General features: G+C 38.4%; 3 protein-coding genes and 1 pseudogene across 4 annotated transcripts; 2 read left to right on the top strand and 2 right to left on the bottom strand.

The window, feature by feature from the left end:
- Positions 1-1,495: 1,495 nt before the first annotated feature.
- Positions 1,496-23,759, bottom strand: gucy1b1 (guanylate cyclase 1 soluble subunit beta 1). Of its 2 annotated transcripts, XM_030740490.1 has the most exons (13): positions 23,627-23,759; positions 23,235-23,308; positions 20,528-20,628; positions 20,313-20,431; positions 16,073-16,270; positions 14,780-15,010; positions 14,570-14,686; positions 12,294-12,427; positions 10,089-10,286; positions 8,162-8,399; positions 7,359-7,499; positions 2,508-2,662; positions 1,496-2,300 (listed from the first exon to the last, which is right to left on the bottom strand). In XM_030740490.1, exons 1-13 carry the CDS (start codon positions 23,627-23,629, stop codon positions 2,153-2,155), a joined length of 1,857 nt encoding a protein of 618 aa, XP_030596350.1. In that variant the 5' UTR covers positions 23,630-23,759; the 3' UTR covers positions 1,496-2,152. The 2 variants fall into 2 exon arrangements, with proteins under 2 accessions (XP_030596350.1, XP_030596351.1); XM_030740491.1 differs by lacking the exons at positions 20,313-20,431; positions 20,528-20,628; positions 23,235-23,308; positions 23,627-23,759 and adding an exon at positions 16,488-16,505.
- A 2,354-nt stretch (positions 23,760-26,113) lies between these two features.
- LOC115787705 (guanylate cyclase soluble subunit alpha-1-like) lies at positions 26,114-36,420 on the bottom strand. Its single transcript, XM_030740487.1, is given in 12 exon segments — positions 26,114-26,255; positions 26,963-27,047; positions 27,050-27,116; positions 28,931-29,001; positions 29,004-29,066; positions 32,404-32,893; positions 34,025-34,326; positions 34,329-34,672; positions 34,674-34,737; positions 34,833-34,921; positions 35,719-35,786; positions 36,046-36,420. Coding segments are annotated over 12 exon segments (2,022 nt in total). The 5' UTR covers positions 36,286-36,420; the 3' UTR covers positions 26,114-26,116.
- Positions 36,421-44,984: 8,564 nt separating this feature from the next.
- LOC115786349 (ufm1-specific protease 2-like) lies at positions 44,985-50,089 on the top strand. Its single transcript, XM_030738472.1, is given in 13 exon segments — positions 44,985-45,117; positions 45,310-45,391; positions 46,024-46,189; positions 46,191-46,205; positions 46,661-46,727; positions 47,612-47,766; positions 47,857-48,046; positions 48,295-48,441; positions 48,544-48,708; positions 48,824-48,948; positions 49,031-49,107; positions 49,564-49,688; positions 49,784-50,089. Coding segments are annotated over 13 exon segments (1,404 nt in total). The 5' UTR covers positions 44,985-45,114; the 3' UTR covers positions 49,871-50,089.
- A 4,198-nt stretch (positions 50,090-54,287) lies between these two features.
- LOC115794393 (cilia- and flagella-associated protein 97-like) lies at positions 54,288-60,824 on the top strand (annotated as a pseudogene).
- Positions 60,825-62,036: the final 1,212 nt, after the last annotated feature.

Genomic DNA, 62,036 nt, shown 5'->3' with positions numbered 1-62,036 from the left:
TCTGTTCCAATTTCCTAAGCTCATGACTTTCAGATACTCCTTATCTGCTGCAGATACTTTTTAGACCTTGTCCAGTTTCTTCAAACACACTACATATCATATACCAAGTTTTTGAATAAAAGCTCTTTGGGAACCTAATCGGTGAAAAAATGCACAGATTCAATGCCTGTCAAACTGTTATGTTTGGTGTTTTTCATAGATTAAAGTAAAGAAATGGGAACAAATGATGTGTTTTTCTGACAGGCTCCCAGTAACAAAGTGCCTAAAGATGCAATTTAAAATTGGTTCTTTGCTAAGTTGTCTGCTATGTATAGAAACAACGTTGGTTCATCCCTTGAAATTAGTGCCTTTTTATACTGGATTGATTCATAGGTTTAACAAACAAAAAAACATTCCTCTGAAAATGGTCGGGTACGAGGACAGGAGTGAAAGAGTACGAAAAAGCAGCCAATGTCCAAATCAGAAAGCGAAATATAAAGAAAGGAGGGGTGGCACAAGACTTTTGCACAGTACTGTATGTGTACGTGGTCAACGCTCAGACTAAAAGGAGTGCAGTTTCCTGAAACGCCACTAGAGGGAGCGCTTCTCAATAAATCTATAATGTCAGAGATCTGTTGTGTGATACAGTAAATCATTTAAACGTCTGTAAAGTTCAGTCTCAATTTCTTGACTGATTCAGTGCAAACATTATATATATCAAATAATCCACACTTCTCAATATTATTTATTAGTTACCTCCAAAATAACACCAGATAAAACAATTTGTATTACAAGCACAGAAATGCACCCTTATAATACAAGAGGCACCTGTTTGTTATTAAGCATTAAACCTGTGGAACATTATGTTTAATTCAGTAATAATGAATTTGGTAAATATCTTGAAAAACCATACAGTACATATACTCAAGTCAGATTAATCCAATATGTGATGGAGGCACAAAGAGCAGTGTCACACATAGTAAAATTTACTATTACTATTTCATTTACTGTTTTTCTTTTTTCTAAAATTAATAAGAGTTATTTTCTCAAAATAAAGGAATAAATACAAAGTAGCAAGACACAAACAATAAATATGTAGGTCTATCTCAGTAACATACAGTAGAACTGAAAATAGTAATCAATGGTAATCAATATCATTTAACAGAAGCACACATAAAGTGATTGTGCAATGTGTACAGAGGTGACATAAATATACAAAATAATGTGTAGTGCTTTTAATAAGTTCAGTAATGGATACATGATACATGAACATGATACAACGCTTTATAATATGTGGCTTTTAAAAATATAACTACTTCTGTAATACTGTAAATGAATGTAATTGGCACAGTAGTTATGACAATGATCTGACATCAGTATATATATATATATATATATATATATATATATATATATATATATATATATATATATATATATATATATATATATATATATATATATATATATATATATATATATATAAAATCTAAATTCATATTTCTTATAATGATCTTGAAACCAGTGTAATATATTCAGTGTAAACCTAAATTCTCACATTCAGTGAGCAATAATGTGGAGCACAAAAAGGGCAGTCACGCAACGGATACAAACATGATATCAATGTATACCAAGCTATATCATTTTCATTACACTAATTAGTCAAACTGGACTCTAAGTTTAAAAATTGTCATTATCACTGTTAAAAGTTAATATACTGATGATAAATTCAAGTGCATTTAAAATTTTTGAGTGAAATTATTTATTTCTGGCTAGTTAAAACTATAAATTTTCTCTTTTTTTTTGGCACGCTTCAGACTACACAAACACACCAGGCAAAAATGGCAACTAAAAGAAATTACAATAGATGTAAATTGTTTTGCTTATTAAAACCTTCAGTGTACAGTCTAACACAATACTTTGTATGTATCAAATGTATGAAACTTGACTGCACCAAATACTGTATCACTAAGCTGTTGATGAAATGCTGCACAGTTACAAAATGTAGTGAAATAATGGCAGATCATGGGCATGTAGAGAGAGCCGGGGTTCAAAAATACACAACTGTGTTTCATCATAATAAAAATATCTGCATATGTGTCACCTGATCCATCTCATCCCTGTCTCAAAATGTCACGAGACATAACCACACTAATGCCACACTGGACGATCCTTAAGCTTTAGCTGTGGTGGGCTCTGTGTCGGTGGGCTTCCTGGAAAGAAACCACACCTTCATCGGCTCCTTCTTTCCTTTCATGGTGACCGGGCCCCGATACTCCAAATGAAACTGAGGGTCGGCATTCTCAGCAGACTGCAAACACCTGCAATACAACACATGATGTACACATATTGTGCTACTTCCACTTCCACAGTATGCAGGGGTGTCTTTCCTTGTTTCCTTGTTATTTATGGGTATTTTCTTAAAAAGCTCATTCCATGTTGCTGGAAAGCTCCTAATTTCTCACTTCAAAATAATAATAACAAAAAAAAAATCTACTAATAAGAAACAGGGAAGCACTGCTGCTCACCGGTATGTATATTCAGAGACATTAATTTTTCCCTTTTCACCAGTTGTCTCTGTACGACTTGTGAGGTTGACCGTATTTCCAAAAAGGCAATATCTGGGCATCCTCTGGCCAATGACCCCAGTCACCACCTCTCCTGTGTGGATCCCAATAGTAATCTGGAGAAAAAAAGATAGAAGAAAACATGTGACTGTAGCACATGGTTATAATATAACCAAAGCAAAAATAAATGCTGTGTATACCTAAAGACATCGCTACTTCAAACTCAACCTTAATATATATTCACAGCGCTGATCATTAGTTATCTGCTGTACATTTATTTTTATAACAGCACACAACACACCTTATTTATGTAATTATTATAGCAACAAAAATTCAGACTTTCAGACCTGAGTAAATCTTAACTTTGTGACTTGAATAAAGAATTTCTGCTTTACAGAAAGAGACGTGAAAAACTGTAAGAAACTCTTCCGCCTAATGCATCTGTTAGTCTGTTGGCACAAATTCTTAAAGCCATCAACCGAAAACATTTGGTTGGTAAATATATGGTTTGACTGTGCCTGGGATCTGTCCATGCACAAAATTAGATTTTTCCTTGTAGTTTCAGATTTGCAATAAACAGTTCCAAAAGTAGTCCTTGGCAACTGAGAGACTAATATTTAAACTTAATCTTGTAGGTACTTCATTGCTTGCTGCTGTCAGAGCATGAACATGCCAGGAGTGTTTGGGACAAATGGGAATCTATTTTTAGCCACTGGATCGTGAGATGATTCGAGTCTGTTTCTGCTACTAAGCCAGACTCCTCTTTCACCATGTCTGAAAATAAACAGTCTTTTGTTAATCAGACACGATTTTCCAAAGTTAAGTCTCAACAGTCATTGATACAATAACAATTGCCAGCAGTCACTTAAACAACTTTTCATTGCTTATTACTTCAGCATGAAAATATACTCCCAGATGCGCTGATATAATTATTCTAAAATAAAAATGTGTATACGTGAAGTGTAATTGAGTAAAAGCCTGACACATTAATGTGACACTCTAATATGAGAATTTTCCAACTAATATTAGAAAGCCAACAGTGCTCCAAAAATGATCTGTGCCAAAATAACAGATGGAGCGCTGAGAAGCTGAAAAATAATTAAATGTGAAGGAAAACAGTCAGTCAGCCTGCATCACCAAAGAGAAATAATCCAATAGGAATATAAAAGATGTATTATAGAGGCAAGATGAAAACATGTAAATCTATGAAATTATTTTCTTGCTAGTCCTTGTTTTTGGTCCCATTAATTTAGTTTTTTTTTTAAGTCCCTGTGTACTAAGGTCTACACTGTTACACTCTTAACTGTACTAGCCCCTGTATGTAAGAGCACATAGGTTCAATAGTGGGCTGGTGCACAGCGAACAGTCCACAGTCACTTTGTGTGTTGATGTGCTTCATGCCCTGCCACCACAAACTACACCGTTTACTTCCTGTAGCGAGGACGTCTCACTTTGTCAGACAATCTCCTGCCGTCTACTATACACATGCGAAAGGACAAACGTGAACAACCTCTGACCCGGCTTTAGACTAGACTGCCACACTGAGCCTCAGCAGGTGGAGGCAATGTGTCTTGTAGATTCACACTGTCCATTTCTACCCAATTAAATCAGAAGAACAGATACAGCAAATATTTCATATTATGTGCAGTAAATATTTATAATACTTTGATCATAACTTCAACTACTATAACAAAAGAATTTCCCAAATTTTAGATAAAAGTTATAACAAATGTACTAAAGTCAAATCATAAACTTTCATTCACCTCTGACCCCAAAGTGTGAGGCCTAAAGATCACGCTCGCCATTATTGCCTTAAGGTATGGTGGCCCTGAGAGGTCAAATGCTTAACGGCCCGGCTTAAGAAGGCACCAACAAATACAAAGAATGCTGCAAAAGCACACAAAGCAATGGAGAGACAATAACATGACAGAACAGATGTGGAAGTCACAAACAGCTGACAGCAAACATGTATCTACAGTATTACATGAATCATACGATTAAAACACACAGTAACATGTCTTTTTCTCCCTCGCTGCTCTGTTTTTGGTTCCTGTCTCTTCTGCAGCTGTTCCGTCACATTATCGTCTCCCCAGAAACATTTCTGTTATGTTTTCTGAGATTTTCTTTTCCTGCTTCTGTTTTATTCAACTTCCATTGTTTTGTGTGCTTTGGAAGCGTTTTTCTATTTGCTGGTGTTTTTTTTTAAGTTACAGTGCATTTGACCTCTCAGGCCCACAGTATTAAGGCACACCAAAAATGATGGCTGTGCCACTGGAGGATGGTGCGCTTTGGTGTTGTTAAAGCTGGTCATAAACCTCTCAATTTTTGCAGCATGATGGGCAATGAGTATTTCAGCAAATCTCTATCAGTGTCGGAGCAGAGGGATTCTGAGGTGGCACAGAACAAAAGGAAACTGCTGAATCTATAGGGAAAAAATTACAATAAAAAAATTAAAACCGCAAGCGGTGATATCGGGCCCTCGCACTCCGCGCGCGTCGACCTGTGGCGCTCGTCGACCCGTGCCGCACTCGGAGGTTTTGTGATCGTGATGGGTCTCTAGAAAGTTGAATTCTTTTATAGGAAAAGGTATCTTTTGCTCTCGGCATAGACGCAATGGAATATTTGGGGGTGTGGTCACGGCTCCAGCATGCAAAATAGGGCATGGGTCTGATTGACTTTTTTGATGGGCTGTTTGTCTAGATGATGTGGAGCCAATTTGGTCTCACTGGGTGAAATGCCCTAGGAGGAGTTCATTCAAATAGCAGGCCTGAAAATGGCAAAAATTGACACTTTCAATTGAAGATGCTGGACTTCCTGTAGGGTTTGGAGTATGGCTCCAAGAGACTTTTTTGTATGTCTTACGATGTTACATGAGTGTGCAAAATTTCAGAGCTGTAGATAAAATGTAACTCAGGGGCTAGCTAAAAAACATGGTATATTATGATATTTAAAGCTGCCAGTAGGGGGCGCTCTAACGTTTATGGACTTTATGCATATCAATGTGTTCAGGGCAGGAGGCTTATCAAATAGATGAGGATTTTGTAAGGAATGGTGAAAGATATTTCATGTATTTCAGAGCAAAACTAATTCTGTGGACGGTCATACAAATTTTCATTTGCTTCTGTAGGGGGCGCTATTGTGCCTACAGTCTTGAATCTGTAGTTATGGATTCAGCCTGGGTGTGTACATGAGTGATTAAATTTTCAGCCTGATCAGACAAAGCATGTGCGAACAAGTGCACAAACAATTTTGGTGGTGAGGGAGAAAAACAAAGGCCAAATTTAATGGCCTGGTGTGACAAGGCCGTTTAATATTTTGTAAAGATTTCCACAATATTTGATGGGCTACTTGTGTAGATGATCTGGAGCCAATTTGGTGTCAGTGGGTGAAATGCCCTAGGACGAGTTCGTTCAAATAGCAGGCGTGGAAATGGCAAAAATTGACACCTTCAATTGAAGATGGCCGACTTCCTGTAGGGTTTGGGGTATGGGTCCAAGAGACTTTTTTGTACGTCTTAGGATGTTACATGAGCCTGTACATTTTCATACATGTAGATAAAACGTAGCTCCGGGGCTACTCCAAAAACTTGCTATTTTAAGATATTCCGAGCTGCCACTAGGCGGCGCTCTACCGTTTATGGACTTTATGCATATGAGTGTGTTCAGGGCAGCATGCTTATCACACCACTGAAGTTTGAGCCAGATTGGGCAAGTTGGCTTTGAGTTACAGCCATTTTTGTGTTCATGGCGAATCATCGAACTTTGCCGTCCCATAAGGGTCACGCCCTTTTGTCAAAAAGTCACAGTTTTGAAAACACAGTAAGTCCAACTTCTTAAGGCTTTCCAGGTGAAATTTGAGATGGTTCTGCTAAACCACTTTGGAGCTGGACCTCCAAGTGTAAAATATGACATTTCCTGTTCCCACTAGGTGGCGCTGCGACTGATATTAAATATTGTCATATGTATGTGTTCAGGGGGGCACCCTCATCCTACTGGAGAAGTTTGATGCACATTGGATCATGTAGGTATGAATGAGAGGCAATCAAAATTTCATGGCGAATGATCAAAGTTCAAAGGGGCATAAGGACCCCTCCCCCTTGGCAAAAACTCACCATTTTCGAGATTTAGATTCCCCTGGGGGTGTAGGCTAGACAAACCAAATATGAAGATGATAACGTCTAAAACCTCTGAGTTATTAGAAAAAGTGTGAGGGCTGCAAATGGCCAAATTTGCATAATTAATTCAAAATGGCGGACTTCCTGTTGGGTTTAGGGCATGGCTCCAAGAGGATTTTTTGTGCGCCTGGACATGATATACATGTGTATGAAGTTTCATTCATGTACGTGAAACACAGCGGTGGGGCTCCAGTTTAGGGGGCGCTAGCGAGCCATTTGGGCGCGCCCTTGCCCGAGCCCATTAAAATACTTAAATTTTCACCAGGTGTGACGCATGTGCAAAGTTTCATGAGTTTTTGAATATGATAAATCCCCCAAAAAGCCAATTCATTTGCCTGAATAATAATAATAAAAAAAAAAAAAAAAAAAAAAAAAAAAAAAATAATAATAAACGAAGCAATTACAATAGGGCCTTCGCACAGTTCGTGCTCGGGCCCTAAAAAAGCAATTCTGTTTAATATATTGTGCTATTTTTCTCAGCAGCAACATGTAACTTTTAGTATCCAGCAGAAGTACAGTATAAAAGGTTATGTAAGGTTATGTTTAGCGAGTACTGCTGAAATCTGAATTTCACACACAGTGAAACTTTCAGTTATATGCAGATTTGTTTATTCTGAAACCTGAAATTCATATCACACCTGCACTGGTTCATCATCCACTTTTACTTGTCCAGCAATCTCCATCATGTCAAGAGCAAGGTGGCAGATCGACTTTGCGTGGTGTGTGCACGGCTCTGGCAGGCCACTAACCGTCATGTACTTATCACCGACTGTTTCCACCTGTATTAAAAAAACAAAACAAAAACACATTTTAATTCACCACATGAGTGACATCATGACCACTTTTTATTTTTAAAACTTTGATTTACTTTTGCTTCATGCAGAATGATTTGTTCCCGCAGTGCAACGGGGATGGGGGGGCATGTGTGAATCTATTATGCAGCCAGAAATAAACTGAAACACCCTGAGATAAACACTTAAACACTTACATCAGCTGTAAGACATTCAGCGACTCTTTAAGCCCTGTTAAAACCCCTGGACCACCTAGCCATTCAGCTTGTAGAGTAAATATTACTTTTTTTGGTGACCCAGTGCCTGAAGCCAATCCCCTGGAAGAGGTCTGTTTGACTTCTTAAAGTGCATTCTTGTCTGAAAGCCTGGGGAGTAAATCTGTTGCACGAGGCCTATAAAACGGTGCAGTGCCAATGTAAAACTACACCGTGTTTAGAAGTTGGTATTACTCTGGTGAAAACCCTAAGTTAACTGATATAAATAGTCTGTAACTGAGTTGAATGTGTGTAATTGCATAACATTATTCAGCAGGCTAGTGCAGAGCCAGAACTCCAGAATAGTAGCAAAACTCCTTCCTTCCTACCCTGTTATTGACAACAAATTTACACCAATATGCGACATTATGTGATTGTAAGGTTCCTGCTTTTGACCTTGTATACATAAGGATTCTTCCGAGAGTCTGTCAAGATGTCAAAACGTGTGTAAACATCATTGAGCAGGTTGACGATCTTGATGGCCCCTTCGGCCGAGGCGTGCTTGCTGCAGAATGCATTGAAACCGACAATGCCACTGAAGAGGATGGTCACGTTGTCATAGCGCTTTGCAGGCACCGGGCGTTTGTGTCGCAGCTCGTTGGCAACAGACGGCGGCAGGACAGAATAGAGCAATCTGAGAAGGAGAAGAGAAATGATCGCTCGGCATGAGAGCAGGTTATGGTGTATTAAAGCAGTAGAGCAATGGGCTGGGGATGCCAGGCTGATGTCTGTCCTTTGGATCAGCATTTTGTTTGATCACACACCGCCTTTTGGTCATTTTGCTATCCAAGCTGCTTTCAGAAAGGAGGGTGGTGTTTCTATGGTAACTGGTTAGAGCATGGCTGCCTCTTAAAAGCAAAATACCTTCCATGATGCATCATAATCTCAGGATGAATAATGCATACAGATAACAAACATTAAAATCTGTACAGAAAAAAAAATGCCACCAGACAAAAAAACATATTCAAATCTAAAATCCACCCATCCATTTTCTTCCGCTTATCCAGGGCCAGGTCAGCAGCAGTCTAAGGAGAGAAGCCCAGGCCTTTCTCTCCCCACCACCACCACCTGACACACACTGCACCCAACCCCTACAACGCCTCTTGCGGGTGGTGGGCCTACAGGTGGGCTCATGTTTCCTCTTTGGCCTGATGGCTAAGGCCCAGCCACTAGGTGCTCCCTCGAGCTCCGTCCCCAGGCCTGACTCCAGGGTGGGGCCCCGGTAATCATATCCCAGGTAAACTGTTCCCTTGATATCTCTTCCATAAGCGTCATTAAAGTTGCTTTGTCTAGACCAGTTAACCTTAGGAGACCCTACCAAGTGGCAAAAGCCCCCCGGACAACATAGCCCCTGCGATCACTGGGACACACAAACCCCTCCACCATCAAAAAGTGGTGATTCACAGAGGAATAAATCTAAAATCTTTAATATTTTATCTTAGTTAGGTACAGGCCTAAACAGAAGCAAAAACATAGAGTGTTGCAGCATCTGAAAAGGCAACAACAGTGCAGCAGCAGTACTCTTAAATTTTAGAGGAGCCGTGAATTCAAATCAATGTTTGGAGCCCGAGGCAGTCTGAGTCCAGAGAATGGTCAGAATAATAACACGGGAATCCAGTGGGACAGTGTAAGTCTTTTCCTAAGAGAAGATAATCTGCTACAGCAGTCTTAATAAAGATCACGCTCCACCCTTGCACTTATCTCCAGCTGTCACCCACTGCTGTGACAAAATACAATGGCAGGCCTTTTTCTGACAGGAGCTGAAGCTTAGGTAAGCTTAGGTAAATATCAGCCCCTGCTTGTCCTGCTGTCATGTAGTCTTAATGCAGTTTTATGGTACTGAGACAAGTATCTTTCTGTATCTTCAGCAATTTGCCCTTAAAAGGGAATACTGGATAAGACTTCTCTTTATCTCTCTACACAAGACTGATAATAAATAATCTTTGCCGCTAATTTTTTTTCCTAGCAAATGAATCATAACAGTGCTATTACACATTTATAGTAATGAGTTTGAACATGACTCACAACCTACAGATAATGACATGATTGTGGTATGTAATTACATAATTTAATGCTTTGCTTTTTTTAATAAATATGAAAAAAAAATGAAAGCAGACAGGTAACATGGAGGAAAGATAAGAGTTCACTTGCACATACCAGCCACATTATAATGGCAAAAAGCCATTTGAAAATTAGTTAAATTTACTTTGAATGCCTGTTACAATACTTCTACTATCATTATGTAAAAGCTGGCACTACAATCTTTATTTGGTTTAGGCTAAATTCAAGACTACTTGAATAAAATCTATATAAATAGTCAAACCTGTCTGTCTTTTTTTTTTCATCCTCCAAAGCTCGGAGTGTGTGCTGGAGGCGATCTGTCAAGATTTCCAGCTCCTGGGTCAGCTTGTACTCCTCGCGAAACTGTTCGCCCAGCAGCACCAGGTCACGTGTCGCATCATGTAGTGGGATGTCACTTAGGTAGAGCCCTCTCCGTGTAAGATCGTCCAAGTTCATAACACTAACCACAAAAGCAGTACAGGTTAACAAAGAGATGACAAAAAAAAAATGTGAGAGTCATAAATTATGACAGATTTTTGCAGAGTGAAACTGCTGGAAATGTATGATTTGTGTCTGCTGAACAACTGCAGACCTGCTGTTCTTGTTCATTTCAAGAGGTGTTATAAATTATACAGGGCATAAAAAATGAACCATGAGTAGTGAAATCACCATCCTCTTGTGAGAGATGAGCCTGCTGTAATGTCTCTGTATAAATGCTGCTTTTCGTCTGGTGAGGTCAGACACTGGGCTGTGCAGATCTTCTTTGGTCAGGTTGTATCTCTTTTTCAGTCAGTAGCACTTAATGTCTTCTGAGGCAGCAACCTTTAGTGAAAACACTCATCCTACCATCTGCAAACTGCTTTCAATGTAAGGGAACAAGCTCTTTTTTAACCCTGCTATCTCCTGCATCTAATAGTTTACTGACTGGTTACATAAGAGTTACAGAGGATAATAGAGGTCAAAACAAAAGAACCAATGTAATTACCAGTTCTTTGTCTCTCGTGATCTATCTGCACATTTTCATTTCTGAAAGGCTAAGAGGAAAACACGTTTGAGTTTTCTGGGTAATTGTTTGATAGAGTGTGTAACTATATGGAAAAATGACCTCATTTTCATTAGTGAGATTATCAGATCTCTATTACAAGTAAATCAAAAAGAGATCTTCTGTTGACATCTCTTGTATGTCTCATCAATCATCTTCTTGCTCTAATTAACTGCACTTACACATTTTATGCACCTAGAATACTGTTTTTACTACAATATGTAGTACTGCGATCATCTAAACCACAAACTCAAACCTGCAGCTCCAGAGCCACATGCAGCTCTTTTGCCCATCTCCAGTGATGTCCTCTGGGAGGGACATGGCAATGAACTATTGCCTGGTGCCTTATCCTCTTCATTTTGTGGAACTCAGTAGCAGTGGCTAGCATGGATACATACACATAAAAAGCTAGTCCCAGTCTCTCTAGCTATGAATTTTAAATCTAAAACAAAGTAAATATCATGAAGGAAAATACAGAATTTAACATTCACGCTTGATTTTTTTAACCCCCCTTGTTCTCTTTTGTTAATTAAAAAAAATAGTTAAATAATTGTATTATTTATTATTATATGTTATTTTACTTTTATAATTTCATTAATACAGCAAACGCACAGTACAAAAATTACTCAACCATTGCTCTTCAGTACTTGTTAGAGAAAGTTACTATAATGACATAATCAGGGCTGTGTAGTAAATAAAGTTAACAGCAGCAGGTTTAAATTACAAACTTAGGGTGTAGAGATTCACAGATGTGAGACTTACTAAGACCAAAGGTAAAACAGAAGACATTAATTAGCTGAGTGAAAACATAATGTGGCCCATCATGCCCTTGGTCTTTTAGTAAATATAAGCACTACTTGGGTTATTCGCCAACTCCGATCCAGTTAACTTTGGCTTTTAGACACTCTGGGTGTTTGAAGAGACCTGATTTGTCTCTGTTCATCTAGCATTAGCTTAAGCATTGGCAGCTAGTAACAAGAAGTGCTAAAAACACAAAGAACAACACTAATACAGATATCACTGGAGGACTTAGAGTACCACCATTAATTCTGTAATTGACTCCTTCTGACAGCAGCTCTGATTCAAACCAATGTGAACTTTGCATCCACTTCACCTGTGTTACATTAGCAGTGTTAGATTATAGTTATATTTACTTACTGTATATTTATAGTTTTTCTCAGTCATATTCCAAGCCCAATCATGTGACTTTTTCTCATATTTTGGTCTTAGTGGGAAAAATATTTTTGCACTGATAGAAAGAAATGATACTCTGCTCTAAGCGAGCACCTTGTTATTTGGGATTTCACAATATCTTCACGTGAAATCGGTGCATTCTCATTCTGTGGGTAAAAGTAAAATCCGTGTTTTTTTGGTGTGCATATTCATTCGGGGCTCCTGCAAAGATATACCACACTATGGGCTTACCTGGGTGAGCAAAGAAAAAGGATGTTCTCAGCCTCTGGCAAATAAATCATCTGTCCTTTCAGTCTCAGACAGCTGATCTCCACCCCCGTCAGCTCGTCCTCATTCTCTACAGTCTCCACATTCAGCAGGCCCTCCTGTCAGGATTACATCCCTCTTATGAATATTTCATGATGCACTGTGTTCATCTCTAAATCTGCTTCCAAACTGGGCACCAGTTTAGCTCACTCTTTATTTTTAAATCTGGTTTTTCATTTTAAAAAATGAAAATGAATTCAAATTTCATGTGTGTAAAACAAACAAAAAAAAAATCTAAATTCTTTTTTTTATTGTCAGGTTTTACGTAGCCATGTAGCTTATGCCCCAAGAGTGGAAGTGCTTCAAGTATCAGTCTCATCACAATGAATCTAATCTATTTGAGCATAGCTGCTGAACCCTGCAGCTATCATTTTGTCACTTAAGAATTTACCATCCCATGAATTAATCAACCCATGAGAAACCAAGCTACACAAATATAAACTTTAAACCAATTTTCTGTTCTCGCTCCATCTTCACAGTGACCTCTGTGCTCATAAAATTTGTTTCATCTTTCTGCTTAGTCTTTTCTCAGTTTCTCCCACTTTTTGTCTATCATGTAAATCAACTAAAAGCCTACTTCTAACTGTGCTAAATGACCCTCTTTGCTTCATGCATAAACTGCATTATAAAACAGTTTAGTAATGATAAAAAGAAACTACACCCTCTGTAAATTCTAAGGTTTTACATATTAGCACATAATAAAAAAATTATCTAGTTGTTACAAGGTCTTAAAATTGGGTAAATGAAACCTCAGATGAACAAGACATGACCATGTCTTTATGTGTTTCACAAAAACTAAGATAAAATTCATACGCAGTGGGTAAAAAACAAGTACACCCCATGATTTAGTAGCTTGTAGAACCACCTTTAGCACTAATAGCTTGATGTAGTTTTCTATGTGGTTTTATCCATCTATCACATTGGTTTGGATGAATTTGGCCCACTCTACAGCATGGCTTCAGTTCATTGATGTTTGCAGGCATTTGTTTATGCACAGCTCAATTTAAGGTCCTGCAACAGCATTTGAATCAGGTTGAGGTCTGGACTTTGACCAGGCCATTAGAACCTCTTAATTCTTTTGCTTTTCAGCCATCCTGTTGCAGATTTGTTGCTGTGCTTTGGATCATTGTCCTGTTGCATGACCCAGTTTAGGCCAAGCTTTAGCTGTTGGACAGATGGTCTCACATCTGACTCTAGAATATTTTGGTGTTTAGTGGAATTCATGGTCAACTCAGTGGCCACAAGGTGCCCAGGTCCCGTGGCTACAAAACAAGCCCAAATCATCACCCCTCCACCACTGTGCTTGACAGTTGGTACGAGGTATTTGTGCTGATATGCTGTTGTTCAGATGTAAGTCGTACTTGTTCAGTCTTTTTCTAATTGTGCTGTCGTGAACTTTAACATTTAACATGCAAACTGAGGCCCATAGAGGCTGAGATGCAGCTCTTGGGGTTTTTTGCAGTTTCTCTGAGCACTGCATGGTCTGGCCTTAGGGTGAACTTGCTGTGCCGTCCACTCCTGGGAAGATTAGCAGCTGTCTTAAATGTTTTCCACTTGTGAATAATTTCACACTGTGGGATGATGGACTTCACATTGGTTGGAAATGGCCTAATGACCCTTCCCAGACTTATGAGCAGCAACTATTACATCTCTGAGATAATTTTGGATGTCTTTCCTCACTGGCATTATGTTAACACACACCTGAATGCTCCAGACTAGCAAGTTAATCAAGTGCATTTGATTATCAGCCCCTGGCTGATGCTTACTCACTTAATTCCTATGGATGCAACAAGAGTGTACTTAAATTTTTCACATCCTGCATCCCGCTATTTTGGCTTAATTTTTGTTAAATAAATAATGCATGTAATATGTCAGGTGATGTTGTTCCTCTGAGGTTAGATTTACCAAATTTTAAGACTTCCTAAGGACCTGATTATCTTAATTATGTTCTGATATGTAAACCCTGCATGGCAATGATTTCCTTCTCATTTATTTTTTTCAATGAGCTCCACAGAGTTGAATTTTACAGCTTCTAAAAATATCAGTGGGCTTATGAATATTAACACACCGCAAACACATTATTTCAATCCATGTTTTAATTAATTAGATCTGGTGTATTTTAGTGATTCATTCCAACTAGTACATGAAAAGTGATTAGCCAATAGCACTGTTACAAACCCAGTGTTGTGTATCATACATACCTTGCTACGCAGAACGAAGACAGTGTTGATGTGGGAAAGGATGCCATGGAAGCTGAAGTCAATGTGAGGACGTACCAAAGAAAACACAGAAGGAAGGATACAGGTGCCCGGCTGGAGCTATATGAGAAAAATATCCACGCATTTTAGTTATGTAGAGTTTATTATTTATATTAAACGATGGCATTCTTATAACTGAATGTGAATGTAGACCTGTGGCAGGACTCGGTAAATGGCATTTCCGCACTGTGTGAGCATCAGGTCCTTGTCAAACATGAGGTGGAATGGGAAGGCCTTGCAAAATGTATATGGGCTGATTCGAGTCTCCTGTGTGCCGTTCTCTTCAAAGCCATCGAGATCTTCGTAGAACGCCTCCTCCTCTGACTCCTTCTCCTCAATCAGAAATTTGATGTGGTCACACTCCTCATTTTTCGGTTGGATCATCTGCAGCACATGAAGTTAATCAACTGATGGAATATCGATGATATTGGTGCAAGACTAGGTCTGCGGCACATTATTAAAGCCTTAAGACGGCCTTAACAAAATATTTGAACCTTAACGTTGCAATTTTCATGTCATTAACATTATACCAATGATAACACTGTTAATTTCACATCTATTATATAGAATTAGAAAGGTAATAATGTCAGCGTTCTGTGGGTTTATGGGCATAAGGCATGCTGACGTCAACCTGGTGTCTCTGCACCCTGTTGCCACAGCAACACTGGCTAATATTTCCAGAAACTGTGTGTCACGTTTGGAGCGTCTGCCATTTTCTGTTCTTTCATTACAGAATTTCTGAAAGATATTTTCCTGTCTGTATGTGATTAAGTTTGGGAGAAAATGTCACCGACTGAATGAAGAGGGAAAAACTCAATCTAAAGACAGCAGATGTCTGAGGAGAATAACGTGCTGCAGGGATTGGTACAGATTAAGGCTGAAGTTTTGGGTGGCATACAATAAAGAAATACGTATAACACTTTTTTTTACCAGTTGTTATAAATTTTAATTTGACATTACTCAGATTGGCTGAGTTAAGTAAAAGTTTTAAATAATGTGACTCATTCCTCAATTGGCTGATAAAGTCCAAAGCCATTTTAGGTTCTGCCACAGTGAGAGAAAAGTTATTTAAAAAAAAAAAAAAAAGAGGAGCAAGAATAGAACTCCTTGAAAGATTCCCACCATCTCTATGCTCTATATCTTAGATCTAAAAATATCCTCTGACTCACAGACATTATCCAAAAACTCACTACTCAACTGCAGCTGTCACAGCGTTCCCATTTGGGTATTTGAGAAGTTTCTGTTGTTTAATCTTCACATTAAAACCTCTTCAGTTATATTCTGTGACACAGACTTACACATTCTGACACAAGGGCTCCTTTGACTATTGTACCATAAATTAGAGGGGAGCAAGCAGAAGCCATATCCATTCATTAGCAGTGACAGAGTGAGCCAAAGAGCTGTGGGCTTCACGGTGTACAAAAAGGTAACAAAAACAAGGCAGACCTTCATCTCTATCTCTGTTCCATGGATTTGCTGAGCAACAGTTTTAATGATGCCAATCACAATGTCTTGCAGGCCTTCTCTCTCTGAGTAATAGTGAAGAATCAGGTTGTTTCCTTTTTCTGCATCGGTGCAGCGAAATGAGGGAGCCCTCATCCCGGGATAAATGGTGCCCAGGTGATCATGGAGAGCATCCAAATTCTGAAAATTCAAATAAAAGAAGAAATATCGTACTCATCAGAACCAGTCATAGCACAACTACCAGCTGGCAATGGTGTAACACTTTTTTATTTTTCTAAGAGGTTTTATATTGTACAAATGAAAAATATACAAAATGTGAAGAAAAAAAGTGCAGTTAGGTGTTCATCATCAGACCACATGTGACAGCAGTAATGCGATCACTTCTACACATGTACACCTGCAGAAAGAAGCTTCACTCCCCTGATGACAATTTGCCTCTGCCTTTGGAAATGCTGCTCCTCCTCTACTTGTTTTTTTGGAAAATACAGACTGCGGGCCTCATGCAAGAACCAGCTGTACAAACAGATGTCCTACAAGCTATGAAGGGATAGTCTTGTTTCTTTTTAGGGTGAAAATAGGCCACTCAGATGAGTGTGACCTCATCTGAATCAACATGATTAAAAAATCCTAACAAACCCAATGCGCAATGAAGGGCAATATCATATTCATCCTAACACACCAGTTTACTGAGAAGTATTATTATCAACATATTTTGTCACAGCGGATTATATATTTTAGCAATTACTGAACACAGGATGGAAAGCTCGTGAATGATGTATCATTCTCTGTTGTGCACAGCAGTGTCACCCTTCCTACTGCGATAAACTGAAATATAATATCTCAGCATTTTTTTTGTCCTTGACCATCTTGCATATGGACTGCTTTCTGTTTAGTATCTTAACTTCATGTAACTAGTCTTTGCATTTTCTAGATTTTTTCAGGCCTTTAAAAGGAACACTAGCATTGCTGATTTCAGATAACAGAATGCAGCTGCACAGTGTGTAATTAATTTTATTACGGTACAGTACTGTGCAAAACACTTGAGCCACCCCTCTTATTTTGCTTTCAGGAAGCCAGACAATCTTGTAATTTTTTAAAGTACTCTCAAGCAATAGTTCTCATGGCTTTCTGAAGGTCTTTCAAAGTTTTTCTTTGGACATTGGCTGCTTTTTCCACACACTTTCAGTCCAGTCCTCGTACCTGACCTTTTCAGAGGAACAGTTTTTTGTTTGTTAAATCACTTAACACTGACCTATGAATCATTCAAGCATAGAAAATGCATCTAACTCAAGCAATGAACCAGTGTTGTCTACACATAACAGACAACTTAGCCAAGAACCAATTTAAAATTCTATGCTTAGCCTCTTTGTTGCTGGCCTGTCATGAAAATACATAATTTGTTCCCATTTCCTTAGTTGAATCAGCAAAAACCACCAAAGATAGCACAGTTTGACATCCATTAAATAATATTTTATACTATTACCTGAAAACTTGATATATCTAAAAAAAAAAAAAAAAAAAAATGAACAAGTGGAGGAAATAAGAAGAAATGGCAGGCCTAAAAACTATGTAGAGCAGATGAACATTATCTGAAAGTCATGTCCTTAAGAAATGGGCAAGAATCCAGAAAGACCTGTCACAGGACCTGAGAGATGCTGATCCATCTACTGTTCACTGAAGCCTCATCTCTGAAGTGTCACTGGAAGGGTGGCTGTTATGAAGCTGTTGTTAAGGAAGGGAAACAGGGAGAAAAGACTGAGGCACACCAAATTACACAAGAACTGGACTGAAATCACTGCCACGGTGACTGTCCACACCAGGGTTATTATAGTTAACGAAAACGAACGAAATAACGAAAACTGAAATTGAAAAAACATTGTCGTTAACTGAAATAAATAAAAACTATAATTAAAACTGAATTGTGAGTTTACAAAACTAACTAAAACTAACTGAAATTATCCATAAACTGACTTTCATTTACTTTTTTTTTTTTTTTTCTTTTTTAAACCTTGTGGATTGATATGAAATAATTTTTTCCGCTCTCCGAGTTTAAGCTGGGAGCGCCACAGGACAACTGTGTGAGTGCGTGCGCATGTGCGCTCGCTCACCACGCTGGTCCGCAAAGTGATGGCTGCGGTCTGCCGAGAAAGCGGCAGAGTCCCGTATGGAGGTTCTTTGAGTACAAGAGCACAGATAGAATCGAAAGTCTTGTTGTGGATGATGAAAAATGTTTGGAACACTTCTCAGTCAGGAAAAACCAGCAACATCAAAGTCCACCTGAGAAGTGCACAACGGCTACAGAAACCACTCTGATCCTACCAGGTAACCTGGCCTTCGCCTCTGGAGAAACGGGACTACTTGTCGGGTCCACGCAGCCCAGAACGTTGTGACTAAACTGTTGCGTCCTTGTGCGTTTCCGGCTACTTTATCAGTGAGAGAATAACAATCAGGAATAATAATCAAAGCATCAATATAAGGACTCACAACTGTCAGCAAATTCCTGGTAGGAGACTGCTGAAACTATCAGGATGGACGTGAAGGAATGAAGAAAGTGGAAAAAAAAACAAACAAAAAAAATAACAGGGACAAATATGTTTGCAGCCAAAAAACTGAGCACAGAGAGCGAGGACCAAAAAAGAAGTCCCAGCCTGCACCGCATATAAAACACCTGCACACGACCACAAGGTAATTAACACACACAATCCAGCTACACAAGCATAAATGTGGACACGAGGTCGGCAACTTCCGTAGGTTGTGTACAGAGGCCGCAAAGACCCTGCAAGTCTAATCAGCGAGCATCTAACCAAGCTAGCCCTAAAACAGAAGCAGCTTCAGGTGGTGAGAACATCAGGATGCAGCTGGATTTGAGCTTTGACTCCTTCAAAGAGTTTGTTTTTGTCAAACACCACATGTAGGTGTTGTTAATCTGCTGCACTGATGCTGAACTTTATTGTGGAGTTTATTGTAGAGTTTATTGAGTTTGGGAATTCATGTTTTTCTTTGTTTCTCCCTGTTGATGTTCATGTGTGTCCTTAATATTACACACATTTAGCATGTCTTGTGAACAGTTGGCTGTTGAATATATTTCTTTAAACTGTATCTTTTGTCAAGTTTTCATTACACAATAGTCACTTTTGTGTCTTGAATCTTGCACCTGATTAGGTATGAAAATACTAAAACTAATACTGAAACTAACTAAAACTAAGCATGAAACCAATAATAAAAACTAATAAAAACGAGAAAAACCACTCTGAAAACTAATTAAAACTAACTGAATTAGAGAAAAAAAAGTAAAAACTAACTAAAACTAAACTATAATGTAAAATCCAAAACTATTATAACCCTGGTCCACACCTATCTGTTGAACACGGTGGATGCTGTGACATGGAACAAAAGGCATCCAACTTTCAAAGAGTTTTGGAATGTCTTTCGGGAAGCCTGAAGAACTATTCCTAAAGACTACTTTTATAACAAAGCCTGTCTAAGAGATGAATTCATGCTGGATTCCCATTTATGTTTGCACATGTGTAAAAAAAAATGCTGCACCTATGTCCCATTTTTCTAGCAAAATATAAAGAACTGAGGGGTGGCTTAAGACTTTTGCACAGTACTGTACTACAAGTGTTTGCTAATTGTTTTAAGCCCTTTAAACTGATTCCTGGCTCTGCTTAAGTTTGCTGATTCGTGGCAGCAGAATGCAGCTGCACAGTGTGAAATTCTTCTTTTTAATTGCCGTTTAGCATTATTTCTGAAGTGTTCCAGCAAACAAAGTAGATCAGGTATATGGTAACTATAAGGATGCTGATTATAGTCATGATCAAATCTCACAAACGCACACCGCCTGGACAAGTGGTATTTACAGTATCAGCATGACATGAGCGATTTACAACAGGTCAGCGTTCTTGCATGACACCCATAGCTGATTTATGTGGTGTAACATACCCAATTTAACTCAAAAAAACAAAAAAAAACCCAAATATATCACAGCATAACAGTTTTATTGTACTCAGTAAATTCTTGTGTCTTTCACACTCTACACCCACAGCGTGTAAATCCGGCTTTCTGTTAAAAAGCCTCAAATCTCTAACCGAAGAACCCTGATGATAAAGCTCCACCCAAGTGATAGAAAATATGATAAAAATGTTTTCACAGGCTAAAAACTCAGTATGATGAATAAACCCAATTAGCATGACCTCCTAAAGGCAAAGAAGAAAGACTCTACCTGCAGGAATTCACGAACATTTGAACCCAGCACGCGCAAGATGGTGTCATATCCTGACTCCTGGCAAAATTCAAAAAACATCTTGCCAAACATCTGCAAGATCTCTCCTGCATCAACTTCTGCAATACAGAAATAAAGCTTATTAAAATTGTGTCGGTGTGTGCTAAAGCTTTCATTTGTATTCTACATCAAAGGAAATGCATACTGTCACTTACTGAGAACTTTGCTTGCAGCCGCAACAAGATCATATGTTTTGGCATCCTCATATATGATTCTAACGAGGAACTGGCCCTCAATATCAAGCTGAGCCTCCCTCCTGAAAACAAAGGGAAGCTGTTACTCACGAGCTACAGCAAATGTCACAGCAGCAGTAAACAGTCTCGTAGGCAACTTGTTCAGACAGCCAATAGCGTTGCCTTTTTGCAATTGCTTTTCTGTTTTTATGAACAAGCCAAGAGCAACGGTTGGGTCTGTTTTTCTTGATATGTACATATATATATATATATAAATATAGCTATAACACTAAAAAAAAGCTTTTGATATTGCTTTGAAATCCTTGTGTGGATTCAAAATTGCACTGCTGAACAAGTAGAGCTCGCTAATCAGGTTTAGATCTACTGCAGGTCCTACTGCAGGATACGATGCACTCCAAGCTCCATAGTGCATTTTGCTATTTATATCTTAGACAATCCAATTTTCACAAAATTGTCAGAAAAACTTAACGAGCTTCTGATTACAAATGTTTAACTGAGTAAACAGAAATGATTTACAGGCCTGACCAGCAACCACAATTTTATCATAATGTGTCACAGCTGAAAAAACATACCAAGCTTTGAAAAAGTAAGAATTCTGATAAAAATAACTCAGTTCGTGAAAACCTTAAAACAACACAAGACGGAACCTGATAAACTGAACAGTGAATAACAATGAGTTACATTTAGAGATGTAACATATAACCCTGCAGTGCAATGTGTGTGTGTTTTTTTGTGGTGGCTGGAAAATGACCACTTTGAAAACATTTACACAAGGCAGCTGCTGCTCCCAAGGTCATGCATAGGGCAGTTAAGACTACAGATGAAAAATAAACTTCACTTTAGCCAAATATTTCAACATGCTGAAAAAATGGTCATTATTCTGGTGAGAGGAATCTGTAAGACTAAACCTAATGTTTTATACAGCTCCCATTCAAGAGGGCGCTTCAAATGACTGCTGATATACTGTAAAAGACTCTAAGGCTGCATATTCAGGATTTTATTTTGTTTATGGGATTTTTGCAACTGGGGTATATTTACATTATACTTTGCTGTATATAAATAAATAAAGGATTTATTAGTTTTGCTGTTGTATTTTTGGCAATCTGTAGAGTCCAGATCCAAAAAACATGTTAAGAGGCAAAAGCCTGGAAGGCCACCTCTGTCAAAAAGTGAAAGCTCTCAGTGCACAGTATCTGATAATCAAGTACTTTTGCTTCAAACCAGCTAAATCAGTCACTGATCCTCTTACAAAACACAGTTTGTTGGCAGAAAGCTCTAAACACCACTTTCATTTGTCAGCAAAAGCCCCTGAGTTCACCAAACACCAATCAGATTGTTGTGTTCAAAGAAGTTGAGTTTCATTTACTAGTTTGTTTACACTGTTATCATAATGTAATGCTGTTTGCCAACTTCATGGACTACTTTGTATCTTCACTTCCTTGACATGACAACAGTACACTCTTTTATAGTGATTTATTTTTACATAAATTTTATATCTGTCTTTATTTATTTTGAGTGTATGGTGTTGTTATTGCAGAATGTCTGCTCTTTATTGTTTATTCTGCTACTGTTTAGGGATAAAGTTTGCTGTCAAGTCAAGCAAATTCAGTTTTCATCTTTTGTAATGTTTCCAGTTGCATCTTTAGCAATTTTGCAACTGTTTCCTATGTTTTGTCTAAAGAGGTGGACTTTAGATTTTGTTTAAAAAAAAAAACAGAAACACACACACACACATTGCAGGTTGGCTGCAAAAGACAGTCACATTTGTTAAAAATATATGAATTGATGTAAGTTACATTCTGGAAAATAAGAGATTTCATTCAGTGACTGATAACCTTTTAAGTGCAATTAAAGTGAACTTCCTAAAGCTTAATATGGGAACCTGATTTAAAAAAAATGTTTATTTAAAACAAAAAATGTCACACGGATTTAAAGTTGGTTTTTTTTTTTTTTTTTTTTTTTTTTTTTTACATCTGAACTCTTGTTACCTAATTTGGTGAAGAATTATTAAGCAATTTAAAACCCCACTAATAAAGTGGGTAATCTTAATAAAGCAGTAAATATAATAACCAGTACCAAAGGTCCAACTCAGCTAGTTACATGAAAAAAGTAACATTTAAAGATTTATTTTAGCCATTTACACATATAGGTAATAATTAGATAACATAAGCAAAAACTGATAAATAACATACTGATAAATAATTAGCACTTTAATTTAGCTGATTTTGATGATCATTTATGCATATTTTTTAAACACAAGCAAGATTTTGAACGCAGAAGTTTTTGTATTTTACGTCGTGTATTGCATCTTTTCCGTGACAAAAACATCTTGATGGGTTATTGGATCAGACAAATGTTTTCTGGCCTGTGCTGCACAATTATTGCTTATTACATTTACTTGTTACAGCTAAAACTGCAGTGGTTTATAATTTGAAATAGGTTATCACTTTACCCACTTTTGGTGTGCGTCTGCATGAACCTACAGGGGATGGAGGTTAATCACTGTAAAAGGAAAATGTCTATTCCTGCTGCTAACACTCTGACAATGTGTGCTGCTGTCTGTACAGTATACAGTAGGCCTGGCCTGTGTCCTTGGTGTGACTTGAGTTGCCACAGTGTAACCTTTGATACCAACATGGCTGAATAGTAAACACATCCTGAAACTCACTTGATGTCTTCCCACACTTCCGGACCGTAATTCCTCAAAACGAGAAGCTCCAGGGCGTGATTCACAAAACCATACTGTAAATGTACAGAAAACACGAGCAGTAACATTTAATGGAACCAAAGCAATTTTACTCAAACGTGTATATGTATAAATATAAATATGGCTGTTATGTTAAATATGCTTAAACATTTCATGAGCTTTTATGTGCAGGCGTATTCTGTCCACCTGTTAATTTGACACTTTAATAAAAGTGCTATCAGGGATATTATTGTATAACCGCTATAGCGGTATCCCAACAGGAAATGTCAACCGCAAATACACCGTGTCGAAAAGAAACAGTTTGTTTCATTAGTGTTCGAACAAAATCGGAAATATTAATGTTCAGTACTTACCATGATGGCCGCCGGTTCTCTTTTTCTTTATTTCTAAGCAAAATCAGTAGAATCCGGCAAAATCTTCATCGTTTGGTACAGATGCTGAGTGTCTGCGTCCAGCTCCCCGTTTTTCAGTCAGCGTCTTACTGACAGCCGGACTGTCCAATAGCAGATGTGAGATGGTATTACGTAAGCAAACTCTGACTAATGGCAACGAAGCTGCTGTTGCCCAAGTGATGCTGGTCAACCTGCACTCTCCGCACATATTTTCTGATAAGAGCGTCCAACCTTAATGTTCTGATAATATATTCTGCCAAATATATTAACAGTTTACCATTAAAATAGACCGAAAACTGTCAGTTTGCGCCCAGATAATGCACTTAAACTACAAAGCAAGTACCACTAATTTTTTTTTTTCAAAGTAAAGGTCATACGTTTATTTTTTTCCCTCTAAAAATATGCTGAAAGTACAGAAATGCTACTAAAGTTTTGCCTACTGCAGAACTATTTTCCAGTACCTGTGCAGTTTTTAGTCTTTTATCCTGCATGCATTGTCCGTCGGGGTTGTATTCATTCCTTCTGCAGCCATATACACATCCAGAATCATTTCATCATGTACAAAAAGGCCTTATTTTGAAAATCAACCCTACTTTACATGTGCATCTTATGTTTACATTACTCTCCATCCAGCATTCTAATACTGTAGCTGGTCACAGGGAGTTAAAAAAAAAAAAACTTTATGTGTTACTATACTGTTAAATCACTAGAAACTCATTAAAGTCATTAAGTAGTGATGTACCAATTTATGAGCTCAACACTGGAACTGGTATTGGTTGATGTTTATTTTTGTCCCATTAATGCAGCTCCTCTATCCAGTTTGATCAATAATACAACTTTTAAAGACAGTATGATAAAGGACTGAAATACTTTAATGCAGTCATTTATTATAATAATTTCTTTGCTTACACAAGAGGGATTAATGGCAACAAAAACAAGATAGACAAACAAAAAACAAAAAAAAAACACTGGTATCAACTTCTTATTTGAAACATCTGTATCAGCCAAGAAATTCACAATTCCTACGTTTAAATGAGCATGTAAGAATAAGAATAATGAGAAATAGCCATAACTAGGAAATTCATATGTTTTCAAACAATCTCTGAATTAACCAGTGGAAAGCTGTCATATAATTGTACTGGAGTAAAAAGTAAAATATTTCTTCTGAAACTGAAAACACAGTAAAATACACGTGCCTAAAATTATACCAAAAAGAAGTAGCTGAGTAAATGCCTGTAGTTACTTTTCAATGCATATACTGCATCATATATGTGTCAGTAGCTTTAATTTGACAATTATTTATATAATGCAATGTGCTACAGTCATTCACTTAAATCTGTCAAGGTCCATTTTTATTGCACTTTGATTACATTACAATAATGATTAAAGCACATCATTATGAGTGACATTCATTGTACTCTTGCTGTGTCATATTCCCTCTGTGGGAAAGCAGTCCTATGAAACACATATAAATATAATATAAATGTGTGGTGGAAAAGGTTTTTAAAAAATGCACATACATTACTTATATTAGGACATTTTATGAATGCATTATATCACACGACACACCTCAAAAACAATGCAATCTGTTTGGGTTTTTTTTTTTTTTGTCTGATACTGAAAGAAATTATTGGTCTTTTTTAATTATAATAATTTAAAAAAGATTAAAATAACTAAAACCATTTGTTGGAAACTAACATGTGATCCTGCCTCTGGAGCTTGCATAAGGCACCTGAATCTGCTCTGCATTGCTTTGTTTGTTCAGAGGTTTAATCCAAAATCTTGAAATAACAAGTTTTTCCTTTAGCATTTTCAAATTTTATGTTATGAAAAAATCTATAGTTCTTTCTGTCTTTCTTTTTTTTTATTATTTATATGTAACTCCAGGACTAGTTGCTTTAGCAGGCACCTAGTCTGGGCAGTTATGAATGCACGAGTCAGACATTTACAGATCACCATATCAGAAACCTATTTCTGTAGCACAGTCACGTTATTCAAGATTAAAAACTTAAATGACTCGTTTTCTGAATTTTGTATGCTTGTTGCTGCATTTACTGTACATTTTACACTACTTTTATCTCTTAGTGTACAGAAACAGTCTTAGAACAACAGTCTCACAGTCTTCTCTTCACAACATATCTGTATCTCTGGCAGGAGCTAGAAATGAAAGCTACTTTTATATCATATCAGTTTGCACAGATGACTCATTCTGGAAGAAAGATGAAGTGTGTTTCTACAACAACTGTACAAATGGATCATTGTACAGAGACAACACTCATGTTTGACAGTAAACTGACATCTCTGTAATTAAACAACTGCAAGAGTTGACTTGTAGACACTATCATCAATATCGACTCAACCAAAACCAAGATATACAAGGTAGTTGCACTGTGTTCACTAGATAGGTTTGTATTTCTCCATATCTAATGTTTGGGGATCTGCCGCATGACTTTATTTCATATTCAGTTTAGAGGTTTTGATGGGCGCCTCCAAAAAGTAACAAACTCCAGGGATGTCTTCTGGAAAGTTGGCCGGAAGCTCCTGTCTGCTCCTGGGAACAAAGGCAAACTCTGGACGATCCTTCAGCAATCTGGAACAAAGAGCACACAGATAAACATGAATCTCAAAACAATGTGGCAAATTATTTGACACAAGAGGAAACACAGTGCTCTTCTAAATGTTAAGTTTCCTGTCAAGAGCACTTGGGCTTTTTGTTATCTGCAACAACCACTTGTGGAAACAAATTATACTACACAGAAAGAGAGGTTTCTAATTTATTTTGGGGGTTCCACTGGAATAGGTTTACTTTTAATGTTTATTTTTGTGTTAGTGCAGATTGCTGCAGCAATTTTTCACCCACTATCTCTGCTGATTGCTCAGCATGCCTCACAAAAATGAAGCAGTGTTCACCAGTCATAATTATATAAGTAGCAGCATGGTGCTCTAAGAGCTGCCACCAGAGTGGCTGATCCTTCTTTGTTTGTGGGTCCCTCCTATAAACAATTAGTTTGTAGGAGGGAATTATCACATGTTACCTAGTAATACAGATAAGTCACAGCAGAAATGCTTATGTGACTATAAACAAGACATTACATTGTGTATAGGAGATAATGGCTCCATTTGGTGTGGACTTTGGCATTTATAACTTGCAACCCTTGACAAAAAAACACTTTAACATACATTATTCAGAGTGGCTGACAGTTGTTCTGGAGTTTTTTTGGTCAGATAATATGTTTTGAGACAGTAGCGACAAATTACTATGGGCTACATTGCTTGTTCCTTGCAGAGTTACCTCACCTGTGGGTTGTTGGGCTGATGTTGATTTTTCTAGGTTGGCTGCATGACTCAAACTTGTTGGCCAATGTGACATTGTTCCCAAAAGGCAGTAGCGTGGCATCTTAACCCCAACTACACCGGCGAGTACTGAGCCAGTGTGGAGGCCAATGCGCATCTAGAAAGAAATTTAATGTTTTACTTAGTTTCTGCTTGTGCTGTTTTGTGCATGAGGACTTACCTGATCAACACTCCTGCCTTGTTTTCATGATGCTATGCTCGTCATCATGCGAAGGTGGGGAAGTAACACGCTGAACAAATATACCAAATTGTTTTTTTTTTTTTGGTTTTTTTTGGGGGTTTTTTTTTTTTGGGAGGCGAGGGGGGGGGGGGGGGGGGGGGTGTCTCCATGCCCCTTTTTTATTTTTTTTTCCTTTTCAGAATTCTGACTTTAATATCAAATACTGATTTTAATTTCAGATTATGACCTTTGGTTCCCCAAAACTATGACAAAATTAAGAAAAAGTAAGAATTCTGAGATTAAAGTCAAGAAAAAAATCAGGGATAAATCAAATTCCTCTCTGATGGTACAACATATCTGACGAAATTTGAAGAAAAGCAAAATTTTCTTACAATTGTATGTGTTATAGTTTTCAGTTCCTAGCAAACACAGTCACCACAAAATAATGTTTTTGGTATTTTTAGAGACATGCAAAAAGTTCCCTGTAACCACTGAAGCAAAAACATCCTGCACAGCATTTCTGGCATTTGTGGAAATTAATGACATGACTTTACATGATTGGTTTGGCTGAGTCTAATACCTGTTGGGCCAAATATATTCAAATAGGATTTATTTACTTGCTGCGTAGTAAACACTGTCCTGTAATGCACAATTTGTAAAACCTTATAAAGGGTATAAATTCAGTGATGTTTAACTTATTTAAAAACACAAATTATGTCATTTGATCAAGCTACTATCTATTTAGGGTATTAGTTCAAGGCTAGTGGGCCTAATTATTAAGGATTAATAATCCACAGTACTTTTTTCCTGATTAATTTGCAAACAAATCAGCTAGATTTCATACTTTTCACAATATTTTTCAGGCACTACAATTGTTTGTAGTAGAGCAGCACCTGTTCTCAAAAAATCTAAAAATATTTCAATAATAATACATTTACACACTATTTAGAAATACATGTGAGTTACCTATTTTCTTCATGCTTTGTAGCACAGACAGGCTAAATGCATAAATACACTTTTCCATTACAGAATCAAGCTAACTTGATATATAAACTCCTTCTGTAAAGTATGTGAATGGCATTCCTTAAAAGATGATATATTTAGTGTGAATTAATATTTCCACATTGCGTTTGTTGTTTAATGGAGAGCAACAGGAAGTCAAGAGACACAGTCTTAATTGATGCATTAAATTACTGTGAGTCATGTATTAGTGAACATTATGATTTGTACTCTGTGGTTACCTGTAAATGTTTTGTTTACTTACTTTATTTGTGATGTTGCAAACAATGTAGCTCTTACTGTGGTGCAATAAAAAAAAAATCCGATTCTAAATAATTAAAGATCTGATACTTTTCGTTTGAGATTTCTGTTTCTTGATTTGACAGAAACACGCTGAAGAAAAAACAAACTTGTCTGACTCACTGATACAGTTACAGTAGTGACTGTTAATGTCATTGTTGGTTAATTATGCCAAGTTCTATGGGGATAAGGACAATAACTGGACAGTCACCAGTAAAGTGACAACAGCTTAAAATGCATGAAGCCATTAAAGCATACTTAATGAAAAAATGCTTTCAGCAAATGATCATCTGGTTTATATTCAAATTATAATCAACATCACTTTGTAACAGCAACAATGTAGTCATAGTTCACTCTTTCTTGTTCTGAAAACTCTTCAAATAAAAACACTCTGTTGGTAGTTACATAACTGATTGAATAAGAGTTGCACAGTAATTAGTGCTTCCCCTCACCTGTATTGGTTCTCCAGTTGGCGTCATAACTTCATCTGAAAGCTCCATCATCTTTAAAGCCATGAGTGCAATTGGACAGCATGAGTGTCACTCTCCCTGTGTAAGCCACCAGCTACACAGTATGCATCACCATGGTCTCCACCTGAACATGGTGGAAGATTGTCAAAATAATTTTTACAAAGACAAATAAAACAGAATACAGTGTTTCAGGAGCTTCTTGTGTCTCCCACTCAAAGTCAAGAGTTTCAATATGCATCTAAAGATGCTATCATGTTTGATCTATCAGCCACAACATCGGTGCATTATTATCGCGAATGTTGACCAGGAGTCACCTACTATGGCACGAACTACCTGCATGTGTGTGTATGTGTGTGTTTGTGTGTGTGTGTGTGTGGTGTGCGCGCGCGCGCGCGCGCGTGCGTGCGTGCGTGCGCGTGTGCATACAACTATAGTATAAACAATGAAGGTTGACTTCAAAGATGTATGTGGTCTGACTCAAGTACTGAGAAGTACTTATGCCAGAAGTACTACTATTTTACCCCCAGTCCCACCTTCTTTTTAATTTCTATTGGATTAGTAAGCCTTCCAATGTGAGATATATTTATCTGATATAAAAAAGCGATATAAGTGGTATCCTGTGGGTGGTGCTACGGGAGCCATTCAGTCCGTATACAGCTGCAGCGAGAGATTGGTCCACATTGCCAGCAATAAAATTCTGGTGTGTGGCAGACTCTGCCAGAACTGCCCTTTGTCATCGATTCTGTTCAAAACTTTTATGGAAAAAATTTCCAAGTGGTGTAAGGATTCTGCCTTGGTGGGGTCAGAATCTCATCTCTGCTTTTTGTGGATTATGTGGTCCTGTTGGCTTCATCAGTGGTGGCCTCAAGCTCGCACTGGAATGGTTCACAGCCAAATGTAAAGCAGTGAGTATGAAAATTAACACCTCCAGAAAAGGGTGGATTGCCCAGGTCAGGGACGAGTTGCTACCGCATGTGGAGAAGTTTAAGTGTTTTGGGGTGTTGTTTACGAGTGAGGGAAGAGGGTAGCGGGAGATTGACAAATGGATTGGGGCTGCAGCAGCAGTGATGCAGATGCTGCACAGGTTGCCTTGGTGAAGAGAGAGTTGAGCATAAAAGTGAACTGTCGATTAATGGTCAAATCTAAGTTCCTGCCCTAATATATGTTCACAAACTTTCAGAAGAGACGACTAAAAGAACAAGATCACAGATACAAATGAGCTTCCTCTGAAGGGTGGCTGCCTCACCCTTAGAGATAGGGTGAGAGAATGCGCCATTCAAGAGGGCTCAGAGTCAACAGGAGCCAGATGAGGTTGGTTGGGCATCTGACTAGGATGCCTCCTGCGCACCTCCTGGGGGAGAGGTGTTCTGGGAATGTCCTACCAGGATGTCCAAACCCTGGACTTTCTGGAGAGATTATATCTCTCAGCTGCCTGGGAACACCTTGGTGTTTCCCCAGATAAGCTGGAGGAGGTGGCTGGGAGAGGGAGGTCTGGATTTCTCTGTTTAGGCTGCCGCCCCCCACGATCCATATGGATGGATGGATGGGTGGATATTCTTGAAGTTTCAGTCAGTGAGTCAGTGACACTGTGGCTGGCGCGACCATATCAAAACATGGTCTGAATTTTGTAACCTGAAACTATGAAATTTAACTTGTTAAAATATATATTTTGACATTAGACACTGAACTTTAAATAGAATGATTAATGTATAAAGGGGACATTCATCAATGTGTCTGTAACAATCTGCCTTCATCAGGTAGCAGAAAATGAGGAGTAATAAAACTGTAATACTGTAGTAATTGATCATAATAAAAATTCCAGCTTTTTTCCTTCTTCTTCTTTTCTGTGTTACTCTGAACTGGAGAACACTCAGCTGCTATGTGGTTGGAACAAAGTGAAACTATTTTTAGGCTCACACATGTGGAAGTGGAAACAGGGTCCTCAAGGAACCTCTGACTTCCTAGCGTTTTACGAGATATTTGTCAAACGTGCTTCTCTCTCTGTTATGCTTCCACGACAGTTTGATTACATTATCCAGCCTCCCTGCAGATTAGCAGCCTATGTAAGACACTTGGGTAGCTGGTTGAGCTACAATCCTTGTACACAAAATGGTATTACTTTGTTCAAAAAGTTGTGAAAGCATTCTTCTTTGTGATGCCTCTTTCAGCCTCTTTCAGTTGTTGTTTGTTTGGGGGGTTGCTCCCTTCAGTCTCCTCTTTAGCAGGTAAAATGCTCTATAGCATAAATGCAGTCTGCAAAGGCAAAACCCAAATCTGAAACTGAACGTAGACATTCAGTGCTATTTATTATTTGAATAATCAGTGTAACAGGACACACTTGGGCAACAAAACACACCTGTCAGTCACATGTTCCAGTACTTTTGCTCACAAGAAAAACTTGTTGGCTTCAGACAAAAGGTGCTATCTTCTGAACTGTGTGTCAGATCCAGATGTAAATACCTGGAAATAGAAGCTGAGATGTCGATCTTTTGTGTCACATTGATTTTTTGATGTCAAACCCAAATGTTTTCAGTCTACAGCAAAAATAAAGGGACTGGCCTCACTGTTCCAATACTTTTGGAGGTGAATGTACATAAATCTTTTTTAATATTTATTTTGGTTACCTGGGACGTTGCAGTAAGAGCTTCAGCAGGCACTTATTCTACCAAATGAGCTACAAGGGCAGTTCTTTGTTTTAGAGTCTTGTGTGTATAGTATGTGTATATTAGTTCAGTGCACACTTACATCGTAATTATTCATTCAGTGGCTGATTTAGGTGCTTTTAGTAAGCTATAGGCACGGTTGTATAGTGACTGAGGTCACTGAGGTTATGTCGACAGTAATTTCACTGGGAGTTTAAAGGATGTAATGATATGAAGAGGATTTTAGATGTGTTGGTTCAGTTATACAGTACCAGTCAAAAGTTTGGACACACTCAAACCTTCGACTAGTATTGTATTTTAGGCGTCTTATAAAAGATATAAATAAGTTAAGTTGAGTTGAGTTGAGTTGAGTTCAGTGCATTTAATGGACTGATAATATTTGAAGCGGGTGGTTCAGTTCAGTTCAGTTAAGAGAGAGACTGAGTATTATCCAGTGCAAACTTACACACTTAGATTACCTAGAAATATCACCTTATATAAAATCTAATAAACTGAAAAAATTCTGAATAAAATCACAAATTTCATCATGACTGTTCATAAAAAAGAAATCCCTTTTTACATAGAAAAAAAAAATCCTAAAAATGTTGCTTAATGTTGTACCATGTCACTCACTTTTCCATAACAAATATAAATGTTTGACAATGATCCAACACTGACACCAAAATGTTTTTTTCTACAATTTAGTTACAGTGTAGCTACTTATTTGGAGTTAATTCTTAATCCGGACATAAAGACATGTTAAAATGTTCACTGCAAAATCTGCTCAGCTCGGCAGTAGACCCTTACATTAACCTACCTTATACACATCAAGCTCTCCACATTGGTGGTCAAACCTGGTGTACAGCTCATTGAGCATGGTGATCACTTGCATTGGTGTACAGAGTGAGCAAACAGCTGTGAAGCCCACAATGTCAGAGAAGAGCATTGTAACTTGGTCAAACTTCTTGGCTTGGACCGTTTCTCCCTGCCACAGCTGCTGTGCCACAGTGCCAGGGAAGATCGAAAAAAGGAGATCCACTGTCTTCTTTTTTTCCTCCTCCAGAGCTTGATGTGCATGCTCCAAGGCTGCCTTGGCCTTCCCCAACCGCTTCTTCAAACCGTCCTGAGCTTTGGTCTGTTCGCCAACCAGGACTACGTCACGGAGAGCATTGTGAATAGGGATGTCTGACAGATAGAGGCCGCGCCCTGTCAGCTCCTCCAGCTTGTCCACGCATGGTGAGCCCAAGAACAAGATGGCGTTTGACTCTGAAACGTAAATCATCTGACCTTTAAGGTCCATGTGCTGAAAGGAAGAAAAAGAAGGATGAGAATCAATTTTTTCAAGAAATTATTATTAAGGCTATGAGATCCTTTCAGCTCTTGTAGCCTCAAAAATTTTGTGCATCCATACTGCTGGATACCATTTTTTTCTTTATGTACAGATTTCCTACCGCCAAAATGAGGAAAAAGATATGTATACTTTGTTGTTTTTATCCACAGAAGCTCTGTTTTTCAAATGCATACATCCATTAATTTTCTCAAGAGCTGTAAATATTACAGTGAAATAAAATGACGGCTGCAATCAGCCACAACTTTAAAGATGAAAGGTTTTTATGTAGGGAATGCAATGGGGTCAATTTGTCAACATGCCTTACTATCAAGATTTCAAGAGTTAAAAATGTGCTATTAGTATTACTTGTGTGGGTTTTTTGTTTGTTTATCTTTAGAAAAAACAATCTAACATCATCTTTTCAACAATTTTTCCGTTCATTTCATTGTGTCTGAAAATAAAAAACTCTTTTCGTCTAAATGACAGCTTATTCTTTGTTAATCAATGGTGATTTGCGGAGCTGTACATGTAGAGGTATAGGAGGGGGCCTTTTGAAATGTGTCAGATAACTCATGTTACGTTAATGTGTCATCTCTACTGGTATTTGAGTCATGCAGTGGACAAGTAACACATCATTGACCCAAGATGGAAGAGGTTGTGACACTTGCTGGCTCACCCACTCACTGATTTCTACCTGTTTTAACTGGACTCAGCAAATCCACCACTGGAAGACAAGTGCCAAATATTAAGTAGAAGCATCTTTGAGTGAGTGTCATTATATCATGTCACACTTACTCGCCAATACCTGTCATTGCCACAAACGACTGTGCACCCTTACAAAAATAGCATGAGCATGGCGGTGCCTTTGATGGATAAAATGATTTGACATTTGCTTCTGATCTCCACTGGGGGTAAAATGTTGATATCTACCTCAGGCCAACTGTACTCAAGTACACCATTAATAAGCTGCAATGCTTATAAACAGCCCACTCTTTCCTCTCTTATCAAAGCCCCTGAAATATAGATGATGATGGGAAAAACCCTTTCAGCCTCTCTAGTCACTGATGTCATTTTTCAAGCAATCTCACAGATGTATTAACATACCTTTCCTGTGTTATCTGTGGCGGAGACTCCATGCTTAATCCGAATGATAAACTGTGCATTTAGCATGGTAAGGATACCCTGAAAGGTACATTTGATCTGGGGAGACACAATAGAGAAGTGGTCTTGGAAGGTACTAGACCGTCTCAGTCCATCCTTCCTGATCAGTCTCTTCCTGAGCCCATGTCCTACTTGCACCAGAACCAGATCCTGATCAAGTATCAGATGGAAAGGGAAGATAGTGGAGAACAGAGAGGTAGGAAGGGTCCCAGCTGAGGCAGCCCGCAGCGGACTGGGACTCAGATTTTAGTATCTTTAACAACAACCGTGTACAGGAGACTGGATTGCGGGCTAGACTGCAAGATGCTGTCTCTGCCATGTTGGGGGTCCATCAGCACATCCACAGTGGTGCTGTAGAGCAGGCGGGCTGCAGCTTTAATGACTCCAGGGAAAAAGAGCTCAGTGGTCGTGCAAGGGTTGAAGAAATAGACAGTAAGCAGACCCGGATCCTTGTCTAAGCAGAGCACTGAAGGTTCGTTTACACAATCTTCTCTATCCGGGTCGGGCAGCATGCTGCTCTGTTTCAACAAGACATTGAAGCTGTTGAGGAAGTCGTGAAGCGCTCCCCCCACCACCGTCAAAATGTGTCTCCTCCTCATAACACATATTAAAGATCTCCTCACCGAGAGCAATTTTTAAAGCTTCCATTGGGATTCCTGTCAGATATGTGAAGAGAATAGGAATTTGATTCACAACCAGTGCTTTAAAAACCATTTATATTTTGCCCAGTGAATTTCAGATTTGTCTTTACCTGTTTTGACTGAGTGAATGTTCATCATCTCTACTAAATGCTCTGGTTCATTGCTGCAACTCTGATAGTGTGTACAGGAAACTGCTAGACTGGAAAGTCAACAAATATCAAAGTCAGACACACACACACACACACATACGCAAACACACTTTCTGTGGATAGTCAATGAGCTACATCAGACTTGGGCTGGAATTATCAGATCATTTAGGATCATTTAAACTGTTGATTTACCTGCCAAATACCTCCTCGTCTGTAACATTGGAGACAAAATGGAAAATGTCTGCTATAACTTCGTAGAGCTGAAGGTGACATTACTCTACAGACCCAGAGAAATGGTTTCCATAATTATATTTCTACATATCCATTTATATCATGTGTGGCCAAAAAGGCTGCAAAATCTTACATTCAAGAGGCTGCAGCAAGGTAACAACTGGCACGCATGCTTGAAAAATGACTGAAAACATCACCAAAATTTTATTTTCAACTAATTGGTTAATGCACTAATCGTTTTTAGCTCCACAACAGACTGTGACCCTGTTGAGAAAAGTATGCATTAGTGTCACTGTGCATGTAACATTTTCTATAGCAGTCTAATGTGTCCTTCATTTGCAACTGTTTTCTCTTTTTCTCCAGGTATCCATAGCAGCCAGAGTCTCTATAACAGCTCCTTATATCTGTCTAGTAGTGAGAGTGCCAGAAGGTATTTTGTAAGGAATCACGCATCTTACCCTCATTATTTTTAATATGAGGAATACATGCTGCGGTGGAAGCCGTGGGATAGACCTATAATTTACAGTAGCAGCGGTAACTGCGGCTGAGTGTCTTGGATGAGTAGCGTTTTTATTGATGTGTTTGTTTGGCAGCTGAAATTAAAAACAGAAGTTACCTTTCAGAGTCCCTGCCGTGATCTGATAGTGTCGTCATTCGTTGGAGGGCAGCGTGCAGCCTTTGAAACTGTATCACAAAGTTAAAGGTCAGCGTCTGGCAAGGCTTAAACCTGAATTACAGAGGCTTTAATGTTGATAGAAAGCAGGTTTATCTATTTAATTGTCTGAAGTGGATACACAGGCATTGTGTCTGTGCGTTAAACCAAAAAAAAAAAAAAAAAAAAAAGATGCGACAAATCCAGTGATAGATTTTTCACAAATCTAAGTAAAACATTACACACTGCAATAGACGCATGAGATGAATAATAAATGCATTTATAACTCACCTCTGGACACGCCAATTTTCGGATGCTATCCCCAAGTGTATGCAGGTTAACTTTGGTTCTGCTTGTCTTCTTTCGAGGTAGACCCTCACCTGTTTTTCCATGCACGTCCTTAGAAATAGGCAATAAATCTGCCGTGTCAGTTGAGCGCTCCTCAAAGTCTCCGAGCTCATTATTTTTGGCGCTGGCGGAGAACGGACACTCTCCGGATATCTTCAGCTCTTTCAGCTTGGCGCAGAACATCTTCCCGGCTGTAACCTCCTGGCGCTTCTCTCTTATCTAATTTCGGAGGGAGACAGTTGTGGACGCGCAGTTGTGGTCTCTGGGAGAAATTCCATCATCTGGTGTGCTCCTCCAGGATACCTTCCTCCGCTCAGCCCGCCGATTCACATGCTCAGCACCAAAGCCAAAGACAACATACAATATTTATTGAAAACAGCATGGGCAAATGATGGCAGGGAACTATCATTACCAAAAGCCAATGAGAAACCAGAGTGGGGGGAAGAGCACTAAGCCAATCCATGCGCAAGTGGGGATGGTGTAGCCAAGCAACCTATCAGCAATGAGAAATTATTTCCAGACGACTCCTTGCATGCAAAAGATTTTTTTTTCTCCAAATTAGACCGAAGGGGCCCCAATCATATAGAACTAGTAAGCTATAAATAGGTTCACCAGACTTCTATTATATATACTGTTATATACTATACTATACTATACTACTATATATACTATTATATTTTATATATATACTATACGTTGAATGGTGCTCATTTTCTAAATGCTTTAGCTTTAATGGTAATATTTGACATTACAAATCTAGCATTGCTTACTCTAAGCAGTTCGTTTGTCTTGCATGCTATCTCTGCATCTATTTAATAAATTACAAAATCTCCAGTATTCCTGTATGAAAAAGCCTGCCTACTCATTTTACGCACAAACGCTCAAATTAGCTGTACTCTAATTACGTGAAGGATCAGGCCAGTACAGCCAAATTTACTCTTTTCCCAAACAAGACAACCTTGTAGCACATTTTGTAGAGCTGCAACTTACAACAGTTGCATGAATATTTTTTTATCCAACATAAAAAGAAAATGATAGTTCAGAATAGGATCAGGCAGCTGTTCTAAACCGAAATTAGATTTAAGCTGACTGTATATGACTAAGATGTCGGGTGATCATTTATAAAAAATTCGTGGCAAAAAATAGATTTTATTGGCTACTATGAGGCTACACTGTGTTGTTGGCCATGTTTGGTCTGAAAAGAGCAATTTCCCTACAACATCATAACAGTTTCAAGAGTTTAAAATGAATAGTATTGTCACATGGGACTTTTCTTGTTTCTCACAGGATATCTTTCTTATGTAACTCTAAGCTTCTTTAAGGTCAAGACCAAGGATGTTGCTACCATATAAAACAAAAGGTTTATAGGTTAGAGTTTTTTTTTTTTTTTGGGGGGGGGGGGGGTGTCATTAGGCTCCAGGGTGGATGCCACATCAGAGTAATTTATTTATCAGTTCTTTGCAACCTAAAACAAAAGCAAACTACCCATTTCCCATATCTGAGGTAAATCATAAATAAGTTCACAAATTTTGGTTTTTTTTGTAATTTTCTCTCTAACTTTGAGGATTTTTGCTGTGTTACTCATCTATGCAGCTACTGTCTGTCTTTGCCAGGACACGCTTGCAAAAGAGATTTTTAATCTTAAGAGTCATCGTATTGTAGGTAATAAAGTTAAAATTAAATAAATAACAAATAAAGGTCTTCATTCTGTGTGTGGATATCTAAAGTAGCTATAACTATGTCACTTTGAAATATTTATTATCAGTCAATGCAGAAAGGTGCTAATGAACATAAAAATTCACCTTATTAAAGGAAATCATTTGGCTTTAGTTATTTTACCCAAACAGTCAGTCAGAATCAGAAAAGGAAATATACAAAAATATTAACTATGTTAATATGTCAAATAAATCCTCCAGAATTGAACAGAGCTCTTCAGTATTATGTCCCACATATACAAGAAGTGAAATAATCCAGTGTCAGTCTGTAATCGTGATTAGAGTCATAGGGAGGAGCTGTAGAGTTTGAGGGCCAGAGGTAGGAATGATTTCCTGCGACGTCCTGTGGAGCAGCATGCTGAACGTGTGCTGAATCCTGAAGTCACGACAACAATACTATCACCAAATCTGCCCACGTTTTATAATTTATTGGCAACTTGATAATTCAAACAACTGAATTTTTGTATTTTAACACAAATATAACATTCACAGTTTTTTTCTTCAAAATAAAGTGCTGTAACTCATCCAACCTTAGTTCACACTATCTTTGAAATTACTGTTGGTGCTGGTGGTGCTGTAATGAACACTGCTTAAAAATAATTCCTTTCTGGACTTAAGCTGTTCGTAGGAGAACAAAAATCTTTAATTACATTCAGAGTTCATGGAGGCTTTCATAGCTTAAAGTTATTCACTTTTAACTTTAAAATGATGGGGATCCTATGGTGGGTCTCCTGAGCCACAGGACTCAGTATGTGGCTCGCATCCCGACTGCAGCTCATTTAAAAAGAAAGCAGATGGTTTGATGCCCACCTCCTTCACTGCATGATGAAAATATCTTGGGAAAGATATTTAACTGCAAATATGCCTAAGTTGCTGCGTGAATGTCAGAATAAAAAGCGTAAAAAAATGTTTTGAGAAGTCAGTCAGAGAAGCACTATGTAAAATCAGTCCATTTAAAAGCCACCTCATACAGTACAGTTAAACATTTCAAATACTTTTGTTTTTGATTGCTTATTTTTAAAAAGGGCTTCTTTCTTTTACAAGCAAAATCACTTAAAAACAGCTGTTAATGGAGTGTAAATTTATCAAATTTTTTATTAACAAAAAAAAATTAATTACAAAAAATGTATCACATTTATGATGCAGCTACTTTGTGTGTGGGTTTTGTTTTTGTTTTTTGGTTTTTTGTTTTTTGTGGGTTTTTTTCTTTTTTTGATATTTTTAGCTTGAAAGAAGATCGTGTTTTGCAACAAGTCCAAAGGTTAATGAGTAAATTAAAGAAATGACTAATTCACTTTAGGTGAATAATATTGCCTCTACCACTGCTATTCAAGAGGTAAATGAATAAAGGCCAATGAACTGCTCCTTTGCATTTGTCTCTTGGGGCATTGATATGAGGCTGGAGAGCAACATCTTGAAGCAGATCCTTATCCCCGGGTCTTAGTGACCCATCTGCTGCCACAGAGGTGACAGCTGCTGCTGGCTCTCACCAGGACCCAGTGGAGAGAGCACCAGCTGCGCTGGCATGAACAAACATCTTTGTCATCATTGCCCGAATAGTTTTGTAGTGTTGGTCTCGGCTTTGTTTTACTTTGTGTCTTATCGCTGTATTCTTTCAGAAGGGCTCAACTTGGACTGAGGGAGTTTCAGCACAGCTTTCAGATAAAATGAGAAGCGCAGGCAGAACTGTTTCTGCCTCTGTTTGTCCTCAAATAACACCTTAGCGACAGGGGGAAGTGGAACATGGTTCTTCGTCTAAGTGCAGTTGTTATGACTGAGGATCCAAATCCAGAGAAAGAAGAGGTGCTAATAAGTGATGACACAATATCTTCAACATCACATTCATCCTCTCAATGATCACAGAGCTGAGCTGAGGTTGATCTCAGTGTTGCTTCTGGTTGTCTGTCCTGGAAATTTGGGGAAGGAGGAGGGAGGAGGAGAAGGAAATCATTAGGATGTCAGTTAACAGAAAAAAATGAATGCATACAAGAGAACAAGGAAAGGGAAGGGACTCCAGCTCATCTGTTCTGTGGAATCATGCATAAAGTCTTCTGATATTTCCATCTATGGTTACACTGTTAAAGCTTGAAGTCACACAAGTAAAAATGAGACAAATTTTATCAGCAAACTAAGCCCAGGCTTCCCTCTCCCCAGCCACCTCCTCCTCCAGCTCATCCGGAGGGACCCCAAGGCATTCCCAGGCCAGCCGACAGATATAATCTCTCCAGCGTGTCCTGGGTCTACCACGGGGCCTCCTCCTGGTGGGACATGCCCGGAACACCTCATCCAAGAGGCGGCCAGGAGGCATCCTGATCAGATGCCCGAGCCACCTCAACTGGCTCCTTTCGATGTGGAGGAGCAGCGGCTCTACTCTGAGCCCCTCCCGGATGGCCGCACTCCTCACCTTATCTCTAAGGGAGAGGCCAGCCACCCTTCGAGAGAAGGGTGAGAAGTTAGATAAACAGCATAATTTCTGAGGCCACAATATAAAGTGGAAATTTTCAAATATTATATTTGTGAATTAAATATTTGCATACTTTTTTATTTTGAAAAACACAGAATAACGAACAAAAAACCCCCCAAAACTCTTTTTCTTCCCCTTCTCTGTTGCCTCCTCTGTTGTCCCTCAGATGTTGCCCTGGGGTGAACCTGTTAGTGATGAGGAATGACTGGAGACCAGCGTGCAGACCTCATGTTTCAGTACGAGACCAATGAAGTGAAGCTAAGGTCATTTGATATCCTGCAGCAAAAGGAGGTTTTCATGCAGTGTCCTCTTCCACTTTTTTACAGTTAATTAGCCTTCATGTTCCCTAACATATGTGGGAAAGACCATAAGATGTCATATTCTTTATAACTGTTTCAAGTGTGGTTGTGTTCCATGACAGATGTTTGAGAGCAGAGAGAAATGGTAATGCTCAAATTTTTTGGTCCAACTGGTTGGATAATCTAAAGCCATGGAGGAAAATGTAATTATGGTTATGTAAAGTATTATCTATATACTGCTCACATTGTCCAATACAGACAAATTACTGGATTTTCAAGAACTAGATTACTGTTTTAGCTTTGAAAGAACACACAGATGCCAAAAGCTGCTTCTTTCATCTGTGAAGTCCCTGAGCATTACATGATCCAGATGTTTCACTTCTTGACATTACTTGAAAAAAGTATCTTGTGGGGCTTAAGATCACTTAAAGGATTTTTCAAGTGGACCTTAAAATAGCCACTAGGCTCTCACAGGAACACTAAAACACAAGATTCTCACTGGAATCATTCCTCCTGTTCAAAGTGGTTGTTAAAACATCCCTTTCTAATCTACTGAAAGTAGATTACGAGAGTTTGTTCCAACATTTATCTGAAGCTAGTGGATATCTAACAATCCTTTTTTTGTAGTAGAATATAAATTTTCCTCTCTTTCATTGTTCACATGGGTGCACAGGATGGATTTGTGCAACTATTTCATAAAAATATACTTCAAACCTTGATGCCTCTTCTACAATCATCATTGTAGTAACATTATTTGTACATATTCACGTTTTTTAGCATTTTCTTTTTTGTTGTTTTAGTATTTTTACATCTCACCACATCTGTCACTTTGTTACATAAACAAAAGACTCCAAAGATAAACTCTGCCTATGGACATATGATGAATGTGCATTTGTAATGTGAGTGCCCGCCATATAATCAATCCTTGCACACACTCTTGAAAAGATCTTAATGCTCTGTTTATGATACAAACGGAGATAGCTAGTCTCATCACAAATCTTCCTGAGCACACCGAGTCCACGAGAACTCAACAGACATGACTTCACACTGTTACAATGCACGCTGCTGCACTCAGTTTGATGAGAAGAAATGTTCTGGAGCAGACTGCCACATTCAGGCACACAGACACCTTTAATACTGGAGGTTGTGGTAATGTTGTATTCTTGTACTTTAGTAAGCTTTGTTTATGGAAATTTTTTTGAAATTAAAAATGGTGCACTAATCTGAGAACAGAAGACAAGCAAATGAGTTTTTCACACATAAAAGAAATAGAGCAAGAGTTCCATACATACAGCACATCATCTGTATGTCTGCACAACAGGCTAGATATGTACATATGCAGTGCTGTGAAAGTATTTGCCCCCTTCCTGATTTCTTAGTTTTTTCCATATTTCTCACACTTACATGTTTCATATATCAAACACATTTTAAGATTAGTCAAAGATAACATGAGTAAATGCAAAATGCAATTTTTAACGATGATTTCATTTATTCAGGGAAAAAGTTTATCCAAACTTATGTGGAAAAAGTAACTGCCCCCTAAACCTACAGTGAGAACTGGTTGTGCCACTCTTGGCAGCAAGAACTGCAATCAAGCATTTGCAATAAATGGCAAAGAGCCTGCAAAGAGCTGCTGCCTCACAGTTAAAATACCAGCTGGAAGGCCTGGGTTCAGTTCCACCTTGGCCCCCTCTCTGTTTACATGTTCTCCCTGTATCTTTACTCTAGTTTCCTCCCACAGTCCATGCACTTACTGGGGTTAGGTTAATTGGAAACTCTAAATGTTATGTCAGCTGGGATAGGCTTCAGCCTGTGACCCTGAACAGGATAAGCGGAAGTGGATGGATGCATGAGTCTTGCACATCCCAGCAATGTGGCTGAATTGCTTTAATTCAGCCACATTGCCGGGTTTTCTTTAAGGTCATAACCAAAGCATCTCAATCAGATTTAAGTCTAGACTTTGACAAGGCCACTCCAAAACCTTAATTTTGTGTGTGTGTGTGTGTGTGTGTGGTGTGTGGTGTGTGTGTGTGTGTGTGTGTGTGTGTGTGTGTGTGTGTGCGTGCGTGTGTGTGCGTGCATGTTTGGTGTGTGTGCGTGTGCGTGCATGTGTGTGTGTGTGTCTGCATAACCCAAGTGAGCTTGAGCTTCATGGCAGGAAGTGATAGCTGGACATTCTCCTTCAGGATTTTCTGGTAGAAAGCAGAATTCATGGTTCCATCAGTTACAGCAAGTTGTCCAAGTCCTGAAGCAGGAAAGCAGCCCCAGACCATCACGCTACCACCACCATGTTTGACTGTTGGTCTGATGTTCTTTTTATGAAATGCTGTGTTAGTTTTATGTGAGATGTAACGGGATTCAAACTTTCCAAAAAGTTAAACTTTGTCTTGTCAGTTCACAGAATATTCTCCCCAAAGTCTTGAGGATCATCAAGATGTTTTTTTGGCAAATGTGAGGTAAGCCTTTGTTGTTGTTTTTTTGGTCAGCAGTGGTTTCTCCTTGAAACTCTCCCATGGATGCCATTTTTGTCCAGTCTCTTTCTTATTGTTGAATCATGAACTCTGACCTTAACTGAGCCAAGTGAGGCCTGCAGTTCTTTAGATGTTGTTCTGTGTTCTTTTGTGACCTCCTGGATGAGTCATTAATGCACTTTTGGAGTCATTTTGGTAGGTCGGCCACTCCTGGGAAGGTTCACCAATTGCTTCATTCTCCATTTGTGGATAATGGCTCTCACAGTGGTTCAGTGGCATCCCAAAGCCTTAGAAATGACTTTGAACCCTTTTCCATACTGATCGATGTAACTGACTTTGTTTCTCAGCTGTTGCTTTAGATTGTGGCATGATGTGTTGCTTTTTGAGATCTCTTATCCTACTTCACTTTGTCAGACAGGGTCTATTTAAGTGATTTCTGATTTAACAAGGGGGGCAGTTACTTTTCCACATAGGGCCAGGTACAGGAGGCTTAGACAGCTTTTTCCTTTAATAAATTAAATCATCATTTGAAAACTGTATTCATATTTACTTGGGTTATCTTTGCCTAATATTAAAAATAGTTTGATGATCTGAAACATTTAAGCAAAAATAGCAACAAAAAAAAAAAACAAACAAAAACTCAGAAATCAGGAATGGGGTAAATATTTTTTCACAGTACTGTAACTGTCAGGTGTGTTTATTTCATTTCACCTGACAGTCCATTAGATTTAGGCAACTGACTTTGCATGCTTGTACAAGAGGAACCATTTCAGCTCCTTTTCCCAGTAATCCTAACAAACCTGTGATGATTTTATCCAGAGGCATTGTTAGGACAAAACATCAGTGACCTGAAACTGTCCTCATTTTCAACCCTGCTTCCTGGCATGTGGTATTTGTGCTATTTGACTTTGACAGAACAGCTAAGAATAGCTAATAAGTTTTAAACTGAGGTGGAAAAGGCCTGTAATGGGAATAATTTTTAGTAGAGCCTCCTTTTTACAGATAGTCTTGTGATTTATAATTCTTAGGCTCAAAAGCTGTCCTTTGTGTGTTATGAATCAGAGAGTGTTAATCTGATTTATATGCAAACATAGCCTTGATGCTGATTTAATTTATCTGTTTTTGACTAGAAGAATTTTAACGGAGATTCATGCAATTTATGATTTTAGCCTGCAAAAGCCTTGTGTCCACTTACACTGCTGGCTTAACTCACATAGTTACTATGAATATCCTGAGGCAAACCGGCAATACACCAAGAAACACATTTTAACCTTTTTCCCTGTACATTAAGTGTGACAATTTGTGGTCTTGCAAAACACTTAAAAAACAAGCAAACAAACAAACAAAAAATCCAAATAAATACCTCAACAAAAATAAGAACAAAAATATTGATACATTGTTTCAGATGTTGCATAAGAAGGGAGGCATTGGCACTGAATCAGGACTAGTTAGATGGGTACAAATTGTACTGGAGATGAAGCACAAAGCTGCAGAGGACTTTGCAGCTCGCTCGTTGAGCTGTGAGGAGGATTTCTGGAGTTATAAGGGCCTCTCATGTGCATTTATTGGCTAATTTGCCCCAGATACAGATGGACCAACGTTAAGGCGTTTTTCATTCATTCCGTGCTCTTCCAAAATTGCTTTTTGGTGAACTATCAAGAATATGTCTGTTCATTTAATGTGATGATCCATAAAAATGAATGCAGTAAATGTGAATCCCAGGGAGTTATATATAACAAAGTAAAATTTCTTGAAGTATGTCTATGTATATGCACTCTGTAGATGATATCTACACCAAAGGTGAACACGGAAATTTAAAGGCACCTTAAATTTCAAAGGGAAAATTGTTAAAGTGAAAAACATGCATGACAAATTATTTAGAGAATGTTGTCAAAATTTACGAGTTTCTCTAAATGCAACATAAATAGGCGGAGCCAGTGTGACCCAATAGGAAGTCGCTATCAGAGACACGTTGAACTTTTGCTTTAGTAGACATGTCAGCCTCCACTGCATAGAGACAACAGCTAATAAATAGTATTGTTTCTTTGCGAGACAACTCCACAATGGTAAGGTTTCTGAAATTAAATTATCGAAACGAGACGATCGTTGTGTTGAGCTTTATGTTAGACAGAGCCCTTTCTCGCCGGCCCTTCAGTTCCTCGTTTAGCAGTTAGCCAGTAACGCTAAAATAATAATTGCAAATATTGTTGTCTAATTTACCAACCAGCTGCTGACTTGTTTGTTTTGTGTGATCCCAGGTCGTTGCTGACTCCGAAACCGCGACTATTCTTCGTGTCAAAGGTCCGCTGGAGTTCAGGTGTCAGCTGGACAGCACAGATGGTGTGTGCAGAAACGTTTTTTCCACAATAATGTACAATGTAGACACTCCTAAAGTTAAACACCTGTAGCTGAATTCATTGATTTTTGAGCTTGAATTCAGTCAAGCCCAAAATTACCAGGACATTCATGATGAATGATGAGTGCATGTAAACTTCAGACCACAGCTGTACTTATAGGAAATTAGATGCTGTGTTTGTGACATCCAAATAATTGAGTGAGACAATGTTATTTCCATATTTGAATGTCTAAATGCTGTTTCAAGCCTTACCCACAATGCCAGGAATGTAATGTCAATATTAATGTTTGGTCTAACTCCTTTAAGAAACAAAATAAAAATTTAAACCCCAAAAACACAACATTGGTTGTCCTCATTTAAAAGGAACAGTTGGCAGGAGGAGGACCACTGATCTAAATGATGATGTTAATTTTAAGACAAATGAAAAGAAATAAGAAATGCAGTAAACTAAAAATGAATGCATGTCTATCTCTTTAGTTTATTTAACACAGTAAATGCCATAACAGTGTGCTGGTACCTGATTAAATACTAATTCTAAAAAACATATGGCTTAAAAATCTATTGTCTTAACACCTGAATAATATTAAAGAGCGACAGTATTTTTTTTTTCTTACAGTGCTGCTGGTACAAAAGGTCATCTCAAGAACGTTTGAGACCCTTCGCTGTCAGGTGAAATCTGAATCCTGTGTTCTAGCAGTCTGTGACAGTCCTGTTATTATATGGCCAAACAAAGACACCTATGCCACACCTGAAGAAATAACTCCAAGTACATTATGTGAAGATATATCAATGGATACGGTACGTTCAGTCATGTGTTCTCCAGCTCTTATCATGACTACATCAAAGAGAGTGAGAAATAGCAGAGCAAATGCAGTTTTGCAGATTAATTTGGTGTTATCATCGTACAGTCTGAATAACTTAAAACTTAATGGCAAACCATGTTTACAGTATCAGGGTTACAGTGTTAAGAATCACATCACTACATTTTCTGAATCTTAATACTTGAGTTCATGTTGTCAAAAACTTTGTTGTCAAAAAGTGTGGGAAAGTGTTGCACTTTCCCACATGCACCATACAGTGCTACAGACTTTCTGGGAATAAATGTGTGTATTGCATTGCACTGTAATTCCTACTTTCTATATTTGTGTTTGTGTGCCTTACATTGTGTTGGGCCTTTTGTTGCTGTTGCTATTGCTATTACCTTGTCTTTTGTTGGGCTAAATTGAAAAGTTTTTTTTTTCTATTTATTTCAGGGCAGATGAACAAGAAAGTTCTGGCAAAAAATCTACAAAAAAGAAAAGCAAAAGAAGTTTGACAATGGTATGTACCAAAGAATCATAGCAGTATTTTACATTGTATAAATATAGTATAGCTGGTATAAAAGATCACTGGTATTATCAGTTTGACAGTGATTTTTTTTTTCTTAATCGCCTGACCAATTCTTCTGCTTATAAACCAGAGAAAGGAGAAAATGGTGACATTTCCTGAGCCCAATGTGATGCATTCTCCAGTCTAATCAATAGTCTATATCACAATAACAATATAAGAGGAAAAAGTCAGAAAGGTTCAGTCCTTCAGCCACAGGCCAGGAATAATCTTTCTTTATCAACCTGTTATTCACCCCAGATGGGATTTAAACCCACAATTCCTGGCTCAGGAGGCCAGTGCCTCCACTGGGGTAGTCATAGGGAGCTGTTGTCACAGATAACATTAGGGTGGAAAAAAATCAAGTGTCAGCTTGTTGTTGTTGTTCACAGCATCCTTCACTGTTAATAGATTTTTTTTTTTAATTAGTAAATGCATCAAAATAAAGGACAAATATCGGTTACATTTCCCAGGGTTATTCTAAAGACCAAACATCAGTTAACTATGCAAATATTCACTTTGAGAGACCAGAATCTTATTTCTTTCTTTTTTACTTTCATTTTTAACTTAAACTGAGAAAAGATGTTAATCTGTCATCTGTCATGTACAGCAAAGACAGAATTTCATTGCACAGGGAGTCATACACGTTTCTTTATGTGTATGACAATAAGCTTTGAAACTTTAATTGAATATGAAAATAAATACTAATTTACTTGCAGCTGATCAACTTTTTATTAACTAATTGTTTCAGCTCTAATCCTAAAGCTGTTTTTATCTCTAGTTGTCTTTATGGTGTTTGTGTTTGCTTGTGAATTTAATTCACGCTTTTTGCCATTTAGAGTGTCATAAACCTTCGTCTGATGGTGGAGGTGACAAAGCCAGGCCCCGTCTCAGCCCCGATCCTCATCAAAACAGTTCAGAAATCCCACTTTGTGAGGGCGACTCTTCCAGTGGACTGTGTTGTCCGTACTGGCTCCAGTGATACAATCAAAGAGTATGTGTGTTATTCAAAATGTGTGGTTTTATACTACTAACCAAAGCTTGACTCTTACAGTGAATTTTTTTTTTTTTCCTGGTGCTGTAGTGCTTGTGAGCAACTAATGGAGGCACTAACACATCAGTTAACTGAGATGGAGAAAGTGACTCTTGAAAACATGAAGGGAATGACACTTCTTGTTCCCGAACCAGTCCACTTCCTTCCAGAACCAAAAGGACTGGTGACTGTGGTTTATCCAACAGGAGTGCCTGACAGTCAGCTAGTAACACTACGTAAGGTGAGGACCACTGAGCTCCTTTAATGTCTTAAATATATTAATCCTGAGTAAAGGGTTGTTAATGTGTCTTTGTTCATCAAACAGCTAATAACACAGACGCAGAGATATAAGGGTGAACTGTCTGTATAGTTAATCCAACTAAGCTCAACTTTTACTTCCTTGTGAAGAAATGTGTCACTTTTTCTTGAAAATGTATGCGCATGTTTCTTTTTTAGTCATATTTCTTTCACTTTATTTTGTCTGAATAGGAGCTGCATCAGCAGTTTGAGCTACCAGATGACAGGCCTTACTTCAGAAGATCCAATGCTTACCATTTTCCCAATGAGCCTTACAAAGACGGTTATCTCCGAAACCCGCATCTGGTTCTCACACATCCAACCCTGGATAATGGAAAGGTATATCTAATTACTGAATTCAAATCCTCAACTGTATTCGGCTCTTTTGCAGAAAGCAGATTTAGTTGAGCTTTGCCAGGATTTTCTTTTTCTTTTCTCAAGGTGTACTTGGTCCAGGGGATCTACAGTTATCACCACTACATGCAGGACCGTGTAGACGACAGTGGCTGGGGCTGTGCTTATCGCTCCCTGCAGACCATCTGCTCCTGGTTCCAGCAACAGGGTTACATAGAGCGGTCTGTGCCCACTCACAAGGAGATCCAGCAGGTAGTTGTCCTATAAAATATGATCCCAGTACAATAGAAGATATGGCCACATTTGCTGCTTTTTAATGTTAGACATGTCCAAGTTGTGTGTTTCTATCTGGGTCTCTGTTTTCCAGGCTTTAGTGGATGTCGGAGACAAGCAGGCATCATTTGTGGGGTCGCGTCAGTGGATTGGATCCATTGAGGTTCAGGCTGTTCTGAACCATTTGCTTGAGATCACCTCCAAGATCATGTTTGTGAGGTGTGACTGCATTTCTTGTGAATGATGTTGTATTTGTGGATGACAATTAGTATATCTGACGACTAATCTGCCTTCTCTTTAGTCAGGGATCTGAGCTGGCATCCAAAGGCAGAGAGCTGGCCAACCATTTCCTTACTGAAGGAACTCCAGTCATGATCGGTGAGCTCAGTTTCAAAGTGTTATAATTATGTGGCCTCACAGAAACTTAATATTTTGTGTGTGTGAACACTTTTTTAAAAAATAATCCTTATGATCATAATCAATTATCCAAGTATAAAACAGTCACACCACCACAAAAACCCAAAGAGAAGCTGAGCCTACCATCAATCCCATGATATATTTATTTTTTGATGAGACAATATATCAGCTTTAACAAAATTTACATTGTTTTTTGAATCTCTCTTTGTTTATGATTGGCAGCCTCAGTGTTTTACTAATTGGCCCAGAAATATAAATTGTACTGAATATTGATTATGGATTTCATGAAGAAAGCAGTTCAGTTTTCAAAAGCCTGTATTATTGTTGTCTAACATAGACAAAAAGATATAATAATTCTCTGTCAGAAATATGGGCTTGTTAAAACTTAGCTACATTTCTGTTTGCTCTGTGTTGCAGGAGGGGGAGTTTTAGCTCACACTATCCTGGGTGTGGCATGGAGTGAGACCACAGGGCAGATCCGCTACCTAATCTTAGATCCTCATTACACAGGAGCAGAGGACTTGCAGGTTATCACAGACAAGGTGACTTAAAAGCATTCACACCATCTGCATTTCTCATTCTGCTGAACCGGTTTTCGCACACGGTGCTGACCTCAGTGTGGGTGTTGTGTTTCCAGGGTTGGTGTGGCTGGAAAGGACCTGACTTTTGGGATCAAACTGCGTATTATAATCTGTGTCTGCCTCTGAGGCCGAAGGTCTTCTGAGCTCCCGCATGACTTCCAGATGGATCTCATTTCAGTGAATCGTGTGCAGAAATATGAAGGAGCAATATAACCCGTTTTCTTTATGAACATGTGTCAACATTTCCAAATTGATGAAATCAGATGTTTACTGTGTATTCAGTGTTTGACACTGTTTAACAAAGGATCAACTAATTACATTAAATGTGCTTACTTTGTTTCAAATAGAAATACATCACATTATTTTAGACTGTTTTGTCATTGCCTTTTGTTCCTGGTAGAAAATGAGAGATACTAAATATGACCTTGAGTCCCAGCAGAACAAAAGTATTCACATCAAGTTGATGTGAATACTGACTGAAAGATGTCTTCTTTTTTTTTTAAGCTGAACTATGTTGCCAATCTAAGATGAAACAATATATTTATTAAATGATTTATTAATAGTTCATTGAGCAGCAGAAAATGGGTAACTATTTTAATTATTTTTTCATGTACTCTGGTTATTTTTGCAAGCCAACAAGGCAAATGCACTCACTGGTCACTTCGTTAGTTACACCTGTTCACTTGCTTGTTAACAAAAATACCTAATCAACCAGTCACATGGCAACAACCCAATTAGGCATGTAGATGTGGTCTCCACAACCTGCTGATGTTCAAACTGAGCATTAGAAAGGGGAAGAAAGGTGATGCCAGACGGGTTGGTCTGAGTATTTCAGAAACTGCAGTTCTACTTTCCCACAAGGTTTGTAGAGAATGGTCTGAAAAAGAAAAAAATATCCCGTGAGCAGCAGTTCTCAGGGTGAAAATGTGTTGTTGATGACAGGAGAATGATCAGTCTGCTTCAAGCTGACAAAAAAAAATATATACAAGCAACACCTCAAACTTTGAAATGGATGGACTGCAGCAAGAAAAGATGACACTGGTGCCACTCAGTGGTTCAGAGGAATATTTTCTTGGCAGACTTTGGGCCCCTTAGCACTGACTGTGGAGTATTTAAACACCAAAGCCTCCCTGATTTTGTTGCTGACCATGTCCGTCCCTTTATGACCACTGTATCCATCTTCTGATTACTGCTTCGAGCAATATAACGCTCCATGTCACAAAGCTCAGATCATCTCAAACTGGTTTTTTGAACATCACATTGAGTTCACTGTACTCAAATTGTCTCCACAGCAGGGTTATAATAGTTTTGGATTTTACATTATAGTTTAGTTTTAGTTAGTTTTTACTTTTTTTTCTCTAATTCAGTTAGTTTTAATTAGTTTTCAGAGTGGTTTTGCTCGTTTTTATTAGTTTTTATTTTTGGTTTCATGCTTAGTTTTAGTTAGTTTCAGTTAGTTTCAGTATTAGTTTTAGTATTTTCATACCTAATCAGGTGCAAGATTCAAGGCGCAAAAGTGACTATTGTGTAATGAAACTTGACAAAAGATACAGTTTAAAGAAATATTTCAACAACCAGCTGTTCACAAGACATGCTAAATGTGTGTAATATTAAGGACACACATGAACATCAACAGGGAGAAACAAAGAAAAACATGAACTCCCAAACTCAATAACTTCTACAATAAACTCCACAATAAAGTTCAGCATCAGTGCAGCAGATTAATAACGCCTACATGTGGTGTTAAACAAAAACAAACTCTTTGAAGGAGTCAAAGCTCAAATCCAGCTGCATCCTGATGTTCTCACCGCCTGAAGCTGCTTCTGTTTGTGGAGCTAGCTTGGTTAGATGCTGCTAATTAAACCTGCAGGGTCTTTGCGGCCTCTGTACACAACCTACAGAAGTGTCCGACCTCATGTCCGCATTTATGCTTGTGTAGCTGGATTGTGTGTTATTACCTTGTGGTCGTGTGCAGGTGTTTGTACTCAAAGAACCTCCATACGGGACTCTGCCGCTTTCTCGGCAGACCGCAGCAATTACTTTGCGGACCAGCGCGGTGAGCGCACGCACATGCGCACTCACACAGTTGTCCTGTGGCGCTCCCAGCTTAAACTCGGAGAGCGGAAACAATGATTTCATATCTATCCACAAGGCTTAAAATGAAAGTCAGTTTATCGATAATTTCAGTTAGTTTTAGTTAGTTTTGTAAACTCACAATTCAGTTTTAATTAGTTATCGTTTTTTCCTTTTAATTATAGTTTTTATTTATTTCAGTTAACGACAATGTTTTTTCAATTTCAGTTTTCGTTATTTCGTTCGTTTTCGTTAACTATAATAACCCTGCTCCACAGTCACCAGATTTCAATCCAGCAGAGCACCTTTGGGATGTGGTGGAACCAGAGACTCTCATCATGGATGTGCAGCCCACAAATCTGCAACAACTGTGTGATGTGACGTCAAAATCTCTGAGGCACGTTGAATCTATGCCCCAAAGAACTAAGGCATTTTTTAAAAATAAACTATCTAAATATAAATAAATATTAGTTGTAGCCTTTCTTAAGACAACTAAATAGCCCAACTTTACACATCAGCTGCGTTTTCTAGTTTTTAAGGATATGCATTCTGTATTAATTTGTAAACCATTTACAGGAGAAAAGGAGAGAAATTAATTATGTGGTTAAAAATTTTTTTTATAGACATACATTTCAGTGAAGTTACAGTAATTCTCAATTTGCTGTGGAACAGCTGGAAATGTGAAGGATATCTGGGCATCTTTTTCCTACTTGTGTGTGAAGTTCTGTTAGAAAATAAAAATAAATGGGCTACAGCACAGTGGCGTGGTGGTTAGCACCACTGCCTCACAGCTAGAATGCCATCTAGAAGGTCTGGGTCCAATTCCACCAACCTCTGGTTTCCTCCCACAGTCCGAAGGTTATTTGGTCCCTCTAAATTGCCCATGAGTGTGAATGGTTGTCTGTCTCTCTGTATTAGCCCTGCAGCAGGCTGCTCTGTACCCTGCCTCTCCCCCTACGTCAGCTGGGATAGGCCCCAGCCCTCCCCTGCAACCCCAAACAGGACAAGCGGCAGAGAATTGATTATTCATGGAAAACAGTTCTTCCCTGTAACTGAAGTTTCAACACTAGTCACCCAATCAAACAGGTCTTTTTTTTTTCCCAATGAAAACAGACATTAGATTTTTTTTTTTTATTTTGATTTTTTTTTTTTATGGCTTCATTGTATGAGTATGGGCCCCATTCAATCCTCATTTCTACCCATCCTGCATTGGCATGTAAATTGTATGACAGTGACCAGACACAAGTTTATATGACAGATTCCCGCAAAGACTATTGTCCCAGGACATCGGCATTTCATTAGTGTGTGTCACTTCTTGGTCTAATTATGTTATTAAGAGTAAAACCATGACAAATTGTAATTTCAGGGGACGCGCCTCCAGATAATCCCCTTCTTGTTAATGGAGATGCACCAGGGAGAGCAGTTACTTTGGCATAATGGATCCCCAAGGAGAAACTTTATGACCTCCCCTCAGTTTGTCTCCAGTCTCTGTTTTTTGATGTGTTTGAGTTGATTAGAAATGTTTACACAAAAATACAAATCACTATAGTGCAACTCTCTCTCTTTGTTTGGTTTCTGCATAAAACAGAAAGGTACCAGATAGCATTAAAGTGGAAGTAAATTTTGTTGTTCAGGAAGGGCAAAAGCATTTAACAAAATCTCAAGGCAAAGGGTGAAAATCATAAAATATAAAAAGTCTAATTGTATAAACCCATGTAAATATGCATAAATAAACAAAAGGAGTGGTAAAAGTAACACAACATAAATAAACCATACAGATCAGAATTAAAGGTGATTAAAATTCAAATTATATAATGCTCGATTGTCCCAGTGTGTGTATTCCATATTGTTAATATGTTTTCCATCACTCAAAATAATTTTTTATCTACACAGAAAAAAAATCCCGAAAAAACAAATAATCACTCTAAAATTTTACCCTGAAAGTTCACTGAGTTTTGTCCAATGTTATTCACCCAAAAAAATATTTTGGAAATAGTGTATAAACTGAACTTAATCCCGAACACTTTACAATATAATTGTTATGATCCAAGATCATATATGTCTGTTTTTCTACTTGGCCCTCCCGCTGGAGTGTATGTGGGTGTGACCTGTAACACATATATGATCCCAGATCATAACATAATCTAAAGAGTCATTTGCACAGAAAGCCCTTTTTTTTCATATAAACCCTTTTTTGAAGAAGTGCATGCGTAATTAGATTCATTATCACAAAAGATATTTATTTTGTAACATGCTTTCAGTAGTTGTCATCAGTTTAACTTAGTTTGGGTTTAAAGTCATTAGATTTAGTAAAGCAGCGGCTGAATTTTACTTAGTATTGTCACTGTGATTATTGTTATTAAATAAATCTAACTTAGGTAATCGGCAGAGCGATAAAATGCCACAGGGGACTAAAGCTTCTCCTGCCTGCTGCAGAGGTCTCCAAAGCGACAGTTGCCAGGAAGTGACGTCACGGGTTACCAGGCACCGTGTTACTCCGGCTGTAGCCCGCTAACGCTAAACTTCTTTTTACTGCAGGTTTGCGTTTTATTTATTCGGCTTCCTAACGGTACACATTTCTAAAGAAGAACATCAATTGTGACGTGACAAACTCTTTATCGTGCCTTCTTTCTTCAGGTGAGATAACTCTACGTGGTCTTTCAGCTTAAGTTAGCTAAACTAAACAAATAGAATAAGTTAGCTACGTTTGTTACCTGTAAAGTGTGTTATTTATGGGTTAAAACACATGTAAAAGGTTTGGACTGTAGCTAACTGCATTTTATTACATGCATTGTTACATTGTTGTATTAATGGAAGTTGAAAGTGCAGCTAAATCGATATCCAGCAGTTGTAGTCTTTCAAAGCTTACTGCACACTTTGGATCGATTACGTCCAGTTTATTAGAGTTTGCTTTAAGCAAAATGTAGATAGTCTAAGATGACCAACAAGCAAAATTTGAGGGAAAAGACTGTGTTTGTTCGTGACAAAGTAGGACATGTTACTAAAGCTAGGCTAGTCTTGTATATCTAACATGAACAAACACACACAAACTATGCAGACTTTTTCCAGGGTGGAATGATTGTCCAGCATACATATGAGTAATAATAATAATAATAATAATAATAATGCATTTTATTTGTAAGCACCTTTCAAGACACCCAAGGACACTGTACAGAGGTAAAAACATAACAAATCAAAGATAATACATAAAAGCACAGAATAAGCAACTCAGTTCTTGTTTTGTTTTTTTTAGTCATTAAAGATGTATGCTGTACAATCATTCCACCCTAGAAAAAGAGCAGTTCAAAGAAATCATTAAAAGCCCCAAATTACCATGACATTCCCATGATGAATGCATACAAACTTCTGACCAAAACTGTACACTTATTTTATTTGTGAGCATTTCCTAGCTTTTTTGTAAGCAGCGTGTTTTTATCAAACTTTTTATATTGCAACAACTTTTAACTGTTATTTTCGATTTCAGTAGGGATCCCTATTTGCAAATTTCTGTTTGAGCCACATGTTTCTCATGAGTACTTTAGTAAACTAGTTCAAATGTGGAACATTGTCTCAATATGTGGGAAAGGGGACAAAGGATAAAACGGCTGTGCAGTCCAGCATAAAAAGGGACACCTGGTCACTCCAATCCACTCTTTGAAAGCAGTGACTCTTGCAGGTTTTGCAAAAAGGTTAGCTGTTATATAAAGCTAAATGGGTTAAAAAAAAATCACGATTATTTAAACTTTAAAGTATCTCATATTGCATCCTTACAGGTGTGCCATGTTCAACCCCAGTGAATTGGAAGGTGAAGTGGATCACTCATTTTTCGACAGCGATTCTGCTGAAAACAGCGCAGATGTAGGGCACATGGTGGAGAAGGTCTTGAAGGATGAGAAGGAGATTCCAGCAGCACATAAGTTATGTGCAAAACACAGAGAAAATTATCAAAGTGACCTGTCATCAAGGACTGATCAGAATAGAAAACATCTGAAACAAGTAGAGAACAGTAATAGCAGCAGTATGTCATCTGTCTCCAGTACATCAGATAAAGTCAGCAACGAGAGCAGTGATAGTGAGGATTGCTCCAATTTGCACTCTGAAAGGCCCAGTGGAACCTTTGTGGCTTTGCTGGCTGAGGCCAAAGAGGTAAAAGATACAGATGTTTACAACCAGAATCCAAAAGAGACCAAAGAAGAAGCATTACCATTTAGAGCCAGCTCAAAAAGGAGAAACAACAATCTCCTAAAAAACTAATAAGAAATAGGCACAACCAAAGTCCTTCAGGTCCTCCAAGAAGGTCCCAGAGTCCTGCTCTTTCATCAACTGAGACTAGTGCAGATGCAGACTCAGAGGGCTCCAATAGCAGTAGCAGTCAGCGGAGCAGCTTGGAGTCCCCTGCCCTCCCTACACCAATCTCATCTTCTTCATGTCCTGGAGTAAGAAGGACCAGATTAGGCTCAGCAAGGCCTCGGGATTTGCCTGCTGGCCGTACGGTAGAGTCAGATGATACAGTGACAGATGTGACCCCGCTCTCTTCACCTGACTCCAGTCCCCTCCAGTCATTGGACCTGAATGTCACAGAGGTCGAAGAGGAAAGTCATAAAGAGGAGCAGCCACGGCAGAGTGTGCCCTCCAGTGGTTTTAGAAACATGCATCAAGATGAGGACTCAGATCAGGATGTGGATGAGTGTGAGTACAGTTGAGGTTTACATTATAATGCCAATATCTCTCAGCCCACATGGAGTTATGCCATAGGCCCCTTTTCACAGCGCTGATTTTGACATGTCATAGCAGGGTAAATAGATGTGTAATTGATGGTACCATTTCATTTAATATGTGGCTGTCATTTCAGAGAGCCAGCGTGCACATTACTAAGGATAAAACCATAATTAATGCTCTTAAATAAATATGATTAATCTGCAAATGCAGAATGCCTGTTGGGAAAAGGCCAATTGCAGTGATGAAAATTACGTGTTACGCATACAATTGGTTGGGCGTGAGGGAAAAGAGAAGAGAGAGCAACATGACAAAAGACACGCTATAGAAGAGAGCCAGAGTTTAATATTATATGTATAAACACACAGGGATTGAAAAGAGATGTGTGAAGAAGTACCGTATTTTCCGGAGTATAAGTCGCACTTTTTTTCATAGTTTGGCTGGGGGTGCGACCTATACTCCGGAGCGACGTATATGTGACATTTATAACACATGAACCAAAATACTCCAGCCACTTGACATCTCCGTGAACTGCAGCTTTAAGGCAGTCTTGCGTAACCTGTGGGCGCAGTGGATGATGGATGGAGAGCACAGCTTAACGGCAACTGGGAGAATGCGCCACCCAACTTTCCTGGAAGTCATTGGATGGATCAAGAAAACATGGGCTTCAGTGACAAACCATCCTGTTGGGATTCAGAAAGGCTGGAATAATTGGAACTGCAGCTGATGACGAGTCTGACTAACGTGACACAGAACAGGAAGCGGCGCTTCGTCTACGGAGTGTACGGAATTGTTTAGAAGTGACACCGAGGATGAAGAATTCAATGGATTGATGGTTTGGTTAACTTGTTAGTATGTTCTTTATGCTATGGTTATCTGAATAACTTAATGTTACGTTAACATACTGTAGCGATTCTCTTAGTTAGAGAGCGTGTTGATGTTGTGGGATTTCGGACTGTTCGGGAGGTTCGTGAAGGCAGCATGGAGAGAGAGAAAAGACCGAGAGCTTGCCTGTGTGTGTGTTGCTGTTCCGCTGTTGTAGTTGTAGTTGTGGTTGGCGTGGCTGTGGCCTACAGCAGCCGTTTTTCTGTTAATAAAGACGACCTTTGTTGTGAATATCGCGGACTTTGGAAGTGTGTTTACAACGTTACAATACCGAACACGTGTTCGTTGTGCGTCATGTAGCTGAATGTGCTACGTTAGCATAACGTAGGTGTAACCGTGTTCGTCCTGTTCTTTAATCCATTATTATTTTAAATTGCCGTTCAAGATGGAATTTCTGCTCTGGTCTCGGATTCTATCACCCCCCCCCCCCCCCCCCCCCCCCAAAAAAAAGTGCGACTTATAGTCCAGTGCGACCTATATATGTTTTTTTCTTCTTTATTATGCATTTTTTGGCTGGTGCGACCTATACTCCGGAGCGACGTATAGTCCGAAAAATACGGTAATGCTCAGTGCATCATGTTAAGCCCTACAGCAGCCTAAACCTATTGCAGCATGACTAAGGGAGGATTCATGGTCACCTGATCAAGCTCTAACTATAAGCTTTATGAAAAAGGAAACTTTTAAGCTTGATCTTAAAAATAGAGAGGGTGACTGTCTCCTGAATCCAAACTGGGAGCTGGTTAAGGTGGCTGTAGCTCAGGAGGAAGCGCAGGTCACCCACTGATCGGAAGGTTGGCAGTTCGATTCCTGGCTGCTCTGGGATGCGTGCCAAAGTATCCTTGGGTAAGATACTGAACCCCAAGTTGCTCTCTGACACAATGTGTGTGAATGTTAGACAGTAAGCACTTAGCTTAGTTATTGATGGAAATGCTTGTGTGAATGGGTAAATGTAAACGTGTTGTATGAGCACTCAGACAGAGTAGAAAAGCGCTATATAAGAACTAGTCCATTTACCATTCTACAGGAGAGGGGCCTGAGTTTTACTTTTAGAATATCTAGGAACCACAAGTAAGTCTGCAGTCTGAGAAGAAGAGCTCTGTTAGGATAATAAGGTACTATAAGGTCTTTAAGATAAGATGGGGCCTGATTATTCAGGATTTTGAATGTGAGAGGAAGGATTTGAAATTCAATTCTGAATTTAACAGGGAGACAATGAAGGGAAGCCAATATGAGAGAAATGTGATCTCTCTTTCTAGCCTCAGTTAGTACTTCCATTGCAGCGTTCTGGATCAAATGAAGGCTTTTCAGGGAGCTTTTAGAGTGACCTGATAATAATTAATTACAATACTCCAGCCTAGAAGTAATAAATGCATGAACTAATTTTTTACCATTACTCTGAGACAGGATGTTTCTAATGTTAGCAATATTGCACAAATGAAGACAGTCCTACATATTTGTTTAATGTGCACGCTGATCAAAAATGACTTCAAGATTCCTCACAGTGTTACCGGAAGTCAAGGTAATGCCCTCTAAAGTAAATATTGGGTTTCTAAGATTTTTAGGACCAAGTACAATAACCTCAACTTTGTCTGAATCTGCGTGGTAGATTGAGAACACGGCTTTTCAAAAATTCTGTTTTTGAAGCAGAGTAAGTAATTAAATAAAATTTCATTTATACAGATAAATATCATAAGGTGCTTTATAACAAAAATGCTTATGAAAAAAAGTTACCCTAAAGCAAGTTCAAAAAAAGAGTTTTTAGCTGCTTTTTAAAAGAGACCACTAAGTTCACAAATCTCAGGCTCAGAGGGAGAGTGTACCTGGAGGCTACTGATGCAAAAGCTTTGTCATCTTTAGTTCTCAGTCTTGTATGATGCATGGCCAACAGGCCCTGATCATATGACCTCAGAGACCTACTGGGGATGAATGGATGTAAAAGTTCACTGATGTATGCTGGTGCTTTTCTATGCAGGGCTCTAAAAGTCAAAGCCAGAATCTTAAAGTGGACATTGAAGTTAACGGGGAGCCAGTGCAACTGAATTAGCAACAGTGTGATTTGTGAGTACTTAGAAGACTTAGTTGGAAGCCTCGCAGCAGCGTTCTGATCACCTTGCAGATGTTCTAAGAAAGGTTTAAGACGAGTAAATAATAAATTACAATAATCCAGATGTGATGAAATAAAGGCATGAATAACAATTCAGAGTGTGACACAGTGGAACTCAACTTGTCAATATTTCTTAAGTGATAAACGCAAGAGAGAACTAGAGATTTAATGTGAGCATCCAGAGTGAAGGCTGAGTCAAAAGTTGCCCCAAGGTTCCTGTTAGAATATTTAAGAAGGAACAGATATAACAGAAGCAGTAGTGGCCCCAAAAAGACTGCAGGCAAGAGAGCTGGAAGAGGACCTGTACTTACAAGCAGCCACAGAAAAGAAATGTTCAGACAGCTATGATGAAAACCATTCCAAAGCAGACCCTGATGCACCCACCCAGTCCCACAGCCTGTCGAACATAATGTGATGGTTAATAGTCTCAAAGGCTGAGGTCAGGTCCAGCATCAGTAAAATAAAGCATTTTCCTGCATCACTATGCATCAAACTGTCATTGGAGACTCAGATTATGATACAAGTCTCCCTTTTTCCATTCAGGCTCTCTCAATTTAGAAAGCCAGCTTGGAAGAAAACTGGTCTTCCACTATCCTGGAGGGAGAAACAGGAAAAACTACTCGTTCTCCAATGAGGAGGTCCGGCGCATAGATTTAGAGAATCAGCGACTTCTTCGTGAGCTGTCTCACCTCTCTCCAGGGCCCAGACCGGGAAGTGTACCGGTGAAGAAAACCTGCAGGCCGAGTGCCTCTCCTCAAATTCGCCTCACCCACAGTGCAGTAAACAGGCAGCGGGAACAGCAACGGATTGAGAGGGAAAACCTGGTAAGTTTTCCTTCTTGGGTCAAATCTCAATACTTGATTTGCTTAATTTCACCTGTGAGTCTTTCTTTGCAGACATTTGTAAAGAAAAAGATGCACTTTGAAGTACAGACACATGATTTCTCAGTTACATACAGCTATTTTATTTTACACACTCATATATTCACACCGTGAGAAGAGTTCCACCATTGATTTGTGCAACTCTTCACCCAGAAAACTACATTTTTATTAGAATGTTAATATAACAGCTAATGCATGGCAGCATTAGCTGTTATAGTTTTATAAATTCATATCAGCCTTTACAGCTGCTCTGATTTTATTTTCATGTTTTGTTTTTTATTTTTTTCTATTTTTTCAAAAGAAAGTATCTTCTCTTTTATTAGGTGATATTTTTTCAGTATTCAGCTTGTTTTTCAAATATTCAAGTATCTCAAAGTGTCTCTTCGTTGAAAACAATTTCTTCAAACCCATCAATATGGTTTTCAGGACAAAGACTAAAAAGAATAAACACCTGGCAGAAATTCTCAGTACTAATAAAAGGTCATTAGTAACTTGAATGGCTATCAAAAAGAGCTGTCATAATCTGGCTCGAGGCCCATGACAAATAATAGCAGAGACACCACTTTAACCAAGATTCACCAATTGATGTACATTGTAAAACCTAAAGTAACCAGTCTAAAGCCAACCAACCAAAAAAAAAAAATGGTGCTGGATGAATAGAGAGCTAAGAGCTGAAACAGCCAGTTCTTAAAATGCTCCAGGGAGACTGGCCAGGTGCTCCCAGTTGCACTAATTAACCCTGCCAACAAGGAGCCTCCAAGACAACACGGAGAGATCAACAGGAGACAACAGCAGGCCCTGGCCAAGGCAGAGGGCTGTCACAGAGCATCCCAGAGAGGCTCAGTGTTGCTCTGGACAGGTTTGTCACTCTGTGAGAGAATGGATAGGTTAATAATATCACTCAACGATTAATCCTGTAATGCCAGTGTATCATATTTGATACATGACTTTTTGAGACCTCCACATTATCAGTGTGATTTTTTTTTTTCCCTGAAAAACCTGATGTAGCCATTCAGACATATGCAGTCCTACTGTGAGCGATAAATTGCATAAAAATGGAGGATGAAGGAAAAATGATACAAATTAAAACTCATTTGCAAACTGAACTTTATCTTCAGACAGTCACTTATTTTCAACTCAGACTCCTTACATTTATAAATGTAATTTTTCTTTCTTATTAAATCTGAATGTCTACAGTTGTGGAATTAATTGAATATGACTATTCACTGAATATTCAGTTTTACAGATACATTATTTTTTTTTAGTGGAAGTCTGAATAAGATTTTTGGGTTCTTACTCTAATAATAATAATAATAATAATCTTTCTGTAATTTAAATTTTTAACTAGCCTATAGATGTAGCTTATAGATATAGTAGTTACTTTTTCCACTAGACTTTGTTACTCAAGTCAGTAACATCCTTGAAAGCCTGCATACTGGTGTTTTGTTTTTTCTCTTCTTTTCAAGGTTCTTGCAGTTGCCTTTAATAAACTATTAAAGAAGCATAAAGAAAACATTTTGTGGAGCTGGAAAAAAAAAAAAAAAAAATATATATATATAATATATATATATATAATTATATATATATATATATATATATATATATATATATAATATTATGCTTTAAAATACATTTTATTTATTTTGGTAT

This window comes from Archocentrus centrarchus, chromosome 1 (assembly GCF_007364275.1).
Source record: "Archocentrus centrarchus isolate MPI-CPG fArcCen1 chromosome 1, fArcCen1, whole genome shotgun sequence".
NCBI classification, from domain to species: Eukaryota; Metazoa; Chordata; class Actinopteri; order Cichliformes; family Cichlidae; genus Archocentrus; species Archocentrus centrarchus.
This window is presented reverse-complemented; position numbering and strand designations above follow the sequence as displayed.

Coding starts and splice junctions, on each gene's coding strand:
- gucy1b1 (XM_030740490.1), bottom strand. Junction 12,428..14,569: donor TCTTCGTTCTGCGTAGCAAG/GTATGTATGATA, acceptor TAATCCTGACAG/GAGGGCCTGCTGAATGTGGA. Junction 10,287..12,293: donor CTTTTTCTTTGCTCACCCAG/GTAAGCCCATAG, acceptor TTTTGTGGTTAG/TGTTATGAACTTGGACGATC.